A 72089-nucleotide genomic window follows, 5' to 3' on the forward strand; every position below is an offset into this window, starting at 1 on the left:
ACTCCATTATTTCAAGGCCAAAATCATATAACTTGAATAGTTCCCAACCAAAGCCAAAGCACAAAAACTTGAGTTAGTGCATTTTGCCAACAGCTGTTTGTCATTGTTTCACGAACGACCTCCCCTGGCAGAGGCTACATCTGGATATATTTGCACTGTTTCTCAGAAATATCCCAAGAGAATGCTCTGTATCAACAATTAGCCTTTTTACAAGTATCCACAGACATTCTAAAACAATTTATACGACGTTATCTAAGCCACTCTACATGTTAAGAAGTAAATCTAATCACAATTTCTCCTGGAGGATTTTGGGTTTGTCAATTTGGGCATATCTTTTGGCGATAATCGTTATTTATTTGCAACGAAGGCGCCATTGTTTGTCGAAGAATGCAGTGTTATCGGACACGAGTTTACATGCGGTACATTTTAGTATAATCAATTCCAATCATCCAAATATAAAACCTGTCCACGCTACAGATTAATCAGACTCGGTAGACTCTCATAACGGATTTCATTGGGGGTAAAAGTAAAAATATTAGTGACAATTATTTAATTGGCTCATGTTATACCGAGTGAAGAATACCAAATTATTAATTAAACTACTTGAATTAATCTGTCTCTATTATTTTCCCAAACACATTGCAGTAGGCGAAAAAGTCCAAATAATGGTGAAAATATTTGCATAGCTCATTTTGTAGAAAATTCTTCTGTTTAGCTTTGATGCTTGTATATCACCTTGATTTCTAGTATGACGTCTGATATAAACTAAAAGTACAAAATACGTTCTGTAGATCACTACGTCAAATATTTGCAAAATGCACAGTTGTATGATCTAAGTATATCAAATTTGGATGCAAGCGTATTATCGGTAAGTAACTGATAAAATAGAGACTGTTAAACACTGCAATTACAGGTTTCCATTCTGTTTCCACGGAATGTGGGATGAACAAATGCCCGCCCACATCGAAGATCGATCGGAAATGGGTTGTAAACCACGTCGAAAACTCAATTGATCTTTCATCTAGCGTTATACATACGTATACAATGACACTAAAATAGGTTTGGAGACTGGGACGAGCAATATATTAATGCCCGCCCAAATCAAACTCATCCAGAATTTACTCTGATGAAAATTCGATTAATCTGACAGTTTTTACAACAGTCTTTAGTTACCACTGACAACAAATGCCATACCTAAACTGACACAACACTTAATACTGATTAACGGATAACGAAGTGTTATTGGTACGAAATTGAAACTATTGGCTTCGAGTGCAAGCATGTGTAGAAGTGTGTCCACTTGCTACCACCGCCCACCTGTGTCCTCAGGTCCCCATGTACACAAGCGTTGACAAGAATCTCCAAAATCACAAGGGACATTCGATAAGAGTAACCGTTGTAACTTCGGGTTTCACTAAGTACTTTGCGTTCTGGATTGATCATTTCTAATTCTGGAGTTTTTCTAGATTGCTGTATAGGCCATTCTGCCGAATCTCTAATACACATGTATATGTATCCGAATTTGTCAGTTTAATTATGTCAGAGGTAGAAAGTGCATTCCAAACTGGACGAATCAATAGTAAATATGATGCGGAATACAATTTCTCTAATATACTTACACTACATGTGCATGTTCCCGTACGGTTTCGGTGAACATTTTTTTATGTTTGTGTGATAGGTGACATGGGTGGGACAGGATACTCTTTCGATTCGATGAATAAACACCTGATCACGATATAATCAGAAGCGGACATTAGATTTCATGTCAATATGTGAAGGGTTTTCTGGCCCACACTAATACAGAATTACAGAACCTTTATCTTTCTGTACATAGCTGCTGCATTTCTGGTAGAAAACCATACCAGATTTTAGCGAATGATAGTGTGATATTTGGAATAAACACAAATAACGGAAACAGAGGCGACTAATGGGATCGGGTTATCAGGTTCGCTGACTTCGATGACATATACTACTCACACTTTGCTAAGGATCTTTCGCAACTTTACTTGAACGTAGAGTTACGTGAACGTAGATTTATAATTTGAAATTGTATCCATTTAAAACTGGATAAATAATGATATGGTAACACATCTTTAGGAAAACAGCCACTTTAAGCTTACCGTATGCACTTGATACATGAGCAACCATAAAATGGTTTTCATGCCACCAATCAACCATTTTGCAAATCATGGCACGGGTCATTGGTAAGTACACAACATCTGTCAATAGCAGGTATGGGATCCAAAAGATGAAATGTGAGTGAGTGAGTGAGTTAAAATGTATAGTCACATCGGCAATATTTCAGCCATATTGTGACTTTAAAAGTTATAAATTAACAATAAACACAATTACATTATAAAACACTTGTCGGCGAAAGACAGTAAAACAACTAGATTATCACAGGAATGAATTTAAGACTTGTAATTAAATCCCAAATATTTTACCAATAAACCGGCTATAGATTGCCAACAACTGAAGGTAGATCACCACACTAGGGACCATGGGGACTTACAGTACATTTGCTTCCTGCATGGGCCCTAGCTGGATTTACATCATCTCTTCGGCTGTCAGCAATTTAGGTATATCTAGCCATACATTAAAATTACACATATTCTACGATTAAAAAAAAGGAAAGTTTAAATTTACCTTGAAGGTTTTGGGACTTACGTACCCTCTCAGGAGGACAATAATTTTACAGTACTTTAAACCCCTCGAGGATACAGCCACTAATCTTAGTTCCTAATTCAAACTTCCAATCATAAAATATTTATCTATTTACAAATAATTTAACAAATCTAATTCTTTTAAAAATGCAATAATCAAATGAGAACTGATACATTTAAACAGATCCTTCATAGTTCGTGATTTGAAATAGTTATCCCTTGTGATGGAATATTCAACACAGTCAAGCAGAACATGCTTGACCGTGATTCTTTCCACAAGATGAAATGACATACTGAAAACTTGGATCCATGCTTACAATAGGCCTAGATATTTAAACTAATTTTGACCCCACATCATAGTTTTCTGTTGAATCAATGATTTCATCCTTAGCAAAGTGTGAATAGTATATGCCCTATCTTACCCTTATTGCGTAGATCGATGCTAATGTTGTTGATTACTGGATTGTCTGGTCCAGACTCTAATAGTGCTTAGTGCGGCGTTAACCAAGACACAAACAAACAAAATCAAACGGTAATATCATCACATTTACGAAGGGAAGAAAAAGGCTCAACCTCAATCAGAAGAACCGAAAGTCACAGTCAGTAGAATGTAAGCTATACTGCAGAAAATAACCATAACCCAGACTCGGGATAATAGGGGAATGTTATCTGTGATGAATTTGGTGCCAGTATTACCATTTCTCGGTCAGCACATTACCCGAGGTCTTCACACAGTTTCTCTTTTAGCATATTACCTCAGGTCTTAAAGAATTGTTACAATTAAATTGACAGAATCATTGCTTACCCAGTATACAAATACAATGAAATATATGGCGTACTGGCAAGAGTGCCTTTATTCTGCTCCAATCTATTTTACTGAATGGGTTGCCTTGATAGAGTTTGATATTGCTTATTTTGGCAATAAAACTTCTGGTACACTCAGACAGATTGTCCAGTTAAAGTAACAATTTCCAGACAATTGGAACATTTCATAATATCCAAGTCCTGAAATCGTCATTGTGTACTTGAAACCAAAGAAAACAGAATAAGTCAACTGTTGATATAAAATTTAACCTTTAAAACTACTTTATTACTTACACATCAACAATGTACACTTGCTATCCATTGTATAGTGTGTCCAAATCTGGTGAATATAAATTACATGAAGAAAGTCGTTCAATATTCTTTCATCAATATATTGCCATGTCGTGTTGACATTTCCTTCATATTGATCAATACAACTGTGGGAGTGTCTGCTGGTTGCACAAATAGGTCCAATTATCTACACTGAAATGTAGACATCTGAAGTCTAATCTCAGCCAGGACAGAGTAATATGCCACGTTATCTGATATCAGCTGAACTAATATTTTGTGAAGGTAGTTTAATCCTTCAACAAGCCCTTGATCATCAGCCTGATCATTTGTGACCTCACGATGTTCTTGTTCGACCATATATATGTCTATGTTGTCGGATCTTAGTACCAGAGGATGTATGTCAGTCCATCCCGATGGTCGTTCGTTTTATGCTGCCCTGCTGTGGTTGAATAGCTGCCGGGGACTGATCACCTTAGCTAGCTGCTAACATTTTCGCAGGCGCTGAGTTCTGTCGAGAACTTCCGAACAGAAATTAAACCATTCCCGGCATGAACGGCGTCACTAAATCATTCCCAACAGTCACAGCATGCGTATAACAAAGCAAATTCTCAACTAACAGTATTCCTTTGTATTCCTTTGTAACAGCAACTTTGTTCTTGACCTACATTCTCGGTACGTGTAATACAATAAATGAGTACTTCCTTCCCTTATCTGATTATAGTTACCATTAGTTTTGACGTGTGTAGCCGATGGGGTAGGATACGTTCACGGTTTTGAGAACACTTTGTGTCATCACTATTATATGGTGATTCATACACAAGACATCTAGCTTTTAGCAAAGATTTCGTATGATTGTGGAAAGGGTTTTGTCCTTTGTATTCGTTTGAATGGGTGATGGACAGAACGTTTGTAAAGGACATTCATTCTTTGTCGGAAACCCCTGAGATTCATGAAAGCGGTTAGCGTTTGGGACTTGCAACACTTCGAGGCTTTCCCTCCAAAAGTTAGTTGACAAGCTTTGATGTGACAAGAATATTATTCAAAGCCTCATTAAACTCAGCTCGGTTTTCTGTGTATTATTTTGACGAACTTGATATGAATCATGATCATTTTACAGAGGAATGGCGTTTTCTAAATTAGTAAGAGAACGGCCAAGTTGCGATAAACATGACACATTTCTCCAGTAAAGAATTCATTAGAATGATTTGAATGACAACACGTGGGAGTCGGATGTAACTTTTCTTTTTAATGCATAACATAACTCTTAGGTCCCTTCAAGGTTTAGTCGAAGGGTCGAGTGATCACTTCCCTTGCATTGATGCCCTTTCTAATCTTCATGTATCTAATTTTGGAACTCTTTCATTTGGTGTTAAAACAGAAAGTACGGTGGTTCCAATTACGCATTTTATCGTCAGATATTAGTGGAAGATATTCCTGGGTGTTTTAAATGTTTTATATTTTTTTAAATGCGGAAAAGGTGCAATCTAATTACAAGTGAGAGCCTGTGGTATGATCATGTTATTTAACACAAAACCTATACGCAATTAATTTCCACGCAACACTGAAACAAAACGAAAACGAAAAGCGAACTCGTAGGAGTCAGTCACATGACAGAGAATTGTGGTTACGGAATCGGTAACCAAAAGCTATATGTAATGTTTCGTGCAATCACGAACCTTACATGCAAAAGCATGCGCCAAACTCTGTAACAATACTGTTAGTCTGCCTTGTGCCATCCGATTTGACAGTTTAAAAGATCGATCGTATGAGGATGTTTTAAATTCCCCAATATTGTTATATTCAACTGCCTATCAATATACAGGACAAGCGAGCGTTTCAAATGACAGATAGTTAGAGGTTTCACAAACAGTATATTAACGGCTGTTCTATCAATATTCCAAAGACGTGAGACATATGGTATATCAATTTTAGTTTCCAGAACCTATCTGTGTATCTGGGACTTGCGATAGTAGGACTGTCATATGGGTGGTTCGCACAGTGATTTCTTCACAACCAACTGCTGCCGTCGACTGACCAATTCTTGTGAAGAGTGGTGTTGAGCACAGCCACAAAAAGAGCTTTCCTGTCTTTGTTTCGTTGATCGAGATGATCATGAAAATTCATTGGGAGGTGTTTGTTTATCTCGGTATGAGAATGGAGCGCCGATGTTAATCACAATTGTTCAAGAGGACAGACCATTAGCACATAACGTCGATTTACAGGGTTGCATTCATCAATGATTCCTGATCCTTTAAGACAGAGGAACACGTTTTATGTAACTGAATGCTTTACAAACAGTCCATAAATCAAGGTAAGACGTTTCAGGAGTAGAAACGCTACAATAAAGAAAATTATTTCGAACTGCATCAACTAAGTTGTTTATCGTAATTTAGATGTGGAAAATAATATATAAAACACAGAGTTTTCCGTAAGCGCCCTATTACCAGGACCATGTTAATTGATAGGTGGAAAACATTTGGTACATGTCCATCTTGCAAACGGCAAATCAACAATTATATCTGCTAATGTAGACATCATAGTGTGACTAACCGTCAGAACCAACAGAACCGTCGTGTTGCCATGGTCAGTTTACATTACGTAATTGCCGCGTAATACTCGACCGTACAAACAGGTTTAGTATTTGTAGTGAAGCTTAGCTTTACGCTGAGCTCATCAATATTCCAGCTATATGGCAGCGGTGTCTAAATAATCGAGTCTGGTCCACGATATGATACGATAATATGTATTATGGGATAGGATGACATGTATCAACCAAGTCAGCGAGAATGACAACGCGATCACGTTAGTCGCCTCTTACGACAAGTTCCTGAATATCAATTCTAACCCGGATCTTCACGGGTCAATAACAGATTAACAACAGTCACGAAAACATGGTGGGCTAAACATGTGGCCATGCTTCCAACCAGCATGTTGATGTTTTGTTGACCTTAGCTTTTTGTAAAAAACAAGATAACATATTACCATCATTAAACACCTTTGACAAAGACCTTAAAAGAAATCCTCTTTCTAACGCAAAGCTGTCTTGGATGTGCCCATGGCTGTCTCAGAGAGTACAGATTATTCAACTCCCATTGCTTTGATGTATAGTTTAATGGCAAAATGAATTCAGTCTTCAAAAGGCGTTTACCTGCTGGAATATTCCCGTATGACAACAAAAAGACAATGGCCTACAAATGAACACATAATTGCCTCCAACCAAACTGTAACCTGAATATAATTCTTATTTAATGCATCTCGAACACATCATATAATCTGATTAGTGTCGGTTGTCATTGGTATACAGATGAAAAGAAGGAGGGCAAACATATCAGCATGTCTCAAAATATTCCAAGTTTGAGCTCTCCTTTGAGAGTTAATGTTTGAATTAACTCCATGTCCTTACCGAATGCCACATTTGTATGTTAACGGAGTATGCTGCTATACCACGGAGGTGTGTAAACGACAGCATCTACACAAAGAAGACTAGTGGTCGATATTATGAGCAGGTCCACCTCCCTCATACAGGCATCAAATTATAGAAACTGTCAATGTGTCTCACAAAAGGATTTACATTTACTGTCCTCTCCTCGTCAGTGTACCGACAGTTAGTTAGCAGAATGACAGCTATAGTGCAGACAATACAAAACCATAATAGAATTAAATCATGATAACTGAATTGCTTCCATCATGAATTTGGTGCGAAACCTAGCATTCTAAGTACATTTATTATACATATATTGCCCGATTCTAGAGGGATGCCTGACCAACAGATATATGGAATGAAATGAATGACACAGGTAAATGTGTCTTCATTCAAGTCCGGGTTACTTGACTGGATGGTCTACCATAATAAAGATTGATACTGCTTACTTAGGCAATTACACTCCTTGTTCACTCAGTCAGATTGTCCAATCACAGCAATAATTTCAAGAGCTGAACCATTCAATCATATCTCCAGCATCAAAAAGTTTAGGTCTCACAATTTTTCAGCTTGCCACAACCACTAGCTCTGTAGATTAAATTTTATTCATGTCCTTTATTACCCCTTTAAAAAGCAGCACTACAACTGCTGTATCTGGCAAAAACACTTCAAAGGAGTAAAGACTGATTACGAATACGACGTTGTTAATCAATGAATAGCTTTGATTACGGTGGTTACAAGATGTGCATGATAAATGATGCAACTACATGTATATGCAATATCCACATGACGATGGCCTCTCCATCTTGTAAGACACAGTTGTTTTTCGGTTGTCTTCTTTGTTGGATAGAATCATAGAGGTTACTGTAGCAGACATTTAACTGTTCGCTGTGAAGAAGATACTTTTCAAAAGTAAATTTCTTTATTGTTTTATGTTACAGATTTTGATCATTAACAGGAAATAGAGATTACTGCAGCAGACGTACCAAATTTTTGTCATTTCTTCCAGTAACAGGAAGTGACATTTTAACTAAAGTAACCAATCGACGCTTTATAATGCACTAAGGCAATATCAGCGGTGAATGATTTCTTCTCTAAACTCGCGCAAACTTTATACTGTCGTACACCACATTGACTTGATATCGCTTTTAGCTTAATAAAGGTAACGTGAAACTATGTTTAACAATCTAAATTCTTGATTACACATTTTTTTATTTGTAGACAAATATGAGGTGATTTCAAGACCCCTTTGTATGACTTAACCCAAATCTAAAGAAAACCATTTCACCAATCAATATCCAAAAATCAAATGAAATATGAATGGCAAAGGGCGGGTGTGTCCCCTGAAATATAATCTATTGTCAGCAGTGTCAAATATTCTCTACTGTTCATTTGGGAGGGCTGCAAGTAATTTGTATTTAGAGTGATATTGAATAGTGTAGTGTTGTCATGTTTTTGTGTGAAGATGAACAATCTTCAGAGGATGATCACAGCAGCTAACTATGCAACAAATAATGATACAAATGCTTTTATTCCTAAATCCTAACTTTCTTCAACGCACATAATGTTACGACATAACAATGTGTCTTGCAGATTTTAGAGGGATTACTTTCAGGATGGAAATATATTCAACCACAGTTAAAACTTAAAGCTTACAACATTTCGAAATTGAATCCCACAAGCGTTTTGTGTGCATTATTATAGGACTACTGCGGTATCATTGTATTTGGAAAATAACGCATTACGTTCCATAACCCCCCAAATCCACACTGATAAACCTGGTGGAACAGAAAAGGTTAATATGACCTTCTGACGTGACGGTAACACAACGTTTCCTTAGGACATGAGGACCGGTCTGTACACTCTCATCAACCTGATCAAGTCATTGGTCAAAGTGTGCTTGCCAAACTTCTTGCAAGGTCTGGGATTGATACATCTGCTGTCGCATTCTTCTTACCAGCTCTTGATCCATGTGTTCGATCGCGTTGAAATCTGGCACGCCTACGGACCCGTCGCAAACGTCCAGCACTATGAAATTGCGATAGGTAGGGAGCCTGTGTATGGCAGGCTAGCTCAGTTGCGTGTAGGTATATATGCAGTCAGTCCTGATGGTTTTTGCTAATACTTTACCTCGGAACAAGTCTGGTAGTGTGGGTTGCAGTCACAAATCTGACTTAACCTGTTCTGTACGTCATCTTGGTGTGACGGCACCTCAGGCTTTGGGCGATCTGCAATGGTGCCCGTCTGACAAGACAGACGGGCCCTCGCACTATGTATTGTCTGAATAAAACAGGGCTCCTGAAACTGCTAAAACGGACTGTCCAGTACTAAGACTTCCCATGCCAGGTTGCTGATTGGTGAGTCGTGGCATAATCGCTTTTTTTTATTAAACTTCCAAATTTGATGCGTTGTCCTGTTTGTCCGCTTGCTTTAGAATCATTTATCTATCTAACCAAATTTTCACGTCGGTTGCCAAGACGTCAAATCAATAAATATGACAATTTTCATGTAGGTGATGTGTTATGTTCCTGTAACAATGATATAATTGTTTCTTCGTTGTAGGATACAGCTAGTAGATGTCCTCCAAAGTTTGAAATAGAATGTGCTTGGAAGAAGCTTTCGTATCTTAACTCTTTGTCCAGGTACACTAAAGGAAAGTAACTCTTACTTCTCTTTTTCTTTATTGGTAGTGTTTCTAGTTGGAGTCGATGTGTAGTAAAAAAACGTATATACTTATTCTTAGGCAAGAGGAAAAAGGTCAAGTTATCAGAAACATCACATTCCTTGAACATCAAAGATTCTGTTTCTTATCTACATGATTCTCATTTAAGTGTGTTACATCAAAAAGTACTGCGGCTGCGATTTCTGTCAGATAATAGTGAAATAAATAAGTGACGTTTTTATTCCAAATGAAATAAAAATGTGAACAATTTACCTGATAACCAATGATAAGATTACGTCATTAAAGGCAAAAGCTATACGAACTTATTTTCTGACACTTACAGAAGCACAGAGTAAAAACCGAACTATTTAAAGCCAAAAAGCCATTATAATTCTACATGGAAGCAAAAGACACCAAAACTGTCTGGCACCAATGACATTGTCTGCCGTGTGTCATCTAACTTGACTGTTGGATCGATAGATAGCATGCGACGATTTTATATTCACTTCCCAATATTCTTTTATTTTTAGTAAGATAAGTGACCGTTTCAAATTACCGACAGTTAGAGGTTTCACAAAACCTGCATACACGATTTTATTATGAATATTTTGAAGACTGAAGACATAGCTTACATCAGTATCACACCGTAGTTTCCAGAAGCTATATGTATATATATCGAGGTTGACATAGCGGTAGTGGGATTGTCATGTGAATGGTTCCACGCTGTAATTTCATCTCAATTAACTTACCCATCAACTGACCAACTCTTGCAAAGAGATAAGTGTTCTTGAACACCACCACAAAAATAGCTTTACTATCTAAATGTTTGTTTCGTTGATCAAGCAGGTCATGCAAATTCATCGAAATGTGCTTGTCTACTACGTTAAAGAATTGAGAGCCGATGTTACCATTTGTTCAAGAAGACACACCATTAGTACAGAAAGTCGATTTACAGTGTTGCATTCATCAATGGTTCAGAATCCTTCACGGCAGAAAAAGACGTTTTCTGTAATTGAACGCTTTACAAACAGTCCATAAATCAAGGTATGAAGATTCAGAAGAAGAAACGAATCTATGAAGAAAATGATTCTGTACTGTATTGGATATCTTAGGGAAATGTAGATGTTGAAAATCTAAAGATGAGCCTGCTCCCTATTTCCAGTACTATTGTTGTCAATAAACGGCTTTGAAGTTGGAGTTGGCTTTGAACATTTGGTGCACTTCAACCATTCCAACACAACCACTGATTCCAACGGCAATTCAGCAAATAAATTAACATCACCATTTATTAAGAACTGATCAACACGATTCCCCCAGAACCGCCAGGTATCACATGTGTACCTGAATAGGTATATATAGTAAAGACGAAAAGTAAACTACAGGGAACATCGCAAATATCGCCTGTAACTGGGGCTTGATTTTCGAAGCTCTCTTGGCGCTAAGACAGTCGTAAGTGCCATATATAAACACTAACTTACGACTATCTTAGCGCTAAGAGAGCGTTGAAAATCTAGGCCCAGATTTCCATGGGTGAAAACGCAAAAGAGGGACGTAAATCGATGAAACACTTCGATGCTTTCCATTTATAACATATTTCTATGTCTACATTTGTAGTAGGATATTTGATAGGTGATAAGATGGCCAATATTATTGTTATTTAAATATTTATATTAAAAAGTATAGTGAGTTTTAAATGTTGCTTTAAGCTGCTTTAGCAATTTTGCAGATATTTGAAGCTATCAAAACGTATATGATAGGAATAATGCCACAAGTTTAAAGACAATTTGGTTCTATTATGGTGTCCACCATTCACCATTCCTGTCGTTAAATGCAGTAAATATGATGGTATTATGTATTATGAAACTTGAACACAATATCGGACTATACGTTCTTCACACAACATGTCAGGTCAGATATTGATCTTATGAAATATAACATTTATACTACATTAACAATGACAGTTGACTGTATGGCTTTCCCGAAGCCTGACAACGATCTATTACATTATGACATTATACAACGTGAACTGTTAAGCTTTCAATATTCTTCGATCCATTTTATGCAACGAGGTGCCATTTCTTTAAAATGTGACAATTGAGAGTTTGGTAGTCATACCATAGTGAAATCATGGTCATGTAACTAACAATCGCAAACATGACAATGCAATATGTAAACGGATCAGTTGCAAACTTATCTTTCATCAAAGTACCCGTGAAGGTCCGGATAAAAATATTGATCTTCAGTAACCCATGCTTGTCGTAAGAGGCGACTAACGGGATCGGGTGGTCAGGCTCGCTGACTTGGTTGACACATGTGATCGGTTCCCAATTGCGCAGATCGATGCTCTTGCTGCTGACCACTGGATTGTCTGGTCCAGACTCGACTATTTACAGACCGACACCATATAGCTGAAATATTGCTTAGTGTGGCGTAAAACTAAACTCACTCAATCTTATATCAAAGTGGATTCAACCTGCATCAACAATTCCTTGCTTGCATCATCTTGTGAATTATAGACAGCCCAAGGATTATGAAATGACAATAGTCTGGTGATGTGTCTCTCTGACGGGCCCAGGTTTGAAAGCCTTTGTCTGCAGTCCTTCGTCTTGTGCAGCGCTGATGGACAGGAATGGGACATTAGCCTGGTCGCCATTTGTTGATAACATTCCCAGTCATCACCTTGTCTTCCGGAAGAGGAATTAAACCACTTCCTGTATGGTTGTTGTGATTCATAACCGTCAACTGTTACCGTTACCGTTAATTTGTCCCAAAATCTACGGCTATGAATTACATACGCCTCGTGATATAGCCCAACAAAACCTGAATTGTACGGCAGAAAGCTTTGACAAAACATGAAAATGACACTGAAGCGATTAAGGCATTTAAGGTTGCTGGGTAAGGCAGTTATATGGTAAATTAAAGTTTACCTCAGGTGAGCCTAAAGTGTCTTCAAAGCTTTTGAGTACAGAAAGAATGAGACAATATATGACTGTCACATGAAAGGAAGTTCAGCAAAATGGCAAGAATACTTTCAGACACGCGTCATACAGGAGATACAAGCTAATACAGAGATCATGGTAGGACTACGAATTTGTCATGTTGTTTTCATGCAAGTCGGTTTGCATAATGGTATTGTCACATGATACTCGACTGAAAATATGGTTTTACAAAAGCCGCGAACACATGGTGAACTCAAAAGGTCGCCACTCTTCCAACTAACATGTTGACGCTGTGTTAACGTTAGCTTTTTCTAAAATTCGAAGATAACATGTCACTGACATTTACGAACTCACCTTTAAAGAGCTCTTCTTTTTGCGGGACAGACCACCTGGATGTGTCCCAGTGCATCAAGAAACTAAAGACTTTTTATTTTCCATTACTTTGATGTTTCTTTAAAAGTGAGATCAAATTCAGACTCCAAATCTTTAGAGGGCTATCACCTACTTGGAATTCCCTGTATAATAACAAGAAGACCTCGGCTTTTAAATTAACACTTAAATGCCTCAAGCAAAAATGTAACTTGAACTAGATGTTAATTAAAACCTCGTGAACACGTTGGTATACCGATGGAGAAAATCATGGCAAATATATCAGTATGTATGGGAATACATTAGCTATGATACATAAATAATTATAGTTCACAAATTGTCAGAACAATATACACATCGTGTTTAAGAGGACAGGCCATTTCCGGAAGAGTGAGTGAGTGAGTTGAGTTTTACGCAGCACTACCGCTACCGCTATTCCAGTTACATATGCATATGGCGGCAGTCTGTAAAAAAGAGTCTGTTCCTGACAATCCAGTGATCACAAGCATGAGCATCGATCTAAGCATTTGGGATACGATGAAATGTGTCAACCATGTCAGCGAGCATGACTACCCGATCCCGTTAGTCGCCTCTTCTGACAAGCATGGGTTACTGAAGATCAATTCTAACCCGGATCTTCACGGGTCCATTTCCGGAAGGAGTTTGGTGCACATTGAAATAACTCCATTGTTTCATTGTATTCCATATCTTAATTTCTGCACTTTCTTGTTGGGGTTGAACACATTCGAGAATCTAATAAGAGTCGGTTGCCTTTGATGTACAGATGAAAAGAATGCGGACACACATTTCAGCATGTATATCAGTATCCAAACTCTCTGGTCGAGTTTGGAAGTTTAACCCGTAATGCCCGACTGATTATGTAAGTTCTGAGTGATGATATTTCATTATGAACTATTTCAGTCATTTTATACAAATGTTAATCTACTAAATATTTGTAAATTTGTTTTAAAGCAAAACAGAAATATACCAGTTGTACATAAGTCGGATTTTGATCAAGAGAAGTTTCTTGACCAATTGAAATCGACCAGATGCCTTGAGTGATGGCGTCCTCTACATTTCGTCGATAGATGCTCATTGTATCAAACACTGGAATGTCATGAGCTGCTTCAGACTCCATTATTTCAAGGCCGAAATCATATAACTTGAATAGTTCCCAACCAAAGCCAAAGCACAAAAACTTGAGTTAGTGCATTTTGCCAACAGCTGTTTCTCATTGTTTCACGAACGACCTCTCCTGGCAGAGGCTACATCTGGATATTTTTGCACTGTTTCTCAGAAATATCCCAAGAGAATGTTCTGTATCAACAATTAGCCTTTTTACGGGTATCCACAGACACTCTAAAACAAATTTATACGACGTTATCTAAGCCACTCTACATGTTAAGAAGTAAATCTAATCACAATTTCTCCTGGAGGATTTTGGGTTTGTCAATTTGGGCATATCTTTTCCCGATAATCGTTATTTATTTGCAGCGAGGGCGCCATTGTTTGTCGAAGAACGCAGTGCTATCGGACACCGTTTTACATGCAGTACATTTTAGTATAAGCAAATCCCATCATACAAAATAAAACGTGTCCACGCTACAGATTAATCAGTCTCCGTAGTCTCTAATAACGGATTTCATTGGGGGTAAAAGTAAAAATATTCGTGACAATTATTTGATTGGCCCATGTTATACCACGTGAAGAATACCAAATAATTAATTAAACTTCTTGGATTAATTTGTCTCTATTATTTGCCCAAACACATTGCAGTAGGCATAAAAGTCAAAATATTGGTGAAAATATTTGCATAGCTCATATTGTAGAAAATTCTTCTTTTTAGCGTTGATGCTTGTATATCACCTTGATTTCTAGTATGACGTCTGATATTAACATAAATTGCAAAATACGTTCCGTAGATCACTACGTCAAATATTTGCAAAGTGCACAGTTGTATGATCTAAGTATATCAAATTTGGATGCAAGCGTATTATCGGTAAGTAACTGGTAAAATAGAGACTGTTAAACACTGCAATTACAGGTTTCCATTCTGTTTCCACGGAATGTGGGATGAACAAATGCCCGCCTACATCGAAGATCGATCTGAAATGGGTTGTAAACCACGTTGAAAACTACATTGATCTTTCATCTAGCGTTAAACATACGTATACAATGACACTAAATAGGTTTGGAGACTGGGATGAGCAATATATTAATGCCCGCCCAAATCAAACTCATCCACAAATTACTCTGATGAAATTCGATTAATGTGAGAGTTTTAACAACAGTCTTTAGTTACTATTGACAACAAAGGTCATACCAAAACTGACACACCACTTAATAATGATTAACGAATAACGAAGTGTTATGGGTACGAAATTGAAACTATTGGCTTCGAGTGCAAGCATGTGTAGAAGTGTGTCCACTTGCTATCACCGCCCACCTGTGTCCTCAGGTCCCCATGTACACAAGCGTTGACAAGAATCTCCCAAATCACAAAGGGACATTGGATAAGAGTAACCGTTGTCACTTCGGGTTTCACTAAGTACTTTGCGTTCTGGATTGATCATTTCTAATTCTGGAGTTTTTCTAGATTTCTATATAGGCCATTCTGCCGAATCTCTAATACACATGTATATGTATCCGAATTTGTCAGTTTAATTATGGTAGAGGTAGAAAGTGCATTCCAAACTGGACGAATCATTAGTAAATATGATGCGGAATGCAATTTTTCATCTATACTTGTTCCCGTACGGTTTCGGTGAACATTTTTTTATGTTTGTGTGATAGGTGACATGGGTGGGACAGGATACTCTTTCGATTCGATGAATAAACACCTGATCACGATATAATCAGAAGCGGACATTAGATTTCATGTCAATATGAGAAAGGTTTTCTGGCCCACACTAATACAGAATTACAGAACCTTTATCTTTATGTACATAGCTGCTGCATTTCTGGTAGAAAACCATACCAGTTCACATGAAACGTTGTCAACGTGTATTTCAAGAATCATAAATATAGCCACTATTTAATGAGATTTTAGCGAATGATAGTGTGATATTTGGAATAAACACAAATAACGGAAACAGAGGCGACTAATGGGATCGGGTTATCAGGTTCGCTGACTTCGATGACATATACTACTCACACTTTGCTAAGGATCTTTCGCAACTTTACTTGAACGTAGAGTTACGTGAACGTAGATTTATAATTTGAAATTGTATCCATTTAAAACTAGATAAATAATGATATGGTAACACATCTTTAGGAAAACAGCCACTTTAAGCTAACTGTATGCACTTTATACATGAACAACCATAAAAATGGTTTTCATGGCACCAATCAACCATTTTCCAAATCATGGCACGGGTCATTGGTAAGTACACAACATCTGTCAATAGCAGGTATCGGATCCAAAAGATGAAATGTGAGTGAGTGAGTGAGTTAAAATTTATAGTCACATCGGCAATATTTCAGCCATATTGTGACTTTAAAAGTTATAAATTAACAATAAACACAATTACATTATAAAACACCTGTCGACGAAAGACAGTTAAACAACTAGATTATCACAGGAATGAACTTAAGACTAGTAATTAAATCTCAAATTTTTTACCAATAAACCGGCTATAGATTGCCAACAACTGAAGGTAGATCACCACACTAGGGACCATGGGGACTTACAGTACATTTGCTTCCTGCATGGGCCCTAGCTGGATTTACATCATCTCTTCGGCTGTCAGCAATTTAGGTATATCTAGCCATACATTAAAATTACACATATTCTACGATTAAATAAAGGAAAGTTTAAATTTACCTTGAAGGTTTTGGGACTTACGTACCCTCTCAGGAGGACAATAATTTTACAGTACTTTAAACCCCTCGAGGATACAGCCACTAACATTCTTAGTTACGAATTCAAACTTACAATCATAAAATATTTATCTATTTACAAATAATTTAACAAATCTAATTCTTTAAAAATGCAATAATCAAATGAGAACTGATACATTTAAAAAGATCCTTCATAGTTCGTGATTTGAAATAGTTATCCATTGTGATGGAATATTCAACACAGTCAAGCAGAACATGCTTGACCATGATTCTTTCCACAAGATGAAATGACATACTGAAAACTTGGATCCATGCTTACAATAGGCCTAGATATTTAAACTAATTTTGACCCCACATCATAGTTTTCTGTTGAATCAATGATTTGATCCTTAGCAAAGTGTGAATAGTATATGCCCTATCTTACCCTTATTGCGTAGATCGATGCTAATGTTGTTGATCACTGGATTGTCTGGTCCAGACTCTAATAGTGCTTAGTGCGGCGTTAACCAAGACACAAACAAACAAAATCAAACGGTAATATCATCCCATTTACGAAGGGAAGAAAAAGGCTCAACCTCAATCAGAAGAACCGAAAGTCACAGTCAGTAGAATGTAAGCTATACTGCAGAAAATAACAGTAACCCAGCCTCGGGATAATAGTGGAGTGTTATCTGTGATGAATTTGGTGCCAGTATTACCATTTCTCGGTCAGCACATTACCCGAGGTCTTCACACAGTTTCTCCTTTAGCATATTACCTGAGGTCTTAAGAAAATTGTTACAATTAAATTAACCAATATACAAATACAATAAATATATGGCGTACCTTTATTCTGCTCCAATCTATTTTACTGAATGGGTTGCCTTGATAGAGTTTGATATTGCTTATTTTGGCAATAAAACTTCTGGTACACTCAGACAGATTGTCCAGTTATAAGTAACAATATCAAAACAATTGGAACATTTCATAATATCCCAGTCCTGAAATCGTCATTGTATACTTGAAACCAAAGAAAACAGAACTGTTTATATATAATTTAACCTTTAAAACTACTTTATTACTTACACATCAACAATGTATACTTACTATCCATTGTATAGTGTGTCCAAATCTGGTGAATATAAATTACATGAAGAAAGTCGTTCAATATTCTTTGATCAATATAAGGCCATATCGTGTTGACATTTCCATCATATTGATCAATACAACTGGTTGCATAGATAGGTCCAATTATCCACACTGAAATGTAAACATCTGCAGTCTTATCTCAGCCAGGACAGAGTAATATGCCACGTTATCTGATATCAGCTGAACAAATATACTAATATTTTGTGAAGGTAGTTTAATCCTTCAACAAGTCCTTGATCATCAGCCTGATCACTTGTGACCTCACGATGTTCTTGTCCGACCAATATATATGTCTATGTTGTCGGATCTTAGTACCAGAGGATGTGTGTCAGTCCATCCCGATGCTGTGGTCACAGCATGCATATAGCAAAGCAAATTCTCAACTAACAGTATTATTTTGTAACAGAAACTTTTTCTTGACCAACATTCTCGATATGTGTATTACATTAAATTAGTACTTCCTTCCCTTATCTGATTATAGGCTACCATTAGTTTTGACGTGTTGAACCGATGGGGTAGGATACGTTCACGGTTTTGAGAACACTTTGTGTCATCACTATTATATGGTGATTCATACACAAGACATCTAGCTTTTAGCAAAGATTTCGTATGATTGTGGAAAGGGTTTTGTCCTTTTCTATTCGTTTGAATGGGTGATGGACAGAACGGTTATAAAGGACATTCATTGGAAACCCCTGAGATTCACAAAGCGGTTAGTGTTTGGGACTTGTAACACTTCGAGGCTTTCCCTCCAAAAGTTAGTTGACAAGCTTTGATGTGACAAGAATATTATTCAAAGCCTCATTAAACTCAGCTCGGTTTTCTGTGTATTATTTTGACGAACTTGATATGAATCATCATCATTTTACAGAGGAATGGCGTTTTCTAAATTAGCAAAAGAACGGCCAAGTTGCGATAAACATGACACATTTCTCCAGTAAAGAATTCATTTGAATGATTTGAATGACAACACGTGGGAGTCGGATGTAACTTTTCTTTTTAATGCTTTCCTGTGCATATTAAATGAACATAACTCTTAGGTCCCTTCAAGGTTGAGTCGAAGGGTCGAGTGATCACTTCCCTTGCACTGATGCACGTTCTAATCTTCATGTATCTAATTTTGGAACTCTTTCATTTGGTGTTAAAACAGGAAGTACGGCGGTCCCAATTACGCATTTTACCGTCAGATATTAGTGGAAGATATTCCTGGATGTTTTAAATGTTTTATATTTTTTAAATGCGGAAAAGGTGCAATCTAATTACAAGTGAGAGCCTGTGGTATGATCATGTTATTTAACACAAAACCTATACGCAATTAATTTCCACGCAACACTGAAACAAAACGAAAACGAAAAGCGAACTCGTAGGAGTCAGTCACATGACAGAGAATTGTGGTTACGGAATCGGTAACCAAAAGCTATATGTAATGTTTCGTGCAATCACGAATCCTTACATGCAAAAGCCTGTGCTAAAATCTCTCTAACAATACTGTTAGTCTGCCTTGTGCCATCCGATTTGACAGTTTAAACGAGCGATCGTATGAGGATGTTTTAAATTCCCCAATATTGTTATATTCAACTGCCTATCAATATACAGGACAAGCGAGCGTTTCAAATGACAGATAGTTAGAGGTTTCACAAACAGTATATTAACGGCTGTTCTATCAATATTCCAAAGACGTGAGACATATGGTATATCAAGTTTAGTTTCCAGAACCTATCTGTGTATCTGGACTTGCGATAGTAGGACTGTCATATGGGTGGTTCGCACAGTGATTTCTTTACAACCAACTGTTGCCGTCGACTGACCAATTCTTGTGAAGAGTGGTGTTGAGCACAGGCACAAAAAGAGCTTTCCTGTCTTTGTTTCGTTGATCGAGTTGATCATGATCATGAAAATTCATTGGGAGGTGTTTGTTTATCTCGGTATGAGAATGGAGCGCCGATGTTAATCACAATTGTTCAAGAGGACAGACCATTAGCACATAACGTCAATCTACAGGGATGCATTAATCAATGATTCCTGATCCTTTAAGACAGAGGAACACGTTTTATGTAACTGAATGCTTTACAAACAGTCCATAAATCAAGGTAAGACGATTCAGGAGTAGAAACGCTACAATAAAGAAAATTATTTCGAACTGCATCAACTAAGTTGTTTATCGTAATTTAGATGTGGAAAATAATATATAAAACACAGAGTTTTCCGTAAGCGCCCTATTACCAGGACCATGTTAATCGATAGGTGGAAAACATTTGGTACATGTCCATCTTGCAAACGGCAAATCAACAATTATATCTGCTAATGTAGACATCATAGTGTGACTAACCGTCAGAACCAACAGAACCGTCGTGTTGCCATGGTCAGTTTACATTACGTAATTGCCGCGTAATACTCGACCGTACAAACAGGTTTAGTATTTGTAGTGAAGCTTAGCTTTACGCCGAACTCATCAATATTCCAGCTATATGGCAGCGGTGTCTAAATAATCGAGTCTTGTCCACGATATGATACAATAATATGTATCATGGGATAGGATGACATGTATCAACCAAGTCAGCGAGAATGACAACGCGATCACGTTAGTCGCCTCTTACGACAAGTTCCTGAATATCAATTCTAACCCGGATCTTCACGGGTCAATAACAGATTTACAACAGTCACGAAAACATGGTGGGCTAAACATGTGGCCATGCTTCCAACCAGCATGTTGATGTTTTGTTGACCTTAGCTTTTTGTAAAAAACAAGATAACATATTACCATCATTAAACACCTTTGACAAAGACCTTAAAAGAAATCCTCTTTCTAACGCAAAGCTGAGGTGAGGTGAAGTGAAATGAGGTTTAACGTCGTGCTTGAGAATATTTCGCTCATATGACGACGTGCATGCGTGTGTATGTGTATGTGCGGCTGCTTGTACTAGCCCAGACTGAAGCTGGTTTTATAGTGCTAGCCCACTGAGATACTATGGCGCAGTGAAGCATGTATACCCCATTCAGACACATTATACTGACTCCGAGCCGACCAGTTCCTGTTGTACCCATTAATGCCGAGCGCCTGGCAGGGACCAACAAGTACCATATTTTAACGTCTTTTGGTATGACGCGGTCGGGGATCGAACCACTACACCACGGAAGGCGGTTCTAACGCAAAGCTTTCTTGGATGTGCCCATGGCTGTCTCAGAGAGTACAGATTATTCAACTTCCATTGCTTTGATGTATATTTTAATGTCAGATTGAATTCAGTTCTTAAGTCTTCAAAAGAGGTTTGTCTGCTGGTCTTTCTCGTATGCCAACAAAAACACAATGACCTACAAATGAACACGTAATTGCCTCCAACCAAACTGTAACCAGAATAGGTTCTTATTCAATGGATCGTGAACACATCACATAACCTGATTAGTGTCGGTTGTCGTTGATTTACAAATGAAAAGAAGGAGGGCAAACATATCAGCATGTCTCAAAATATTCCAAGTTTGAGCTCTTCTTATGGAAGTAATGTTTGAATTAACTCCATGTTCTTACCGAATGCCACATTTGTATGTTAATGGAGTAGTCTGCAATAAGCTGCTATATCACTTAGGTGTGTAAACAACAGGATCTACTCAAAGAAGACTAGTGGTGGATATTTTGAGCAGGTCCACCGCCCTCATACATGCATCATCTTATAGAAACTGTCAATGTGTCTCATAAAAGGATTAGCATTTACTGTCCTTTCTTCGTCAGTGTACCGACAGTTAGTTTGCAGAATGGCAGCTATACTGCCGACAATACAAAACTCACCACAACGGAACTAACTCATGATAAAGGATTGGTTTCCATTATGAATTTGGTGCCTAACCTAGCATCCTAAGTACATTTATTATACATATATTGTCCGAATCTAGAGGGATGCCTGATCAACAGGTATATGCCATAAAATGAATAACATACAGGTAAAAGTGCCTTCATTAAAGGCCAGGTTGCTTAACAGTATGGACTACAATGACAGAGATAGATTCTGCTTACTTAGGCAATAACACTCCTTGTTCACTCAGTCAGATTGTCCAATCATAGCAATAATTTCAAAAGCTAGTCATGTCATCATATCTCAAGCTTCACAAAGTTACGTCTCACAATTTTTCAGCTTGCCACAATCAATGTAGATTAAATTGTATTCATGTTTTTCATTCCCCCTTTGAAGCGCACAGCTATAACTACTGTATCTGACAAAAAAACATCAAAGGACTAAAGACTGATTACGAATAGGAACGTTGTTAATAAATGAATAGCAGTGATTACGGTCGTTAAAAGATGTGTATGATAAATGGTGCAACTACATGTACACTAAACGCCAAAAGAAACGTTAACCTCCTTCCTTAATGACGGGGGTACCTATCTTCAGCTGGCGTTGTGATGCGTGGACGTCCACTTCTGGTCTGTCTACCGGGAGCCCTGTCTGTCTGAAGCCCTGAATAAGTCTTATAACTGTGATACGATGGCATCCGAGGGCGTTGGCAATGGCATTGTATGTCGACCCATCTGCACCATTACAGTAGCTCTTTCTCTCTCTTCAACTGTTAATCGTGGCATATTTCTCGTACTTGTGTATCATATCATGCATTTTAGGCTCTCTTTATACCCTACAGAATCATTCTACATGTGAAATGGATGCAAATACTGCTTGAATATTGCTGCGTTTTGGCGATTGGTATTGCTATGTGTAAACAGAAAATGGAAAAGTGTTACTTTGCAAGCAAGCATGTTAACAAAGATAATTTCAGATGTTCCCAAACATTTTTTAACAATATCACAAACACGTTTTACTTGCTCTCACTAATGCAAATCATCAGAAAATGTTTTAAAAGACTGAAATCACAGGAATGATTATTTTACAATTTTACACACTCTACAACAGTTGTTTATTTTTATAGTAGTTGAAAATGATGACTTTAAATGGTTTATCATTGTCCCAAAGCAGAATTTTTTATTTCAACCTTTCTTTTGGACATCAAAATCACTATTATTGGTTTATTTCGAGATGGACGAATATAGGACAATTTAACTCTTCTGGAAAAAGATGCATTTCACCTAACTATGAATGCATTTGAGAATTGGTTTCGTGATTTGCATAAAGCTCTGTTGTTAAGCTATCTTGTAAACTAAAACCTTCTAACATATCTTTAATAGTTTTTCAGTAAATCATAAAGGTAGGAGGGTGACGTTTCTTTTGGCGTCTAGTGTATATGCAATATCCATTTGACGAAACAAGTTTCATCCATCCATCTTGTTAGACACAGTTATCTTTCGGTTGTCTCCTTTGTTGGATAGAATCATAGAGGTTACTGCAGCAGACATTTAACTGTTCGCTGTGAAGAAGATACTTTTCAAAAATAAATTCCTTTATTGTTTATGTTACAGATTTCTTTCATTAACAGGAAATGACATTTTAACCGATCGACGCTTTATAATGCACCTAGCAAATATCAGCAGTGAATGATTTCTTCTCTAAACCCTCGGAAACAAACTTTAAACCGTTGTACACCACATTAGTTGATACCGCTTTTAACTTAATAAAGGCAACATGAGCTTATGTTTAACAATCTAAATTTCGTGATTACAGATATATGTATTTGTAGACAAATTTGAGGTGATTTCAAGACCCCTTTGTAGGACATAACCCAAATGTAAAGAAAATCCATTTCACCTATCAATATTCTTTGGTCAATACTATAGTGTTACCATGTCTGTGATATTGATCAATGTGACTGTTGTGGAGTCTGCTGGTTCAAATAGTTCCAATTATCTCTATTGAGATGTAGTTATCTGAAGTCAAAGTCAAAGTCAAAGAGTTTATTGCATGAAAGGCCATTGGCCTATATACAAATCATAGATACAATATGTAAACATATTCGTTCTGCTGTAATCATTCATTCAATTATTTAAACCATGGATATTAGCATTCAGTGAGCTGGTAGAATAATCATCCAATAGAATTTCTTAGTTTCAGTGCGTGATGTATATATACTGAGTCAAAAAAGAAACTTCACAAAATGTAATTTGAAAAATAATGAATAATTTTTATCTGATGATACATCTATGTATCCGAAATGGGATCCCTATCTTTCGACTCTAGAAAAACGTTAGCAAAACCCACTCAAACCCATCCATTCGTCGTGCAAATGACGTCAGTGCCAAATCAGGTTTTGCACGTGCAGTCGATCACGTGATCTTCGCATCGAAGTTTTCTTCATATGCACGTGTTTGCATTGGCCTCAAGAATTGAAAAAACACTTTTAAACCACAGTTCTAAAGGTGAAATGCCACGATTGTCAAATGTGCAACGTGAACGTGCCGTTGGCATGTTGCAAGCGGGAAGATCAGTTATTGACGTCGCAAGAGCAATGGGATGCAGCCGTCGTACTGTGTATGACTTGCGAGGTCGTCTACAACAAACTAGTACCACTTCTGATCGCTCACGGTCGGATCGTCCACGTGTGACGTCACGAGAAGAAGACCGTCAAATCGTCCTATATCACCTACGTGACAGATTTCTGCCGGCTACACGAACCAGGGCTGAGATGTTTAGAGGTCGACTGTCCTCACAGACCATTCGAAATCGGTTGCACGCTGCCAATCTCCATTCTCGACGTCCATATCGTGGGCCAATATTGACGCCGTTTCATCAACGTCAACGTCTGCTGTGGGCCCAACGTCACCTCCGATGGACCCAGAGAGACTGGAATCGAGTAGTTTTTTAGCGATGAATCAGGTTTACCCTCAGGTTCGCGGACGGCAGGCATAGAGTCTGGAGACGAAGTCGTGAACGGTATGCCCAATGTTGTGTACAGGAAGTCGACAGATTCGGAGGCGGAAGTTGCATGGTGTGGGGTGCTTTCTGTGGGAGCAACCGTTCCCGACTTCTGGTCATCCGTGGAAACCTCACAGCTGCTGCTTACCGCGACCAGGTGCTCACCCCTGAACTCGTTCCTTTCATGGCGGCTCATGGCCCAGGTCTACAGTTCCAGCATGATAATGCTCGGCCGCATACCGCGATGTTGACACGAAATTTCCTTCAAAACGCTGGAATCAACGTCATGGACTGGCCATCGAGGTCCCCTGACCTTAATCCAATAGAGCACGTTTGGGATGCACTTGGGAGAAGGCTTCGAGGTCTTAGGAACCAACCTCAGAATTTGCAGGAACTTGGCGCTGCCTTGCAAGAGCAATGGCGCCGAATCCCGAACCACGTGTTCACAAGCATCAGGCAGTCGATATGAGGAGACGGTGTTTGGCAGTGGTGAATGCGCGGGGCGGCCATACACGATATTGAACTGAGAAATTTCGCATTTTTATTCTCGTGACTTGACATTCTGTATACCCATGTTTTGGAACGGCGGTGTAGCCTAATGGAACCGATTATGGCACTGGCAGTGTATCGAGTACATCACACAGATCTCAGCAATGAAATAATAACAATTTAACCATCTTACCATCTCTTGTTCTTTAAAGTGCCCTGAAGAAAGAATGTGAAGTTTCTTTTTGACTCAGTATATAAAGCAAGATCAGACAAAATTTCTTCATTTTTTGTAGCCAAGAGCTTAGCAAAAACGGGAAAACTGACATGGTTAGGACAATAATGTTCGCCAAGATATTTTTTCGCAGTAACTTTTTCAAAGTAATCTGAAGTCTTATCTCACACTTGGCAATGTCGTATGTCACGGGATCTCCCATCATCTAAACTACTATTTTGTCAAGGCAGCTTCAACCTATATCCACCAGTCCTTGATTACATCAGCCTGATCGCTTGAAGACGACACATAACGTCAAGTGATGATATTCTAGTCCGACTTATGTCATCAAGTACTTCCGGAAGAGGAATTAAACCATTTCCGGTATGACTGGCGCCACTCATTCCTAACAACCTCAGCATTCCACTCACAAAGCAGATTCCCACCTAACATTATTTCTTGGTCCTGGGAGCTTAACCTACAAAAATACATTCTCATAATGTGTGCTTGCATTTAGTATGCATCGTGGTTCCTTTATCTGAATATAGTAACCACGAGTTGTGACGGATCCCACTAGTGGGGAAGGATGCACGTTCTTCAGAAACAGAGAAACCATGGCCTTCGCCTGGACATCGATGGGAGAATGAGCAGGAGGGAGAAGCTAATTTGGGCAGATGATCGGTGATTTGAAAGAACTCTATTTACTTGCTTGAGACATATGACATTGTTCCTTGTCATGATGCTTAACTAACGATCATGTCGCTTAGGTCAACCACATAAAAACCGACTTGTGTAATTGTCCACAAGTTTATAGATAGCGGCGTGTATAAGCACGCGTGGCTTAAGAAAGCCATTGAAATGCTGATGTGAAACTCATCTACCGGACGATTATACACGGTGTTAACAACACTGACAGCGAACACTTCAGATCTAATATTCAGGTGATTCGAACTGAATGCTCAAAGGGTGTGAAATCTACACAGGTTAATGTTTTAGTGTCAGTTTAAAAGGCAAACGGCTTTGGACCTAAACCATCTGTTACGCAACCAATTCCTGTAATTTAAGTTTGACAGTGACAACAGTCTTCGTGTCACTGTTTATTTCACATAAACCTTAGATGAAGTAAGATGTCGGTGTAGTACTTCACCTAAAAGCCGGGGCTGTTGTGTTGACAAGTTTCTAACCTGATGCTACACATTAGCATTCAAACGTGCATAAGTAATTAGCCACCGTGATGAGGTGGAGGTCTTACACATACAAGTCCACTTACAGGTTACTACTTAGTAACAGCCTAAAATAATAGAAAACAACGAGGGACGTACATATTTATGGTGTAGAAGTAATTTCAATCCAAAGGGTTACACCCTCCCATGCCTTATTTCTTTACATTATTTATTTTACATTACTTCATATATGTTAGTTACTGTAATGGCCCATGAAAATGAAATATGAATGGCAAAAGGTGGGCGTGTCCCTGAAATATAATCTATTCTCAGCAGTGTCACATATTCTCTACAGTTCATTTGGGAGGGCTGCAAGTAATTTGTATTTAGAGTAATATTGAATAGTGTAGTCTTGTCATGTGTTTGTGTGCATTATTACAGGTCTACTACTGTATCATTGTATTGGGAAAATAACGCATTAAGTTCCATAACCCCCAAAATCCACACTCATAAACCTGGTGGAACCGAAAAAGTTAATATGACCTTCTGACGTGACGGTAACACAACGTCTCCTTAAGGACAGGAGGACCGGTCTGTACACTCTAACCTGATCAAGTCCTTGGTAAATGTGCTTGCCAAACTTCTTGCAAGGTCTGGGATTGATACATCTGCTGTCGCATTCTTCTTCCCAGCTCTTGATCAATGTGTTCGATCGCGTGACTAGTCTCGGAAGACAATCCTGTTCCAGTGCCTCTGGTTGAAATCTGGCACGTCTACGGACCCGTCGCAAACGTCCAGCACAATGAATTGCGATAGGTAGGGGGCCTGTGTATGGCAGGCTAGTTCAGTTGCCCGTAGGTATGCAGTCAATTCCAGATGGACCCTTCTAATACTTTGACCTCGGAACAAGTCTGGTAGTGCGGGTTGCAGGCGCAAATCTGACTTAATCTGTTCTGTACGTCATCTTGGTGTGACGGCACCTCAGACTTTGGTCGATCTGCAATGGTGCCCGTCTGACAAGACAGACGGGCCCTCGCACTATGTATTGTCTGAATAAAACAGGGCTCCTGAAACTGCTAAAACGGACTGTCCAGTACTAAGACTTCCCATGACACGTTGCTGAGTCGCGGCATAGTCGCCTTTTTATTAAACTTCCAAATTTAATGCGTTGTCCTGTTTGTCCGCTTGCTTTCGAATCATTTGTCTATATAACCAAATTTTCACTTCGGTTGCCAAGACGTCAAATCAATATGCATGACAATTTTGATGTAGGTGATGTTTTATGTTCCTGTAAATATGATATAATTGTTTCTTCGTTGTAGGATACAGCTAGTAGTGTCCTCCAAAGTTAGAAATAAAATGTGCTTGGAAGAAGCTTTCGTATCTTAATGAATATGCATCCGTTCATGTACATTAAAGGAAAGTAACTTACTCTTTTTCTTTATCGGTAGTGTTTCTAGTTGGAGTCGACCTGTAGAAAAAAACGTATATACATATTCTTAGGCAAGAGGAAAAAGGTCAAGTTATCAGAAACATCACATTCCTTGAACGCCAGAGATACTGTTTCTTATCTTCATGATTCTCATTTAAGTGTGTTACATCAAAAAGTACTGCGGCTGCGATTTCTGTCAGATAATAGTGAAATAAATAAGTGACGTTTTTATTCCAAATGAAATAAAAATATGAACAATTTACCTGATAACCAATGATAAGATTACGTCATTAAAGGCAATAGCTATACGAAATTATTTTCTGACACTTACAGAAGCACAAACAGAGTAAAAAGCGAACTATTTAAAGCCAAAAAGCCATTATAATTCTACATGGAAGCAAAAGGCACCAAAACTGTCTGGCACCAATGACATTGTCTGCCATGTGTCATCTAACTTGACTGTTGGATCGATAGATAGCATGCGCCGATTTTATGTTCACTCCCCAGTATTCTTTTATTTTTAGTAAGACAAGTGAGTGTTTCAAATGACCGACAGTTAGAGGTTTCACAAAACCTGCATTAACGATTTCCTTATCAACATTCTAAGGATCTGAAGACATACATTGTAGCTTACATCAGTATCACACCGTAGTTTCCAGAAGCTATATGTATATATATCGAGGTTGACATAGCGGTAGCGGGATTGTCATGTGAATGGTTCCACGCTGTAATTTCATCTCAATTAACTTTACCCATCGACTGACCAACTCTTGCGAAGAGATAAGTGTTATTGAACACCACCACAAAAATAGCTTTACTATCTAAATGTTTGTTTCGTTGATCAAGCAGCTCATGCAAATTCATCGAAATGTGCTTGTCTACTACGTTATGAGAATGGAGAGCCGATGTTACCATTTGTTCAAGAAGACACACCATTAGTACAGAAAGTTAATTTACAGTGTTGCATTCATCAATGATTCAGAATCCTTTACGGCAGAAAAAGACGTTTTATGTAATTGAACGCTTTACAAACAGTCCATAAATCAAGGTATGAAGATTCAGAAGAAGAAACGAATCTATGAAGAAAATGATTCTGGACTGTATTGGATATCTTAGGGAAATGTAGATGTGGAAAATCTAAAGATGAGCCTGCTCCCTATTTCCAGTACCATGGTAGTCAATAAACGGCTTTGAAGTTGGAGTTGGCTTTGAACATTTGGTGCACTTCAACCACTCCAACACAACCACTGATTCAAACGGCAATTCAGCAAATAAATTAACATCACCATTTATTAAGAACTGATCAACACGATTCCCCCAGAACCGCCAGGTATCACATGTATACCTGAATATGTATATATAGTAAAGACGAAAAGTAAACTACAGGGAACATCGCGAATATCGCCTGTAGCTGGGCCTTGATTTTTGAAGCTCTCTTAGCGCTAAGACAGTCGTAAGTGCCATATATTAACATTAACTTACGACTATCTTAGCGCTTAAGAGAGCTTCGAAAATCTAGGCCCAGATTTCCATGGGTGAAAACGCAAAAGAGGGACGTAAATCGGTGAAACACTTCGATGCTTTCCATTTATAACATATTTCTATGTCTACATTTGTAGTAGGATATTTGATAGGTGATAAGATGACCAATATTATTGTTATTTAAATATTTATATTAAAAAGTATAGTGAGTTTTAAATGTTGCTTTAAGCCGCATTAGCAATTTTGCAGATATTTGAAGCTATCAAAAAGTATATGATAGAAATAATGCCACAAGTTTAAAGACAATTTGGTTCTATTATGGTGTCCACCATTCACCATTCCTGTCGTTAAATGCAGTAAATATGATTGTATTATGTATTATGAAACTTGAACACAATATCGGACTATACGTTCTTCACACAACATGTCAGGTCAGATATTGATATTATGAAATATAACATTTATACTACATTAACAATGACAGTTGACTGTATGGCTTTCCCGAAGCCTGACAAAGATCTATTACATTATGACATTATACAACGTGCACTGTTAAGCTTTCAATATTCTTCGATCCATTTTATGCATCGAGGTGCCATTTCTTTAAAATGTGACAATTGAGAGTTTGGTAGTCATACCATAGTGAAACTAACTACCGCAAACATGACAATGCAGTATGTAAACGGATCAGTTGCAAACTTATCTTACATCAAAGTACCCGTGAAGGTCCGGGTAAAAATATTGATCTTCAGTAACCCATGCTTGTCGTAAGAGGCGACTAACGGGATCGGGTGGTCAGGCTCGCTGACTTGGTTGACACATGTGATCGGTTCCCAATTGCGCAGATCGATGCTCTTGCTGCTGACCACTGGATTGTCTGGTCCAGACTCGACTATTTACAGACCGACACCATATAGCTGAAATATTGCTTAGTGTGGCGTAAAACTAAACTCACTCAATCTTATATCAAAGTGGATTCAACCTGCATCAACAATTCCTTGCTTGCATCATCTTGTGAATTATAGACAGCCCAAGGATTATGAAATGACAATAGTCTGGTGATGTGTCTCTCTGACGGGCCCAGGTATGAAAGCCTTTGTCTGCAGTCCTTCGTCTTGTGCAGCGCTGATGGACAGGAATGGGACATTAGCCTGGTCGCCATTTGTTGATAACATTCCCAGTCATCACCTTGTCTTCCGGAAGAGGAATTAAACCACTTCCTGTATGGTTGTTGTGATTCATAACCGTCAACTGTTACCGTTAAAAGCAGGTCACGTCTGACATTTGTCCCATGCAAATCTACGTGCTATGAAATTACATACGCCTCGTGTGGTATATAGCCAGACAAAACCTGAATTGGGTACATGGCAGAAAGCTTCTGACAAAAACATGAAAATGACACTGAATATTGCATTTAAAAGTGATTAATTGCATTTAAGGTTTGCGATGGGTAAGGCAGTTGCTTTTATATGGTAAATTAAAGTTTACCTCAGGTGAGCCTAAAGTGTCTTCAAGCTTTTGAGTACAGAAAGAATGAGACAATATATGACTGTCACATGAAAGGAAGTTCAGCAAAATGGCAAGAATACTTTCAGACACGCGTCATACAGGAGATACAAGCTAATACAGAGATCATGGTAGGACTATGAATTTGTTGTGTTGCCTTCATGCAAGTCGGTTTGCATAATGGTATTGTCACATGATACTCGACTGAAAATATGGTTTTACAAAAGCCGCGAACACATGGTGAACTCAAAAGGCCGCCACTCTTCCAAGTAGCATGTTGACGCTGTGTTAACGTTAGCTTTTTCTAAAATTCGAAGATAACATGTCACCGACATTTACAAACTCACCTTTAAAGAGCTCTTCTTTTTGCGCGACAACCCATCTGGATGTGTCCCAATGCATCAAGATACTAAGACTTTTTATTTTCCATTACTTTGATGTTTATTTAAAAGTGAGATCAAATTCATGATTCAAAATCTTCAGAGGGTTATCACCTGCTTGGAATTCCCTGTATAATAACAAGAAGACCTTGGCTTTTAAATTAACACTTAAATGCCTCAAGCAAAAATGTAACTTGAACTAGATCTTAATTAAAACCTCGTGAACACGTTGGTATACTGATGAAGAAAATCATGGCAAACATATCAGCATGTATGAGAATACATTAGCTATGACGCATAAATAATTATAGTTCACAAATTGTCAGAACAATTTACACATCGTGTTTAAGAGGACAGGTCATTTCCGGAAGAGTGAGTGAGTGAGTTGAGTTTTACGCAGCACTCAGCAATATTCCAGTTACATATGTATATGGCGGCAGTCTGTAAAAAGAGTCTGTTCCAGACAATCCAGTGATCACCAGCATGAGCATCGATCTAAGCATTTGGGATACGATGAAATGTTTCAACCATGTCAGCGAGCATGACTAACTGATCCCGTTAGTCGCCTCTTACGACAAACATGGGTTACTGAAGATCAATTCTAACCCGGATCTTCACGGGTCCATTTCCGGAAGGAGTTTGGTGCACATTGAAATAACTCCATTGTTTCATTGTATTCCATATCTTAATTTCTGCACTTTCTTGTTGGGGTTGAACACATTCGAGAATCTAATAAGAGTCGGTTGCCGTTGATGTACAGATGAAAAGAATGCGGACACACATTTCAGCATGTATAACAGTATCCCAACTCTCTTGTCGAGTTTGGAAGTTTAACCCGTAATGCCCGACTGATTATGTAAGTTCTGAGTGATGATATTTCATTATGAACTATTTCAGTCATTTTATACAAATGTACAAATGTAAATCTACAAAAAGAAATATACCAGTGTACATAAGTCGGATCTGGATCAAGAGAAGTTTCTTGACCAATTGAAATCGACCAGATGCCTTGAGTGATGGCGTCCTCTACATTTCGTCGATAGATGCTCATTGTATCAAACACTGGAATGTCATGAGCTGCTTCAGACTCCATTATTTCAAGGCCGAAATCATATAACTTGAATAATTCCCAACCAAAGCCAAAGCACAAAAACTTGAGTTAGTGCATTTTGCCAACAGCTGTTTCTCATTGTTTCACGAACGACCTCTCCTGGCAGAGGCTACATCTGGATATTTTTGCACTGTTTCTCAGAAATATCCCAAGAGAATGCTCTGTATCAACAATTAGCCTTTTTACAAGTATCCACAGACATTCTAAAACAATTTATACGACGTTATCTAAGCCACTCTACATGTTAAGAAGTAAATCTAATCACAATTTCTCCTGGAGGATTTTGGGTTTGTCAATTTGGGCATATCTTTTCCCGATAATCGTTATTTATTTGCAGCGAAGGCGCCATTGTTTGTCGAAGAATGCAGTGTTATCGGACACGAGTTTACATGCAGTACATTTTAGTATAATCAATTCCCATCATGCAAATATAAAACGTGTCCACGCTACAGATTAATCAGTCTCGGTAGTCTCTCATAACGGATTTCATTGGGGTAAAAGTAAAAATATTCGTGACAATTATTTGATTGGCTCATGTTATACGAAGTGAAGAATACCAAATTATTAATTAAACTTCTTGGATTAATCTGTCTCTATTATTTTCCCAAACACATTGCAGTAGGCGAAAAAGTCAAAATATTGGTGAAAATATTTGCATAGCTCATTTTGTAGAAAATTCTTCTTTTTAGCTTTGATGCTTGTATATCACCTTGATTTCTAGTATGACGTCTGATATTAACATAAATTGCAAAATACGTGCTGTAGATCACTACGTCAAATATTTGCAAAGTGCACAGTTGTATGATCTAAGTATATCAAATTTGGATGCAAGCGTATTATCGGTAAGTACATTCTGTTTCCACGGGAAGATCGATCTGAAAATGGGTTGTATACCACGTTGAAAACTACATTGATCTTTCATCCAGCGTTAAACATACGTATACAATGACACTAAAATAGGTTTTGCGACTGGGATGAGCAATATATTAAAGCCCGGCCAAATCAAACTCATCCACAATTTACTCTGATGAAAATTCGATTAATCTGACAGTTTTTACAACAGTCTTTAGTTACCACTGACAACAAATGCCATACCTAAACTGACACAACACTTAATACTGATTAACGAATAACGAAGTGTTATGGGTACGAAATTGAAACTATTGGCTTCGAGTGCAAGCATGTGTAGAAGTGTGTCCACTTGCTACCACCGCCCACCTGTGTCCTCAAGTCCCCATGTACACAAGCGTTGATGAAGAATCTCCCAAATCACAAGGGACATTGGATAAGAGTAACCGTTGTCACTTCGGGTTTCACTAAGTACTTCGCGTTCTGGATTGATCATTTCTAATTCTGGAGTTTTCTAGATTTCTATATAGGCCATTCTGCCGAATCTCTAATACACATGTATATGTATCCGAATTTGTCAGTTTAATTATGGTAGAGGTAGGAAGTGCATTCCAAACTGGACGAATCAATAGTAAATATGATGCGGAATGCAATTTCTCATATATACTTACACTACATGTGCATGTTCCCGTACGGTTTCGGTGAACATTTTCTATGTTTGTGTGATAGGTGACATGGGTGGGACAGGATACTCTTTCGATTCGATTAATAAACACCTGATCACGATATAATCAGAAGCGGACATTAGATTTCATGTCAATATGAGAAGGGTTTTATGGTCCACACTAATACAGAATTACAGAACCTTTATCTTTATAAACATAGCTGCTGCATTTCTGGTAGAAAACCATACCAGTTCACATGAAACGTTGTCAACGTGTATTTCAAGAATCATAAAATTTGCCACTATTACTATTACATGAGATTTTAGCGAATGATAGTGTGATATTTGGAATAAACACAAATAACGGAAACAGAGGCGACTAATGGGATCGGGTTATCAGGTTCGCTGACTTCGATGACATATACTACTCACACTTTGCTAAGGATCTTTCGCAACTTTACTTGAACGTAGAGTTACGTGAACGTAGATTTATAATTTGAAATTGTATCCATTTAAAACTGGATAAATAATGATATGGTAACACATCTTTAGGAAAACAGCCACTTTAAGCTAACCGTATGCACTTGATACATGAGCAACCATAAAAATGGTTTTCATGGCACCAATCAACCATTTTCCAAATCATGGCACGGGTCATTGGTAAGTACACAACATCTGTCAATAGCAGGTATGGGATCCACAAGATGAAATGTGAGTGAGTGAGTGAGTGAGTTAAAATGTATAATCACATCGGCAATATTTCAGCCATATTGTGACTTTAAAAGTTATAAATTAACAATAAACACAATTACATTATAAAACACCTGTCGACGAAAGACAGTAAAACAACTAGATTATCACAGGAATGAAGTTAAGACTAGTAATTAAATCTAAAATATTTTACCAATAAATGACAATACAATATAAAAACCGGCTATAGATTGCCAACAACTGAAGGTAGATCACCATACTAGGGACCATGGGGACTTACAGTACATTTGCTTCCTGCATGGGCCTTAGCTGGATTTACATCATCTCTTCAGCTGTCAGCAATTTAGGTATATCTAGCCATACATTAAAATTACACATATTCTACGATTAAAAAAAAGGAAAGTTTAAATTTACCTTGAAGGTTTTGGGACTTACGTACCCTCTCAGGAGGACAATAATTTTACAGTACTTTAAACCCCTCGAGGATACAGCCACTAACAATCTTAGTTACGAATTCAAACTTCCAATCATAAAATATTTATCTATTTACAAATAAATTTAACAAATCTAATTCTTTTAAAAATGCAATAATTAAATGAGAACTGATACATTTAAAAAGATCCTTCATAGTTCGTGATTTGAAATAGTTATCCCTTGTGATTGAATATTCAACACAGTCAAGCAGAACATGCTTGACCGTGATTCTTTCCACAAGATGAAATGACATACTGAAAACTTGGATCCATGCTTACAATAGGCTTAGATATTTAAACTAATTTTGACCCCACATCATAGTTTTCTGTTGAATCAATGATTTGATCCTTAGCAAAGTGTGAATAGTATATGCCCTATCTTACCCTTATTGCGTAGATCGATGCTAATGTTGTTGATCACTGGATTGTCTGGTCCAGACTCTAATAGTGCTTAGTGCGGCGTTAACCAAGACACAAACAAACAAAATCAAACGGTAATATCATCACATTTACGAAGGGAAGAAAAAGGCTCAACCTCAATCAGAAGAACCGAAAGTCACAGTCAGTAGAATGTAAGCTATACTGCAGAAAATAACCATAACCCAGCCTCAGGATAATAGTGGAGTGTTATCTGTGATGAATTTGGTGCCAGTATTACCATTTCTCGGTCAGCACATTACCCGAGGTCTTCACACAGTTTCTCCTTTAGCATATTACCTCAGGTCTTAAAAAATTGTTACAATTAAATTGACAGAGTCATTGCTTACCCAGTATACAAATACAATGAAATATATGGCGTACTGGCAAGAGTGCCTTTATTCTGCTCCAATCTATTTTACTGAATGGGTTGCCTTGATAGAGTTTGATATTGCTTATTTTGGCAATAAAACTTCTGGTACACTCAGACAGATTGTCCAGTTATAGTAACAATTTCAAGACAATTGGAACATTTCATAATATCCCAGTCCTGAAATCGTCATTGTGTACTTGAAACCAAAGAAAACAGAATAAGTCAACTGTTGATATAAAATTTAACCTTTAAAACTACTTTATTACTTACACATCAACAATGTACACTTGCTATCCATTGTATAGTGTGTCCAAATCTGGTGAATATAAATTACATGAAGAAAGTCGTTCAATATTCTTTCATCAATATATTGCCATGTCGTGTTGACATTTCCTTCATATTGATCAATACAACTGTGGGAGTGTCTGCTGAAATGTAGACATCTGAAGTCTAATCTCAGCCAGGACAGAGTAATATGCCACGTTATCTGATATCAGCTGAACTAATATCTTGTGAAGGTAGTTTGAGCCTTCAACAAGCCCTTGATCATCAGCCTGATCACTTGTGACCTCACGATGTTCTTGTCCGACCATATATATGTCTATGTTGTCGGATCTTAGTACCAGAGGATGTGTGTCAGTCCATCCCGATGGTCGTTCGTTTTTTGCTGCGCTGTAGGGGTCACAGCATGCATATAGCGAAGCAAATTCTCAACTAACAGTATTCTTTTGTAACAGGAACTTTGTACTTGACCAACATTCTCGATATGTGTAATACATTAAATTAGTACTTGCTTCCCTTATCTGATTATGGCTACCATTAGTTTTGACGTGTGCAGCCGATTGGGTAGGATACGTTCAAGGTTTTGAGAACACTTTGTGTCGTCACTATTATATGGTGATTCAGACACAAGACATCTAGCTTTTAGCAAAGATTTCGTATGATTGTGGAAAGGGTTTTGTCCTTTTCTATTCGTTTGAATGGGTGATGGACAGAACGTTTGTAAAGGACATTAATTCTTTGTCGGAAACCCTGAGATTCACGAAAGCGGTAAGTGTTTGGGACTTGCAACACTTCGAGGCTTTCCCTCCAAAATTTAGTTGACAAGCTTTGATGTGACAAGAATATTATTCAAAGCCTCATTAAACTCAGCTCGGTTTTCTGTGTATTATTTTGACGAACTTGATATGAATCATCATCATTTTACAGAGGAATGGCGTTTTCTAAATTAGCAAAAGAACGGCCAAGTTGCGATAAACATGACACATTTCTCCAGTAAAGAATTCATTTGAATGATTTGAATGACAACACGTGGGAGTCGGATGTAACTTTTCTTTTTAATGCTTTCCTGTGCTTATTAAATAAACATAACTCTTAGGTCCCTTCAAGGTTGAGTCGAAGGGTTGAGTGATCACTTCCCTTGCACTGATGCACTTTCTAATCTTCATGTATCTAATTTCGGAACTCTTTCATTTGGTGTTAAAACAGGAAGTACGTGGGTTCCAAATACACATTTTACCGTCAGATATTAGTGGAAGATATTCCTGGGTGTCTTAAATGTTTTATATTTTTTAAATGCAGAAAAGGTGAAATCTAATTACACGTCAGTGCCTGTGCTATGATCATGTTATTTAACACAAAACCTATACGCATTTAATTTCCACACAGCACTGTAACCAAACAAAAACAAAAAGCGAACTCGTAAGAGTCAGTCACATTACAGAAAATTGTGGATAGGGAATCGGTAACCAAAATCTATATGTAATGTTTCGTGCAATCGCGAATCTTTCATGCAAACGCTTGCGCCAAAACCTCTGTAACGACAATATTAGTCTTCCTTGTGCTATCTGATGTGACAGTTTAAACGATCGATCGTATGAGGATGTTTTAAATTCACTCCCTTATATTCTTATATTGAATTACCTGTCAATATACAGGACAAGCGAGTGTTTCAATGACAAATAGTTTGAGGTTTCACGAACCGTATATTAACGCCTGTCCTATCAATATTCGAAAGACTTAAGACGTATGGTACATCTTCAGTCAATTTTAGTTCTCTGAACCTATCTGTATATGTTGGGTTATGGTAGCAAGACTGTCATATGAGTGGTTCGCACAGTAATTTCATCACAATCAACTGTTGCCTTCGACTGATTCTTGTGAAGAGATAAGTGGTATTGAGCACAGCCACAAAAAGAGCCTTCCTGTCTTTGTTTCGTTGATCGAGAAGCTCATGATCATGAAAATTCATTGGGAGGTGTTTGTTTATCTCGTTATGAGAATAGGGCGCCGATGTCAATCACTATTTGTTCAAGAGGATAGACCATTAGCACAGAACGTCGATTTACAGTGATGCATCCATCAATGATTCTGGATCCTTTAAGACAGAGAAAGACGTTTTATGTAACTGAACGCTTTACAAACAGTCCATAAATCAAGGTAAGAAGATTCAGGAGTAGAGACGCTGCAGTAAAGAAATGATTTCGAACTGCATCAACTATCTAGTTTGGGGTAATTTAGATGTGGAAAATACAGTTTTCCGTCAGCGCCCTACTACCAGGGCCATGTTAATCAATAGGTGGAAAACATTTGGTTGAAGTCCATCTTGCAAATGCAACCAAATGGCAAATCTGCTAATCTAGAGATCAGAGTGTTACTAACCATCAGAATTCGTCGTGTTGTCATTGTCGGTTTACCTTATGTAATTGCCGCGTAATGCTCGACCGTACAAACAGGTTCACAACAACCACAAAAAGAAAGCAAAACATGTGGGCATGGTTCCAACCAACATGTTGATGGTTTGTTGGCCTTAGTGTTTTGTTAAAAACAAGGTAACATGTCACCATCATTTGACACCTTTAACAAAGACTTTAAAAGAAATCCTCTGGACGTGCCCTTGGCTGTCTTAGAGGGTACAGATTATCCATCGTCTATTGCTTTGATGTATATCTTAATGTGAGATTGAATTCACGTTCTCATGTCTTCAAAAGACGTTTATCTGCTGGGAGTTACAGTATGACAACAAAACGACAATGGCCTACAAATGAACACGTAATTGCCTCCAATCAAACTGTAACCAGAATAGGTTCTTATTCAATGCATCGTGAACACATCACATAACCTGATTAGTGTCGGTTGTCGTTGATTTACGGATGAAAAGATCGAGGGCAAACGTATCAGCATGTCTCAAAATATTCCAAGATAGAACTTTCCTTTTAGAGTTAATGTTTGAATTAACTCCATGTCCTTTCAGAATGCCACATTTTGATGTTAACGGAGCAGTCTGCAATATGCTGTTAAACCACGGATGTGTGTAAACAACTTTATCTACACAAAGAAGACTAGTGGCGGATATAATGAGCAGGTCCAACGCCCTCGAATGCCCAATTGATTTGCTAGCTTCTTAAAACAAGTATAGGTAATTGGGAAACTGCTCACACGCGTGCCCTGATAGAGATACCAGAAAGATTGCCCTTCTCCAGTTTTATGTATGCTGTATATTATCATGCGCAAGAGGAACTGGATGCCTTCTTGCACAGAAATCGGAGGATTCCAGGTAAGATTATAGGTCCTCAGCAAATTTTGCTTCACGTAAGAGGCCACTATACAGACTGGGCGGTCAGATCTGACTTGGTTCATTGCCTGTCATCGTGTCCACATTGTGCTGATTTTGCAGATCGTGTCAATACCTGGAATCTCTGTCCTTTGTTCATCGTGTCGACGCATTACGGCTGATATATTGCTCGATGTAGTCTCAAACGACAAGGACCAAAGTGAGTGCATTTCTCGAGCTTCTGCGGATAGTCGTCACTCTTTCACGGACGTCCAAACGTGAGATTACGGTTGAAAATGCCACTGTTAGACATATTCCAAGAGAAATTTATGCAATTAGCCTATTCTCAGACATACGAGAAGACATTTAAGGCATAAGGCTAACGTGACCAACAGAAGGGATCGAGTAAAATGAGAAGTGTTGAAGTGTGTATAAACTGCTTCTACAGACTGCTACTATATGGACTTTGAGTACTGATTACATGGAATGACCTTACATTAATACCCTGAGGTCTTACAATAGTCTTCACTTAACATTAACAACAAGGGCGATCCTAAACTGACACAGCACTTAATAATTCAGGCCAAATCAGCGTTCGAAATAACCGCCGGCCCGAAGGCCCAGCGCCGATTGTTATTGTATCGGGCCTGCAAATATTTGCAGCCCTTCTTGTGGCCTTCAGTAAAAATTATCTGTCAGGGTTTTTCTTCGACTGGAATCTTTTCCATATTATTTTCTTTATTAACGTTCTGGAATCCATGATCCATCGTGTTACAATAACTTAAAGATTCACTTCCTGGTATTTCAGTGCTTTGCGCGTAGGAATGTCAACACCTGTCTTTTCACAAATAAATACTTCTCTGTGTGCCATAGGCTTCGCTAATTGATTTTGTAGAAACAGTGTGAACCTTTGTACAATATAGTCTATTTTTTTTTATTGGTTTGACTTTAACAAAATGGGCCCTGCAGATTCCATTCAGGGCCTGTAGATTTTGAGGCCTGCAGGCGGCAGCAGGCCCCAATGGCCATCTGGCAAAATTAAAGTATTGCAAATACGGATCAGACGAAACCGAAACATTCGCAACATGAAGTATATTTGTGAATCTCTGTTGTCAGGATGTTGTGTTTTAAAGGGGTAAGACACTACAATTTGATCAAATGACCAGTTTTGTTGCTCAACTGTTTATTGGTTCATATCATAAATGGGACACAAACAAATCGGTCCCACGCCGACTGAAAACGCTGTGGAAGTGTATTTCAACGTTCACATACTACTCACAGGAAAACAGGCCGAATAGAGACAGATAAAACAGTGATCAACAATTCTGATACAGTTTCTGGAAGAGGCAGACAGTCCATATTACTATTGATCCCATTACTTCTCCACGCACCGTGTCGTTGGACGGCATATATAGCCAACTGAATACGTGCAGTGTTTTCTAAAACCCCGTCGTCTTGCAATTGTATACAATTGCTGATTCGACAAAAAAGAGAAACACTAGCATTTTAGTAGAATACATGCAGTACATCATAGTGTTAAGGGTCTTGTTTCTTGTGAGGAACACTCATACCTTTTACTTTGCAATATTGGTGAGGTGAAGTGAAATGGGGATTTACGTCGTGCTTAAGAATATTTCGCTCATATGACGACGTGCATGCGAGTGTATAGTATGACCAGAAATTATTGAGAATTTTAGGAATATGTTTAATTGGATTTCTAGTATAAACAACCTTGACCAGCTATCAAGTGCTTGGGTTTCATTCAAGAGAGACAACTCCGTTAATCCTTTTTCATTTAACAAGGACATCAGATCAGCTAAAGTGATTTCAAGTTGAACAGGCATCCCTTTGTCCACTGTTTATCGTGTTTTTAAAAATATTGCAAATGGATATGGCATTGAGCACCAGAGAGGCGCAGGTAGGCGCAGAAAATTGACTGTCGGTGACAAGAGACGGCTTGGTATTCTTGTTTCTAAAAACAAACGAAGGAGTTTAGAAAACTTAAGGTTGGATATGATTGATAGAGGAACTGTGGCTGTCTTTAAGGAGACAATTAGAACTGAGATGCATGCAATGGGTTGGCAGAAACGTCGAGGAATTCCATCACCAAACCTGAACAAAAGGAGCGAAGGTTGAACTGGTGCTTACAGCATAGAAATTTTAACTGGGACAATGTGATTTTCTCAGATGAAAGTTCTGTGTAGCTGTTTCCTAATACACTGAAATTCTGGACCAAACAAACTGAAAAACCTTTGTATCAGCGCCCAAAGTACAGTTCGAAATTTAACGTGTGGAGTGGCATATCCTAGTTAGGGGCAACGCCCCTCTGTGTATTTGAAGGGAATATGAACATTGAGCGATACACAGATATTCTCGAGGGACATTTACTTCCATCTGCTCACGTGGTCTATGGAAATGTTTGGATTTTCCAGCAGGACAACGACCCAAAACATCGTTCAAAGCATTCACAGGCCTGGTTTCGGACCCAAAATACGACATTATTAGATTGGCCAAGCTACAGCCCTGACCTAAATCCAATAGAAAACGTTTGGGGACTTATGACGGAAAGTGTCAATAAGAAAAATCTGACAAATATTACTGAAATGAAAGAAGAGGTGGTCCGATATTGAGACAGCATGGACTTCTTTGATCAGTAGTATGCCCCGCCGCATTGAAGCCTGCATTGCTGCCCATGGTGACTTGTCAAAATACTATCTGTTCACCTGTCTTTGAATCTGGAGTTATTTTCTGCTAATATTCACATTTAATACGTGAGTAATGAGTGAAAACAAAACATAATTACAATCTTTAAATTCTCAATAATTTCTGGTTGTACTGTATGTGTGGCTGCTTGTACTAGCATGAATACCCCACTCAGACACATATACCGACTCCGAGCCGACCAGTCCTTCTTATACCCATTAATGCCGAGCGCCAGACAGGGATCAACAAGTACCATATTTTAACGCCTGTTGATATGACGCGGCCGGGGATAGAACCCGCGACCCTCAGATCTCCGGGCGGACGCTGTAACCACTAAGCCACAATGGCGGTCAATATTGGTTAGAACAGAGGCAAAGCATATTTTTCTTCAAATATGATTTTCCGAATTAGATAGACAGGAACTGATTTTACACATTGACGGATTAGTTTTAAACACGATTGTTGTCAGCTGTATGGCCGTTGCTAGGTTTATTGTACATGGTACGTGTTACACGTTACCCCTCTACACCTTCAGGACAATCTGCAACGTGACAATTATATTCTTCAAATTCCTGTATACTGAAAGTATCATATTTGATTTATAACATTGATGAAGGGTAATACGTTTTTTTAGCAGTTCCATCTTCCACGAACTCCTGCATCTCACTCTACTGATGTATTTACGCCTCACAAACTATTACGTCAAATGCACATGTTTGTTTCCAGGTTTGTCGTCTCCTTTCATTGGCATTAACTGTTACATCGCCAGTATGTTTTACGATAAAAGGTCTGCTGTTGTACGTTAGCATTTTCCTTGAACTTGAACAGCCGCTGAGGTGAGAATGATTTTATGGGTGTTAAAGAATTCTAACACGCTACACAATCTGGAAACTGTTGTAATTGTGAGAGTACAGTTTTATGCCACCACCGTAAAATATTCATTGACATAAGTGTATAATCAGTGTATAAATACTGTATATACTGTCATACCGGATGATAAAAACAATGTAGATCTAATGGATTTAACATACACATAGTTCCATTGTCATTTGTAAAGCTCATTTCTCTCCTATTGTCACCATTAGGCGATTTAACATTGAAGGTGGAGAACTTCGCCCCAGTATGTCCCAGGTTACAGTATTTACAACTCTGTCGCTCCAACGTTTAAAAAGGAAATTGTGCTATCTTCGGCCAAAAAAACGCATTTCAGTTGAACACGCACCAGCTATTGACTGAAATATTTCTGGCAATCAGGCAACGAGGGAAGTGAAATTGAAAACGGGAATTTATTTCCACCCATTTCAGATACATGCTCCACGTGAAATCTAATACAAACTCTGTACAGTATGCATGAAAGTGAGTTATTTACAAGAGATGTTTCATTAATGAAGGTTGAAAGGTAACCATAATAGGTAAGTGCTGAACGACACACTTGGGCATCGATCCAGCAGCTGTCAAGTTCGACATAACTACATGTCGTTGCGTATGCTTTGAAAACTAATTCCGCATATTGAAATGGCAAGCGTAACACACTTTCCTTGGATGTTACATAAAAACAAAACTGAAATTGAAATTTGATAACAATTCTCTTGCAACATGAGATAAATTAAAGAAAACGTGAATGTGGAACATTATCGTCACCATGACTACGTCACCAAACAGATTGTCACACAGTACTCAAATAAAGATTGTTCGGATTGTATGAACAACCACTGGCGACCACATCTGATCCGACGCTGGGTGCTCAAATCAGCATCCAACATAATCCTTCTGATGGTACTGGTGAACAGTCGGTCTCCAACTCGCCATTGCACAGTTCGAATATTTCCATATCTCGGTCAGCACATTACAGTTATTTCAGGGCTTCACATGGTTCTTGGACATGAATGGACAGTCACGTGACGTGAAATAAATGACACACTGGAAAATGTGCCACTAACGCAGTTTACTTGAGCAGATGGGATGCCATGATAGAGATTGATATTGCTTACTTTGGCAATAACACTCCTTGTACACTCAGTCAGATTGTCCAGTTCTAGCAACCAGGGTGCCGTTGTACAAAGCGGTCTTAGTGCTAAGGTGACCGTAACTCCCATACATTAGCATAGGCTTACGGTAGCCTTAGCGCTAAGGTTGTTTTGTACAACGGCACCCTGTTCAATAGCTGCATCATTTCATCTCATAGCAATCATCAAAAACTTTACAACTTTACTGCGGAAGATCTTCGCCCTTGTCACAATCACTACAGAATGAATTTCATTCTTGCCCAAAGCTATAATTGCTATGTCTAACAAAACAACACAAAATAAAAATAAGAAATACACCAAAGGTTTGAAGACTAATAAATAGCAATGAATTGCTTTGTGTATTGTCTTTAAAGGAGAGAGGTGATTAATGACGCAAGTACATTTATATGAACCATCCATATTCAGAATCTACGCTCATCCTGTTATTTAGACACAGTGGTTTGTCAGTTGTCATCCTTGTTGCAGAAGATTCTGCAGCAATGCAGCTGTCTCTCGATGAAATTTGAACAATTCACAACAAAGAAGATGGCTTCCAAAGTTATATTGCTCTTATAGTTATGTATAGATTCATTTCATTGTCTTGTTCTTAGAACAACAGGAAATCTCAATTTATATTGCTGAATCAAATGGGTCTTGGTTAAGGACCCAGTCAGTTTCAGGTTCTGCTGTATAATGTATAATATCTCCAATTTGAAATTGTTGTAGACGAAACCAAAGCAAGAGTTTTGTCTAAAGGTTATGTTAACTGTTGGTATTAAGTTTAACCTTTAAAACTAATTCATTACATTTACATCAGCAACGTACAATTGCTATCCATTGTGGGCTTTTATCTGCTGAATATTCATCCCATGAACAAAAAATCTTTCAAAATTCTTTGATCAATATGAAGTCTTATTGTGTTGACATTTCTGTGATACTGATCAATATAAGTGTTGGAGTTCAATTTGTCTACACTGAAATGTAGTCATCTGGCGTCTAATCTCAACCAAGACAGTGTATTATGTCACGTGACATACAACAACTCTGGCTATGCAAATAGTGTGCCAATATATAATGTATTTTTATACTTGTATACAAGGTATTAGCAGTTGATATGTTTATGACTCTTAATTGAATACATTTGCATGACACTGTTTAAGGTGTGTTTCTGTGTGCCTTCTCTTGTGCTAGTAAGAGCAACGTCTATTTACGACTCTTCTCTTAATTAAAGGAATTGGTTTTGCAATATGTTTTTACGGATGTCAACTTTAGGTGATGAAGTTTGATATTATATGCGCCGACATTTAATGAAAATATAGACAATCCAGAAATGGTTTATTTGATGATATTATATATTATTATAATCATGATATTATATGAATAAAGTGTATGTTATTGGGTGAACAATTGTACACGTCAATTCGTTTATTATCGCAGTAAGAAGAATACAATCACACTTATTCGTTCTCCCTGTTGCGCTTTGATGTGTTCATGTACAGCAATTATTCTTTGGACTTCAGGAATACCACAAAGGAACATGTATACGATATCATCTATACGACTGACCTGTGAACCGAATTCTCCAGTGATGAAGGAATGCTGCTTCTGAAAGTATTGCTATAACAGGACAAGATCTAATATCCGAATGGTGGTAGCCATGGGTAAGTGTGTGGAATTTGTATGTAAAGGAACTGCGCTGATTGTACAGTCGTCACACCCGAGAAATGCAATCAGAGTCTCTCCATCAAAGGCTAAAGAAAGCAACTGTTGCCATTATATTATGTTTCGTTACCCAACCCCTAAATACCACCCAGATCTGCAGGCATGGGTGATCACATCGAGCCGGGCCACAGGTAGGGTTTGAGGGTCTCTTTGGCCAATGTGATCCTTCGTGCCTTCTTTAAACAACCCTTGTGGCACCATGGTCCTACGGCTTCCGGTTTGGCTTCCGCAGATTGATTTCAAAAGACTTACAATGAATCCATATGCCACCATAATATTATCGAGATTAGACATTGGATATTGAGTATTCAATAACCATGTCTGAAGGTGAGCTAGATATCATTTTCTATAATATTTTACTGAACATGAACAGTTAGCCATAATGAATATTTTGAGAATTGTCCATTTGCACAACAAAATGACTATTTGTCAACATTATGTACATAAATAAGCCACCTATTTCTATGTTGGCACGAGACCAAGACGGCTTTTGCTAGCAGAAGCTGCTTCTTTTCCCCTCAAAAGACAGCTTGTGTAAATAAATTTATCTTTTCCAATGTCAATTTCCGTACGGGCTTAAGCGGCTTTAGCCAGCCAACAACTAAACAGCTAGTTTAGTTTCCGGTCCGTAAGAGGTGAAAATGAAATAACATGCTTAGTAACCTGGACAAACAGTGAAATTTGACGGCATAGTAAAGAGAACCCTTCTTCACTCACGTGTTCGCCAAAGCATGTGTTGTCAGCTCCATGTTTTGGCGTCAGAATTGGCCGTTGGGCTGGCCGACTTGTACAGGTGCCGTAGACGCCGTCGTCGAACTGATTTCACAGATACTCCTCTATTGCCAGATATGGAAAAGGGTTGTAGGCTTACTGGCTGTAACTTTTTTTTAGCAGGAGTGTGGTTAAAATTGAGTCTGTTTTCACGTTGGATGGTTACTGTTGGGCGGCCACGACAGGGCTCACAGCGTCGTCATAAGTGCCACATGCTGTTTTTATGGACATTGAATCGAAGAGCAACGTCACGCTGCGAGGTACCAGACTGCATATTGTCTCGAAAATATGTTATGCTTGTTGCACAATCCATGCAAAATTCGAACGATTGCTTAGTTGCGTTTCTTTAATTTTAACACACTTTCAGATTCAAATCCAAAAGTCATTCATAAGATTACCAATGGAAACTCCAGGTCACAAAACTACGGCCTCTGAGTATGTATTAAATGTGATTGAACAATTATACGGCTGTGCAAATACATCCGAATGATTCTTCACACTATGGATAACACATTTCCAAGTGCTTGTATGTGGAGATAAATGCTAATCAGTTTAGAAGAGATACCGCTTTACCTCGCAGACATGTATATCGTGTATGCTGTGTACACATGATTTATGATACATGGATCAGAACCCATTATCTTATCTGTTTACCAAAGTTTGCATATTCATAAGTCGTGTTACAAAAGAATGAGATGGATAGATTCGGCCCGATACCGACTGTATCTTGGCCCCAAAAAAGGGAAGAAAATATCTATTGATTGTGTGTTTATATGTTGTGAAACAAAACAATAAATGGGACTTAGAGGTTTCGGCCCCACATTGCCTACAACCATGTCCCATAGGGGGAAGATATTTCCGAAGTTGATGTCTACATCACTCTTCTCACAACAAACAGTTAGGATGTCAGCTGATAAAACCGTGGTAGACAAAGGCGATTCTGTGTTTGAAAGAGCACAGCTTTCATCTTCTGCACATGTTGATATTATCTATTGCTCAACAAACAAAGCTTTGATCGTGCTTTCGACATGAATATAATGTTTCAGTATATGCAGCAGTTTTTCAGAGGTACAATTTGATGGCTGAAATACGCCACCATACAAGGAGAAGATGCTCCCTTAAGCTCACAAAAGGTGTTCATAAAATACACAGAAACTATATTCTTAGAATTTCATCCAAGGACAACATGCACGTCAATAAAACATCCTTGAACTTGGCGCCACAGAATATTACAAATGGAGCCTACAGATGTGTGAAAGTTTTATAGATTGAACCTCTTTCTTGAAAGAGCGTCGGAGTAGTGAACAGTGAGAGAGAATAGTTTACGACGCTTTTTGCGACATCACGGTGAGGGATAAAATAACGTAATTCACACAATGGGACTCAATATGGCGAGCACAAGAACCTAAATACCCTTAAAACATCGTCACGATTATAACACCCACGTATACTGGGACTATGTTTCACCTCACTGATATCACTAATCAATACATCACACATTTCTTGAAAATAAATGACAATCGTTGAGGAAAAAAGAATATAAAATGAAGGAAACTTTGATTAAGGTTAAGCAATCTTATATCCTACAAATGCTTCTTTTGCTCTTTGGTCATTCAAAGTAATATAAAAGCAAAGGCAAATGGATTTTGTGTAAATGTTCAAAACGCGTAAAACATTTTCGTCTTCAGTAACATGTAAAAATAGTGGCCCATCTCTCCCGTTGCCATGCGACGAGTTGGTCTGGGATGATCCGACCACTGTGTGACATGGCACCAGTGTGTTCTGGCTACTAAACAGGTTACTGCATGTTAATCTCTCCAGGGCAAAGATGAAATTAGATGTTTTTTGTAGGCAACGAAATTGTGCTTGCTAAGGCTGCTGAACGCCATGTTTGGAGTAAATGTTCTTGGAAACGAGGCCGTACGGGAAATGAAATTGTAAAAAGAGAATTGTTTTTACAGAAAAACATTTACGATGTGCTGACCTTGGAAAGTGGAGAGAGGTTTAGGGTTGGAAAAGCTTGGTATCAGAGGTACGTAATGTGAGCCATCACGTACAGTTGCCTTATAACAAGTTACAGTGAACCTTGACTGTCGTTTTCTTGTTGAAATACCTTGTGGATACAGTCAGAAGAATACTTATTTTAGTTTCCCTTTTCATGGGTGAGATTGAAGTCAAACTCCAGACGAAGAGTCTACATAAACTGAACAAAATATGTAAGGGTTCATGCATAATTGGAAGTACAAAATTGAATGTCCCCCAACTATAGATGATTGGTTTAGTTCAGTACATTATCAAATTACGTTAGGATCAGCTTCGGTCAAGTATGGAATAAATAATATCAATTTGCTTCTCTCAAGTGTGTTTTGGTGGCATGTGGTCGCCATTGTGGTTGGCAATCATCCAGCATAGGTAGCTGTAGTAGCGAGATAGTACCATTGCTTAAATAGGGCCATGATCATGACCCTTTCGGCACAGAGTTGTCCAACTATGGTAATAATTTCTAAAGCAACATCACTTCATCACATTTCAAGGATGAAAACATTCTGCAGCTCACAGGTTTCCCATTCTTATTAGGATTGTTTGTGTGCATGCTTCCTTAAGGACAGTTTTGAAGACTAAAACACTGTTGATGTAGTTTATAATAGCACACACAAGTGCTACAGAGAGAATGAAGAAGCGTTATTGTATTCTTGTCCTGTTGAGATATAAACACATGGACGTTTTGTACTTTCACTGAGGGATGTTAGCATCATGGATTTTGAAATAATAACTTACTTGTTGTTTACCTTCATTAGTTTTCCAAATATGAAACAGCGCTGAAACGGTCATATCAGCATATCACATTAAAAGGAATTTGACTCCTGAAATTAGAGTCAAATTTTGTCATTCTTACTAGTCCGTGGGGAGTTCTGTTTACTGTTCTGTTTACTAGTTGAGCGTCTTTTCTTTTCTTTCGTCACTGAATTCATATTTTACAGTGCTAAGTAAACGTTTAACTGAACATAACAAACTTTCATCTGAAAACTGGTTCCATGTATAATTGAACACACACTAACTGACACCTTATTCATTGTAAATTACATCTATAAACATAACTGATAACATTCTGTGATTATCTGTACTTGAACTTCATCGACGTTCTCTAAGTGTTGTCTAGTGACTATCCACCGCCTCCGTGGCGTAGTGGTTAGAGCGTCCGCCCGGAGAGCGGAAGGTCGCGGGTTCGATCACCGACCGCGTCATACCAAAAGACGTTAAAATATGGTACTTGTTGGTCCCTGCACTGGCGCTCAGCATTAATCGGGTACAACCAGGACTGGTCGGCTCGGAGTCTGAGTGGGGTATTCATACTTCACTACGGCATGGTATCTCAGTGGGCTAGCACTATAAAACCAGCTTCAGTCTGGGCTAGTACATGCAGCCGCACATACACATACACACGCATGCACGTCGTCATATGAGCGAAATATTCTCAAGCACGACGTTAAAGCCAATTTCACCTCACCTCACCTAGTGACTATCCACAGGCTTGAGGTTTATATGGTTAGGTACATAAAATGTCTTGCCGTCCACATGATTGGCAGGAGGACCGTTTAGGGAATAAAGCGGAACTCAAACTGGTTATTTCTCACACATTTGATGCCATCTGTGTCCAAGTGACTTTTGAGAAAAACATCATAAACACCCTGTATGATAAACCTTTCAGCGAAGTACTTAATCAAACAAAGTTGGACATTTCGATGACAATTTTTATTGTTATTCAGTGTTCCTTGTGATTTGGGGAATTCACTGGATGCCAGTTAAGCTACTTTGACTTCTGAGTACCTGTGAAAATAGGTGGGTTGAGTTGGCAAGTAAAACACTAAAGCATTGGCTTACACTTGAGTCTATAGTTATCCATTCTACTAGTGTCTGTTTTAAGAACTGCCCACCCTCTGGTGATCAACTTTGCGTGTGTTGTGTTTATGGTGGTGTTTGGTTGTTTATGGTTGTATAAAACATGTATTACATACAGTCTATATTGATACAGAATTCTTAACTGTGTGCTTTTACTATTATTATCACATTCTCATGATGGATTTGCGTTGTAGATAATGAACGACCATAAAAAACTTATTCAGGAAACAGGAACTGAATAAGTCTAGACCAAAGGCTGAAAGATCTTATGACAACACTATAAACTCCACTTAGTTGAAATGTAATCATAATTATGATAATGGACAACGTTTCTTTTTGCTACTTTTTTAAAACATGCATTCACAATATCAGACGTATGCTTGCAGTAAGAAGTGACCAACTGGATCCGGTGATCAGGCTCTGATGCATGGTCTGATCCCAACTGATCGATGCTCATAAAGTCAATCACTGAATTGTCTGGTTCAGACTCGATTATAAACAGAACAGATTATAAACTTGAAATATCATTGTAGTCATGAGTTGAGCTCCTATGTGATTTTGCCAGACTACAAAGGTGTATTTTCGTTGGTCATGGCTTGAATAAAGCTCCTATGACAATGAAATAATGTTAGTTGGGAATCTGCTTGTCAGTGGAATGTTGTGGTTGTTGGCAATGAGTGGCGCCCCTCATGCCGGAAATGGTTTGATACCCCTCCCGGAAGTACTTGGAGACGCCTGGGAATGTTAGCAGGCTGAGGTGATCAGCGCTATTCAGACACACACGCGCCGATCAAAACGAACGACCGCCGGTGGCTTAGGCTATCACGCAGTCTATAGTACGCAGATTCGGCAACACAGATGAATATGATCGGACAAAAATATCGCCAGTTCGCGATCTGTGGGACGTTTTCATCTGATCAGGCTGATGTACTCAAGGAGTGGTAAATGTAGGTAGAAGCTGCCTTGACAAAATATTAGTTTAGATGATGGGAGATCCCGTGACATACGACATTGCCGAGTGTCAGATTAGACTTCAGATTACTACATCTCAGTATAGATAATTGGATCTACTTGAACCAGCAGACTCTACAACAGTCATATTGATCAATATCACAGACATGGCAACACCATTAGGCATAACACTGACCAAAGTCTGGAAGTAAATTGTGAACATTGTATGTGTAAGAAACTAATTCAAATTGTTAACATTTTAAGAGTTGATGTAACCCTTATTATTTCGGAATAAATATTGTTTCAATCTCGTATACAATCATTTAAAAATTGTTATCATTTCATTAGAAAATCGTTCACGATTTAAACTGGCTTGATCTTTCACAAAGCTCCATCAGTCATGTAATCAATGTTATTACAATAACAGGAATATATATTTGAAAATCAGCTTCTTTTCAGTGAACAGTTCAAATTTCATTTCCCCTGGAGATACAGGGTGCAGTAACAACTATGATTTTGTCCAACAAGGTTGATAACTGCCAAACATAGGTGTCTTATTAGACCGGTGAGCGTTGTTTTTAATATGGATATTACATATAAGTGTACTTGTATGATTCATCATACCTCTTTTATAATGACAATGATCAAAGTTATTCATTGATTAACAATGTCTAAATTCAGCGTTCAGCCTTTTGATGTATTGTTAATCAGACATAGCAAGCACAGTTCTGCACCTCACAACTACAGTAGATTGAATGTATAAATATGTAGTGATTTCGGCAAGAGAGGAAATTGTGAGACGTTTGTATTTAGATGACTGAGATATCATAGAACGATGCAGATCTTTAAGTTCTTGCTAAGTTTGGACAATCTGACTGAGTGTATTATTAGTGTTATTGGCAAAGTATGTAGTATCAATAATGGTAGCTCATCCAGAGTGAGGCCACTTTTAACAGTTTATCGTTAATTGTAAAGGACATCAAAATCCATTTGTGAGATTCATTGACTGTTTTTGTAACATGGTGTATGTAAGTGAACTATAATCCCGTTCGTGGACATGGCACCAATACCACTTCAGACATGTAGAATCTACTTCCAGTCAAGTATCCTAAACATCAGTTGCGATCAATGTATTCTGTTATTTCATGGACGTTCAGTCGTCTCGACCGAGTTATTTTGCAAATTGGATTTTATCTTTACAGGAATAGTGCAGATAGCTATTGATGAACGACATGAAAGTCATGCCTAACTATTCAGCGCTTACTTTTGATGTTCACATTTTGAACTTCATTAATGAAACTTCTTTTTACAGATAAATCATTTTCGTTAATACTGCATTCGTCTTGTGCAATATTTCACAGACAACATATATAAGAAATGTGGGGTCATAAATTCTTGTTTTCAATTTCATTTTCAATTCCCATGTGGGCTCATTGCCACAAATGTATCAGTCAATACCTGGAGTGTGGCCAACTGGTTATTCTAAACAAGGCGTCCCAAGCCAGCACACGATCGCATCTGAAAAAGTCTTTATTTAGTCTGGGATGGAGAGAGGTGTTTAGCCTGTTTAGCTATCCTGGGATGTTACTTGTACTCATCGAATTTCATTTGACACGCGACAAATGACTAATCATACGCAGACCAAACCGAAGAAGCTGTGTTCAGAGTCAAAGTTGGTGTTTAATGTCTTTTATTGGTTTCATAACACTGCGATACATGCAGTAGGTATGCATTGACCTAACATCATTTTCAGTGGATCTGTTTCGGCGGTAATGGGGTAGTCAAGTGGTGTAAAACTGTACTCTTACAAAAGATACCTGATTGTTAGGCTTGTCAAAACTCCTTTACACACAACTCAAAGCTCATCAAGTGACGTAGGAGTTAACAAGGGAGGAATGTACAAAGCGTGGCCATCGACGACGATCAACGTTATGTTTGTGACGTCATAATGTCGACACAACAGTTAGTGCTACAAGAGGGAGCTGTAAATACACAGATTCACATTGAACGACAGAGACCAAGTTTAGTTTTCAAGTGTTATCATGGACACTCCCTCCATTTGCGAATGTTCGACCTTCATGATGTTTAAGATACAGGTTGTTGTAAAATGAAATTGTCACTTTGCAGAACTAAAATATAACCCAAAGGAGTGGAGGTATAACATCTTTATTGATCAGAAACTCAGGCTCGCTGAAATTGACACATAACAATTGCGCAGATCGATGCTCATGCTGTCGATCACTGGATTGTCTGGTCCAGACTCGATTATTTACAGACTGTCGCCATATAGCTGGAATATTGCTAATTGCGGCGTAAAACTAAACTCACTCACTCACTTTCCATCTCATCTTGGAAAAGACGTGATTATATCTGTTTTCAGCTTGTATATTTTACGTTAGTGACGAGTGAGTATGGTTTTACGGCGATTTAAACAATATTCAAACAATATCACAGCGGAGGACATCACAAATGCACACACTGTACCTATCTGGGGAATTAAACCCGGGTCTCGATAGTCTGCTTTAGAGATGTACGTTTTCATATACTATCAGCACTTTCAACAGGCTGTTGTAACGAAGAGTGAATGCTGTTCGCACTTTTACGGCGGTCCGGGTCGCATCTTGGTCCAACAAATCTGTGCTCTCCTTTTTGGCAAAGTATCACGATACGATTAATCAGCGTATCCTGACCATCCAGTGGCATTTATCATACAAAGCATACAGTGCTTAAGGCCTTTTTAAAGCAGGGCCATATTGAGTAGTTAAGACGTTGTTTTATTAATATGGTTTTTTTTATATATTGAACATAAGAACCAAACGTCGTAAAACAGCGTGATGACACATCGAACCCACCATTTTGCTAAAACAACACTACGTGTTCTACGTGGGTGGTTTGTTAAAGGGATACTGTGAATTTAAAACCGAATTATTCATCACATCTTCTTATTCTATGGAGAGCACATTCCTAACCTCTTATATGTGGAGATAAATGCTATTTACTTTAATGGAGATACCGCTCCATATCGGATACGAATATATCAGCCTTGATATATGTACATGATTGATGATATATGGATAAATCGGAAATGGGTCTTCCAGAGTTGTGTTTTCATACGTTGTAAAACAAATAAATGGGACGGTGAAGAATTGGCTCCGCATTGACGCCAAGGGAAGAACATTTCAAAATCGGAAAGTCTTCATCACCTTTCTTGGAGTTAAACTCTTGTAGTGGTTAGACAATGCTGATTCTGCTTTTGGAAGTGCACAACCTTTATCTTCGACACAGGTTTACATTAACTATTGATCCCGTTACTTCTCCAAATAGACAGTTTGTCTTATTAAAGACAGAAATAACGCACCAAATATATACGCGCCATGTTCTAAGTGCATCCATTAACAAGAGCCTTGGGCTCCAAAGTCTGAAGATCTTTCAGATCGCCCAAAATGCATATTCATAAAAATATATCTAGAAACGCTAAGGATATTAGCACACTTTCAAAACTTGATTATGATATTATTAGTGCACTATACATTCATTAGATCATTACACTATTTAGGACTCGGTGTCTTTTATATACTCAAAGGTAAAAGTGAGTGAGTGAGTTAAGATTTAAAGTCACATCTGCAATATTAAAACTAGTTCTAAATTCATAATACATACATATAATATATAAAACCCTGTCAACGAAGGACAGTAAAATAACTAGATTATCACAAAATGAGTTAAAACTAGCTAGCATATATCTTTAAAAGTAGAAAATGATTTTTGGACAATGCAATGTAAAAATGGGCTATTGATCGCCAACAACTGAAGGTAGATCACCATACTAGGGACTCAAAGGAAAAAGTTAATGTGAGACATAGGGTGTTAAAATGGTCGAAACAGTTTTCGAATTGTACGAAATTGTCAAGAAGCATTTCATATTTGTGCAAAAATGGCCAGCATTGTTCACTTCAATAGGCCAGACAACCAAACGCTTATAATTTTCACTCAGTGAAGTCGTACGTAAGACGTGCAAGAGTGAGAAGAAATTACTTCTTTTCATCGTCCTGGAGCAAGTTTAACATGTCACGCCTCGGGGAAGATGACGGATGGAGAGCTTTAGGTATGCTTTAGTCTGGTACCTAGCAGTGTGACGGCCATAGAAGCACCATTTGGCAGTTGTGGCGACGTTTTCAACAAAACAATCCAGTTACAGCCGCGTGCGTTGTTCCAGTGTACCATTTTCTTCAAAACGCTTTAGTCAAGTATGAAAAAGAACAAGAAGTAATGAAAGCGTATTATCGGTAAAAAGTCATGTTACAGTTTAGAAATTACTGTGATAAAAGGGTTGAGAGTCCTCTTGAAACCAGCAAAATTACAACACAAACGAGTCTATAATATTCAATTATATATTGAATGAAAGATAAACAAGGTTACCATGAATGACAGTACATATTTCTAATGCAATACGATTGAGTCACAAATCTAAAATGTTTACTAAATGTCTACAGTCACCAAAGTCTTGATGCTTGTAGATATACTGATTGAAGTTTGTTGACAGCTGTTGAAAGTTCAATGAAGACGAGGCCTCTTTCTAGAAAATTCTCGCAAAATTCATGCCACACCAAAATCCTCTCATACCGTACAGCATCCTGCCGAGGACCGGAAGCGAAAAATAACCCCTTACTCTAAACGAGTGAAATTACAGAGCCTAAGATCAAGGTGTGAGTTCCAATCTACACTCAGCGCTTGAATGTTTTTGACCCATAACAGCTAAAAGTAAAGGTTGTGTTACCAACAAAGTACAATTTACGCCAGTAAAACAATTGTTGAAAAAGAACAGATAATTTTGACTCAATTTGCAGAATTACCTTTATATACGAACAGAATCATATCTCCAAACCACTCGGGAGTTACCAACGGGGAATTGGAGAAACTCCATCACCAATTATTGGATGGCAGTGGAACTGAAGCAGGCTTTCTGTCAGCCTGAATATGAAATGTTCGTTTTATTAGCTTACTGTATGTCCATGTGGGTTTTCAGCAAATCAGCAAAGTCATGTATATTTGATATGATAAACCTTTCACTGACATACTTGATGAAATAAAGCTGGAGTTATTTCATCTAAGTGACAACGGTCATTCTTATCCGGTGTCCCTTGTGATTTGGGGGATTCATCGGCTGTCAATTACGGCGGTACAGGTTCTCCCACGGGATCTGTGGAAGACGATGGGTGGTGTTGGCAAGTAAACCTGTAGTCATTGCATTCGGTTCCATTTCTATTAAAGTACAACGTCCAGCAGGATTTGGTCTGATCATTATTTAGTGCTGCGGTAGTTAAGGTGCTCCTGTTGTTGTCAATGGTAACTAGTGTCTGTTGTCAGAACTCTTCACTCTGATATTAATGACATTTGCATTAGGGCCAATTGTGGATGAGTATTGTCATGGCAGACATTAATTAATCGCACTCCCAATAAAGAGATCAATGTTGAAAATGCTAATTTAACTATTCCCTTTGCCTGACTTACTAATAAGAGCATCATGTTTGAATTAAAACTGGACACGTTCCCTTGGAATAATACAGTTCCATGTTTCATTTATTTTGCATTGATGTGAATAAGGCATATACAAATGTACAGTTTTGTGATCGTTGTTTTGTATTTCAGTATAAACGAATGAACGTTTCGTCAGTTGCGAAGTGATATTCACAACTTTCAGGCTATAACGTTATTTCAAAATGTCCTTTGAATTTAAATTTGCACTCTGTGAATTTGAATTTGAGAATTGGCTTCGGCGCAACATTAACTGAAATGGTTCATGTATGACCAATTCGACAAATCCAATTTCCCAAGAGACATAGTAATTGTGATTAGATTTCGTTCGAGGCATATTAGATGGTTATGTGTTCTCGCCCTATATTTGATTACATGCGGTCGGTATTCGTTGGGGTTATTGGTATGTGATAACAATTACTAGATAAATGCAATCATAACGTTCACTACAGATGGAATTGATGCCTGGAAGGCTTTTTATATTAGCATTACTATATATATCACACGTATATATTCACATTTCGGTATACAGTTAATGGCCCTTGGCACGGAGTTCATGGAATACTTCCAGAACCTTCGTGCCATGAAAGTGTTTTGGACAGCCTTATAATTACCTTGCATTCAGGAAAATAGTTCTCCCTTCAGTAAATGATAGGGGTGACACTGGAAAGTGAACCAAGTCAGTTTGACAGGAGTATCGTTGATAGACTGGGATACTCGGACAGTGCCTAATTGGGATTCTGAACTTAATTGAATCAATGGATCAATAGTTGATTATTGAAAGGTTGCCGGCATATATGTAGAATATTGTCTCCCTGGCCCAGGAATATGTTCGCACGCTGCCATGATGAAAAGGAAACATAACTGAAAGAAGCATCAACAAACAATTCAAACACAATTGTCAGAAAAACTTAACAGCTAAAATGAAATAATGCAAAATGGGTTTTTTTCATACTTCGCGTCAAACATACATTTCAGAAAAAATAAATGAATTCAGATATAATGACATTTGTTTAACAAAACATTCCTAGAATATGTGAATGCGTCCATTGATAACATATGTTATATAACTGTTATGATCATTATCCATGTGTTATGTTGATAATATCCTGGCTCTCTTACGCAATTTCACCAACCGTTTCAATAACATTTTTTTTTAAATCCAATAGAACACTTTAAAAAAATAATGTTGGAAAAGGATCTAATGGAAAGAAATAAGGGTACTACTGCGGTGAGTAAACATTTGCTATGAACTTGGTTGAGCGTCAAGAAAGATGAACCGAGTTATATATGTTTGTGAAACATGACATCCTTACTTCTTTTTCTAGGGCGGTGGGGTAGCCTAGTAGTTATTGCGTTCGCTCGTCACGCCGAAGCCTCACATGGGTACAATGTTTGAAGCCCATTTCCGTCATATTGCTGGACTATTGCTAAAAGAGGCGTAAAACTAAATTCACTCACTCACTACATCTTTTTCTGACCCGTGAACATCCGGGTTAGAATTGATCTTCAGTAACCCATGCTTGTCGTAAGAGGCGACTGCCGGGATCGGGTGGTCAAGCTCGTTGACTTGGTTGACGTTATTGTATACCAGTTGTGTAGATCGATGCTTATGCAATTGATCACTGGATTCTCGGGTCCAGACTCGATTATTTACAGACTGTCGCCATATAGCTGGAATATTGCTGAGAGCGGCCTAAGACTAAACTCACTCACTCACTCACTACTCTCTTTTTCTGTCTTGTTTAGGAGGCAAAGTGCATATTTAGACTGTAATTGTAATTACGGTGCATAATAACATGTAAGCTGATTAAGTGATAATTTACATGTTATTTCTTTCACCAGTTTACCATGCTTCAAGGGGCTTATCAGATGTTCAAGACAGATCAGTTAGATGACTACATTCCTTCGGGTTAAATTTCTCTTTGAAGCAGAGAAACGTTCAGTTGATTATGCCGTTGCTTGTGGAATATCTTAACAGACCCATTCCTTTTGCTGATTTGTGAAATGAAGTTGATCCCACCTTAAAATGAACTTCAAAGCAAAGTGAAAAAACATATCAGTACTTTATCAGCCTCAAGCGCACATGGGAAAATGGCAAGACACGAATTCATGTTGTTAAGAATGTAAAATTCCAAAAGAGCTTCGATCTATTTGCACAAAGTAAAGATATCGTATTGTTCCCCAAACCTATTGACATGATGGTAACTATTATCTAATCAATACCCGTAAAGTGAGTGAGTGAGTGAGTTCATATTTATCGTCACATCGGCAATATTTCAGCCATATAGTGACGAGAACAATTGATAATTATATCATAGATCAGTAAAATTAGGAATTAAAAGCCTGTTGGCGAAGAACATTAAAACTACTAGTGTATCACAGATATCCATTTAAAACTAGTAATTAAATCTAAAATATTTTAACTATAAATGACACTACAATATAATAACAGGCTATAGATTGCCAACAACTGAAGGTAGATCACCATACTAGGGACCATGGGGACTTACAGTACATTTGCTTCCTGCAGGGGCTCTGGCTGGATTTACATCATCCCTTCAGCCGTTAGCAATTTAGGTATATCTAGCCATACATTAAAAATACACATATTCTACGATTAAAAAAGTGGAGAGCTTAAATTTACTTTAACTGTTTTGGGACTTACGTACCCTCTCAGGAGGACAATGATTTACAGTACTACCCGGGTTAGACATTTATCTTTACCAACTTATGATTATGAATCGACTAACGAGATCGGGTGGTGATTTGCTTGATGCATGTCATCATATCCCATTTGAGTACATCGATGCTCATGATGACAAGCAAAGGATTGTCTGATCCCGTCTTGATTATTTAAAGGGGCAGTGGGGTAGCCTTGTGGTTAAATCGTTTGCTCGTCACGCCCAAGACCCGAGTTCGATTCCCCACATGGGTACAATGTGTGAAGCCATTTGTGGTGATGTTGCTAAAATATTGCTAAAAGCGGCTTAAAACTAAACACACTCACCCACACTTGATTATTTATCCTTCGATATAACCAAGCATTTGTTTTTCTAACTCACATATTTTCTGGACTGAAACAATACATTGTGGCATACGTGACATGTTGTTGTGTCATAGCTTGTGTCTATATCACACAGGGTGAGGTGAGGTGAGGTGAGGTGAATTGGGTTTAACGTCGTGCTTGAGAATATTTCGCTCATATGACGACGTGCATGCGTGTGTGTGTGTATGTGCAGCTGCTTGTACTAGCCCAGACTTAAGCTGGTTTTATAGTGCTAGCCCACTGAGATACCATGCCGCAGTGAAGCATGACAGACACAATATACTGACTCCGAGCCGACCAGTCCTTGTTGTACCCAGTAATGCTGAGCGCCAGGCAGGGACCAACAAGAACCATATTTTAATGTCTTTTGGTATGACGCGGTCGGGGATCGAACCCGCGACCTTCCGCTCTCCGGGCGGACGCTTTAACCACTACACCACGGAGGCGGTCATATCACACAAAGTATACAGACTACCATATTACGATTTCAGACTGTATGTCACAATGAATCAGATATTTTCTTCACCGAGTTCTATGTACAAAAAATACATTGTTGCATAAGTAACACACATTTGTTTCACTACATAGCATCTGTTTATAACACACATTCTTCAGAATATCATTTTAATGTGTCTGTACTTATCAACCATACACAGAGTTCAGATACAGTATAATATACCGCATGGCACAGAAGAAGTGCAAACTGATCCAGGGACAATGTCATTCGGGAACCCGCTTTTTGTGCCAGTGGCATGGTATACCTGTCAGGAATGAGTGGCGCCAGTCATCCAGGAAATGCTAGAATCTGTCCACTCTCCTGCCCAGAGTTCCATGCGGCAAGCCAGCATAGTACCTCTGCCACAGGCCACAAAGATGTGACGATTCGTCACATCTTGCACCGTCCATTCAATATAATCTCCATATTTCTTAACTCTTTTATTTTTGACGAGCCTACACATCTAATTAAACATCTTTGATAGAATGGTTTAGTTTCACTGAGAAAATATCCTAAAACATGTAACACTATTTCGATTTGCGTAGCGATCCTTTGTTTACATACGTTGTACGGCTCCACGTGCTGTCATCGAAGCCAACAGAGAGCAAACGATGCAGCCAGTTTGATATCTAAATATGTACTGTCATAGACCTTACTGTCGCAGTTATGGAAGAATACATATGTAACAATGTAAAACATTGTGAAGTGCGCGCCGAAAAGCTTGCGTAAGGCCAGTCTCTTCTTATTATGAATATGCGCGTTTGTTTACAAGCAGGAAAAAAGTCCGGTCACATGATATGCAAATTAGCCTGTGGCAGTGATGTTATGCTAAGTCATCACTGCGCCGGAGTGTGGAATCTGTCTTCCGGAAGTATTTGGTGATGACTGGAAAGGTTATCAGGACTAAGGTAATCAGCGCCATTCAGGCCCATGAGCGCAGCACAAAACAAACGACCAGAGGTACAAACTATCATGAAGGCTTTGGTACTGGGTGCGACAAGACAGACAAATATATGACATAAGCGAGATTATCGTTTATACTCTAGTCTTGGGGGCAAGACTGTATTTATATCATAGCTGGCATAGGGACATTCGGCATTTTCACAGGAGACATACGATTACGTTCTGACCACTTATGGTGGTTGATATCTGATAACAGCTATACTGTGGCATAACATTGTGAGAACACATTAATCAAACTTCGATGAAGCTAAACGCTGCTTCGAAGCCGTAACACTTGTAACTTGTGATCTATCCAGGGTGACTTGACGTGTGCAATTGCTGTTACAATATTGACAATATTTGTCTTTTGTCTGAGACTATATGCTAGACAATATGAAGTAACTTCAACAATTTTTTGCAAACATGATACACATTGATATTTAGGTTAATCTGAAAGGAGACTCTTGAATTCATAACGGGCATTGATTTCAGAATATGGCAAATTATAGGAAAATGACAAATCCTGTTGTAGATGAAGTTACAGATGGTTTGAAGTATATGCATATGCTACGTTATAATCACAACCAGTCTCGCCCAATCAATTAAGCCTAATCGCTCCCTCTTTACCATTTGCCATTCTGATTTATTTAAAGGGCATGGTATGAATACAAGTTTATCTTGAAAATCATCTAGTCGCATCAATTTAAACGGTGATGTTTTGTCTTTTTAGATACGCGAGATAGTTCACAGAGGGGATTAGTATGTGCGATTAGTTTATGTATGTATGTCTGATATATGTGTTCAGTTTGTTTAATATATACATAAATATGCGCAGTAGATATTATGAGATGTCTGCAACACCTTTACGTTGTCGAGTGAGTGAGTAACAATTTTGCAGGGAACACACCATATACGTTTCCCATGTGTCGCTTTGGCTATCACCATATACATTTATAGTTATGCGTCCCCTTGGTTCATTTTATAAAGACCTGTGCAGATCTGGCTTAGAATAAGTCATCATGTTTGTTGTAAGGGGATCGGGTGGTCAAGTATATGACTGGCTTGGTTGACGCTTCTCATCTCGCTGTAATGCGATATATCGGTATTATGGCTTTTCAGAGACTAACGGCAAAAACAGTTTCAAAACAACCCTGGACAAAAGCCGATGCAGATAATTGTATTAGTAAATCACACTGAAGGAGGCTCCAGAAGCTGATACTGAAAAATGTAGTTAGAGTGAGTGAACGAGTGAGTTTAGTTTTATCAGGGCGGGGGACATCAGCAATGGGCTTCGCACATTGTGCCCATGTGGGGAATCGAACCCGGGTCTTCGGCGTGACGAGCGAACGCCTAAACAATTAGGCTACGCCACCGCCCTCAAGCAGTTGGAGGATGGGCGATTCTGACTACATCATGGGAACATGTTTATAAATCATTATCCAAGAATGGTGACCCTAGGTGTTTATAATGAGCTGGGCGTTTCGCGCTGGCAGCAATCACAAACACATGCAAAGGCAAGTCACTTTACCCTTATAAAAGCATGGGAACGTAAGGTACATGCCAAAAAGGGAATTAAATCTAAAGTTTGGAGTCATGTGCACCATCAAAAGGCTTTGCTGAAGCCTTGAAAATTGCAACCCTTATCGCACAGTATTTGAGCATGGGAATGAGTGTGTGAGTTTGGTTTTACGCCGCTTTTAGCAATATTCCAACAATATCACGGCGGGGGACACCAGAAATGGGCTTCACATATTGTACCCATGTGGGGAATCGAACCCGGGTCTTCGGCATGACGAGCCAAACGCTTTAACCACTAGGCTACCCCACTGCCCCTTTTGAGCAAGGGATGCATGATAGTACGAGATACTGTGAATGTTCATGGTGGCGAATGGGAATTACATCAGACTGAGGTGATCAATGCCATTCAGACCTGCTAGCACAGTGCTAGACAAACGGCCAGAGGGACCGGCCATCCTGCAGGCTTTGGTATTAAGACCGACAAGAGACACAATATAAGATTCTTAGGAGATTATCTTGACATCGCGATTTTGGGAGATTGTCTTTAACTGATCAGACTGATGCAATCAAAGGCATTGATGATGTAGATTTGCGCTCTGCTCGAAACAATTCGTTCACTCGATATTGGATTGCGTGACATGCTGCACTGTCTTGACTGAGGAAAGACGCCAGGTCACGATCTACTTACTATGAGGGATTTGATCGGTTTATGTGACCAACATACACTCCAACAGCCATGGTGATCGATATCTTGAAGAAAAACAGGATATGGCAAAATACTGTGTCATACGTGCAGCTCATACTCGTAATGGATATTCATCGGATATGGATAAAGGTGACTCTGATACTGATAATCACAGTAGTTGTTCATGTCAGCTTTACGAATGGTGTAATTGCTGCAGTGGGCTAAATGAAGGGTTACTTGAACCTTTACATTCCTTTTTAAAATTGAAGGCACTGCAAATGTAAATGTCAATCTTTCAGGCAGTTATTTCAGTTTGAAACAAAGTAAAGTTTCATTTAACTGTAAGATTGGTTTGTTTTTTGTTCAACGACCCACTCAGCAATATTTCATATATATGGCGGTGGTCTGTAAATCATCGCGTCTGGACCAGACGATGCAGTGATCAACAGCATGAGCATCTATCAATTGGGATACGATGTCATATGTCAGCCAAGTCCAACTCGATCCCCTTTAGTTGATCCTTACGACAAACTGCTGGTTTGCTGAAGACCAATTCTAACCCGGATTTTCACAGGTACTTTACTGAAAGAACTGGTAATGTATATCTTGAAATACCAAATATGTCCAGCCTCGTATGTAAGTGACCGACTTTTCATAAACATTCCGTCAACATATATTTTTTCATAAAGTTTGATTTAAGTGATAAATATACACTAAATGGTTGTCTTAATCTGATAGTAAAACTGTGATTTTATCCATTGCAGTTATGACTTTTTCCATATGCATTGAAACATTAGTGATTGACAGTTATGGATAAGTTATGGTTTGTGCGCACAAGATGTATTAAACTTTCTTTCAATTCTAACCTAGTTAACTATGTGTAATGAGACCAGTTTTGTGTCCAGACATGAAGTTGTTAGAAACGGAGTAAAACATTCACTCATTTTAATTCTGTGGTCGCCGTTGAATCCCTAAGAATCATAATCTTAATATTGCAATATAGAATTTCAAGCAATGAAGGTTTGTCTTTGAATGATTACTCTGAGATTATTAGATCGGGTCAGTAGCTTTGCATATAAACGTGGTACTAATCGACAAAACTAAGGTGACAAAACTGTTTGCCTTCAGCAACGTATTGAGTGAAATCGGTTCGATACAAGTCATGACGAAAATATGCTGTAAACATTACTTCTTATTCCATCCAAGCTTAAAGAGGACCAAGTCATGCCTCAGTTTAAAGTGTAAAATATTTCATTTTCAAATCAACGTTACTTTTTTCCAGGTGCGTCAAGTGTAATAATTTCACTTATTCCTTCAGTGGTGCCAACCAGACATGTAGATCATGTCACAGATGAACCACTTCGTTACAGAACCTTCTTATAAACTACATCGTTGACAGCGTTTCAGTTATTGATGTCCAACTAACATGTTATTGCCGTTGGTCTCAATCTACCTTGACCTTTTACCAACCACGTGTGTTGTCGTCATCCTGGTCCTTAACGTAACTGTTGCTGACGCCGTATAATCATGTCGAAGTTATATGTAATCAACCTTGTAAAGCTACACTGTTTGATTAATAGACAGTCCTTGATGACCAGTGTCATTTTCACAGCTTGGGGGTAGCTCGAGGGATATGTACATACGATACCTATCACAGAAAACTCGCTTCCGATACAACCGTGTAGGCGGATGACATCAAATTACAGACACTGACTGACAAATAACCCTTGTAATTTAGAAGCATTGTTGTGTCCATGTGTTTGTAATTGGATGTTAGATCTCAATACAATGGGTCATCACAATGTCATGTTGCAGCTGCTAAATTACACAAAGTTAAACTATATTGCTATACTGAAACTTATATTAGTATCAACACAACATATATGTATATCTTGTCATCTCGATGTATATCTTTGCCACCATTTATATTTTTATGGTCAGTTTACAAACTATTCTGCTTATACCAAACGATAATCATATTTATGCAGGCTATAGTTGGTTATAAAACTACATAAAACTACAAAACAACACAACATGTATGTCTCTAGTTACAATATTTTTCTTAAAGTTTCAGGCCACATACATAGTACAAACGTAATACAGATATGCATGAATAAGTTATAACACATGGAAATTACATCAGTAATTGAGTCTCGCAATTTAAAAGCGTGGAAAACTTCGAGAGTTGTGTAGCAGTGTTTCTACACTTAGAAGACATAAAATGTACAAATGTTCCATATGATTGATTAGTGTAGAAATATTTATCGGTACAGAGTAGGTTTTGTCATGGAAAATTAATATCATTTCTTACTTATATGTAATTCATATTCAGTATTACGGCTAAATTTTAACGATAAATAATTGTCTCTAAAGAACTGTCGGAAATTTATATCTACAATTTAGGTAGTTAATATGTGAAAGTGTGAAATATCTCTTGAACTAAGTTCGGCCTAACTACAGTCTCAGTGGTAGGGAGATGGGGAACGTTAAAAAAGGATTTTACTGAGGAGATATTAGTGCAGAAATGAGCAATGCGGTTCTTTTCAAAGTTCGAAGAGATTTATTTGGAGCAAACCATAGCTTTATGCAAATCAGTGTGCGATGATATTTTATAACAAATGACACTTTTTGAATGTCCAATTTGAAATTAGACTTAGCTTCATAATAAACGATAGCAGACGTAAAAAAATAACAACTTTAATACTGAAACTATTAAGGATATAGATACCATTGAGTCTCACTATCACTATGAAAAGAAACAGGTTGGAGGGGTCGTCTCAAAAGCAATACCAAGACGGGTGTTACTGACGGTAGTTGGGGTCGGGTTTGGGGATAGAGATATTAGCCAAGATTAGATAATCAGTAGAAACATATTCAATACACATGAAAAAGCATAAAATAATATCTGAGATGACCCCTTGTGTCTGTGGGCAGCACGTGCATTTCATGCCAAGTGAGTTGACGGTCCGTCGTCATACCTGGCTGAGCGACCTAATTGCCATCTATAGTCTGATCTATTGTTTTCTACGGAAGCGCTGAAGGGACCTGATGGTCCCTAAAATTTATCTTGAGCGCACAAGTTAGTATATTGAGCGCACAAGTTAATATCTTGAGCGCACAAGTTAGCATATTGAGCGCACAAGTTAGCATCTTGAGCGCACAAGTTAGTATATTGAGCGCACACGTTAGTATGTTGAGCGCTCAACTTAGTATCTTGAGATACACTGCTCCATAAGCAGTTCATGTGGAAGCAAGGAGGAGCGGAATCGCGAGCTGATTCATGCTTATTTCAGTCTTGGGTTCCAATACAAACACATAACACATCTTCTTGTCAAAAGTATCTTCTTGGTATAGTATAGTACGCCACTTGAAGCGTATTCTGAGGTGTATATGTCCCTCTTTCGCACCAGATACCAGATTTGCTGATGTTACAGTGAATGAGTGAGTGAGTACGGTTTACACCGCTTTTAGCAATACTCCAGCAATTGAGTGAGTGAGTGAGTTAAGATTTATAGTCACATCGGCAGTATTTCAGCCATATCGTGACTAAAACTAGTTCTAAATTCATAATACATACATATAACATATACAACCCTGTCAACGAAGGACAGTAAAACCACTAGATTATCACAGATTGAGTTAAAACTAGCTAGCATATATATTTAACAGTAGAAAATTATACAATGTAAAATGGGCGATAGATCGCCAACAGCTGAAGGTAGATCACCATACTAGGGACCATGGGGACTTACAGTGCCTTTGCTACCTGCATGGACCCTAGTTGGATTTACACCATCCCTTCAGCCGCTGGCGATTGTAGGACAAGTTTAGCCCAAATTTAAAGGAACAAATATACTACGTTGAAAAATCGGGTAAGCAAAAATTTAACTTTGAAAGTTTTGGGACTTGCGTACCCTCTCAGGAGGACAATAATTTTACGATACTTTAACCCCCTTCGAGGATACAGCCACTAACAATCGCAGTTGCAAATTTATACTACCATGTTTAAAATACCATTTATCTATTTACAAATCATTTAACAAATCTAATTCTTTTAAAAATGCAATAATTAAATGAGAACTGACATTACTAAAAAGATCCTTCATAGTTTGTGATTTGAAATAGATATCCCTTGTGATGGAATATTCAACACAGTCAAGCAGGACATGCTTGACCGTGATTCTTTCATCACAAGGGATACAAAACGGAGGATCCTCACCTTTCAATGGGTACTCATGAGTATATCTTGTGTGGCCAATACGACATCGTGGTATGATGACCTCTTCAAATCTGGACTGACAACCCAAATATGTGTAACCGATATGGGGTTTTATTGCATGTAATTTATTGATACCTACTTGGGCGTCCCACTTCTTTTGCATCAGATCACGGATGTACAGTACAACCAGAAATTATTGAGAATTTAAAGATTGTAATTTTTATAATTCTTTCACTCATTAGTCACGTATTAAATGTGAATATTAGCAGAACATAACTCCAGATTCAAAGACAGGTGAACAGTCAGTACTTGTCAAGTCACCTTGGGCAGCAATGCAGGCTTCAATGCGGCGAGGCATACTACTGATCAAAGAAGTTAAAAAGTCGTGGTCCATGCTATCCCAATATCGGACCACCTCTTCTTTCATTTCAGCAATATTTGTTCGATTTTTCTTATTGACACTTTCATTCATAAGTCCCCAAACATTTTCTATTGGATTTAGGTCAGGGCTGTAGCTTGGCCAATCTAATAATGTCATATTTTGGGTCTGAAACCAGGCCTGTGAATACTTTGAACGATGTTTTGGGTCGTTGTCCTGCTGGAAAATCCAAACATTTCCATAGAACACGTGAGCAGATGGAAGTAAATGTCCCTCGAGAATATCTGTGTACCGGTCACTGTTCATATCCCCTTCAAATACACAGAGGGACGTTGGCCCTAACACAGATATGCCACCCCACACGTTAAATTTCGGACTGTACTTTGGGCGCTGATACAAAGTTTTTTCAATTTGTTTGGTTCAGAATTTCAGTGTATTAGGCAACAGCCACACAGAACTTTCATCTGAGAAAATCACATTGTCCCAGTTAAAATTTCTATGCTGTAAGCATCAGTTCAACCTTCGCTCCTTTTGTTCAGGTTTCATGATTGGTGATGGAATTCCTCGACTTTTCTGCCAACCCATTGCATGCAGCTCAGTTCTAATTGTCTCCTTACAGACAGCCACAGTTCCTTTATCAATCATATCCAGCCTTAAGTTTTCTAAACTCCTTCGTTGGTTTTTAGAAAACAAGAATACTAAGCCGCCTCCTGTCACCGACAGTCAATTTTCTGGGCCTACCTGCGCCTCCCTGGTGCTCAATGCCATATCCATTTGCAATATTTTTCAAAACACGATAAACAGTGGACAAAGGGATGCCTGTTCTACTTGAAATCACTTTAGCTGATCTGATGTCCTTGTTATAATACTCTAAAATAAACTTCCTCTTCTCTAAATCATCCATACTGAGGATCACTGAAAATGTCGTCTGCTAGCAAGTAAAGAAAGGATGGATAACTCTTCACAAACTAATGAAAAAGGATTAACGGAGTTGTCTCTCTTGAATGAAACCAAGCACTTGATAGCTGGTCAAGGTTGTTTATACTAGAAATCCAATTAAACATATTCCTAAAATTCTCAATAATTTCTGGTCATACTATAAGTTCTAATGCTAGCTTTGTAATCAGAGTATGGGATAAGAAGTGGTGTCACAGATTTGTTGAGTGCTGCCTTGGCAGCAAAATCGGCCATTGTATTCCCAGAAATGCCAACGTGGCTGGGTAACCAACAGAGGACGATGTCGTATTGGCCAGTTGCAAGATCATTATATAATTCTATTATTTCTATTAAAAGTGGATGTTTACAAGAAATATTTTTAATCGCCTGAAGGCAAGAAAGAGAGTCAGAAAATATTTTATATTGTTTATATTTAGGGTGTCTATTTATATATTTAAGAGCTGTTAGTATTGCGTTTGCTTCTGCTGTAAAATTGAACTGCCATTGGGTAGTCTGGAAGATATTGTTTTGGACCCAATGACAGTTGCACAAGCAACCGCGCCACCATCTTTGGACCCATCTGTAAATAAGGATTTATATGTATTATATTTACTTTTTAATTGATTATATTCTTGTTTATATAGTAAGTCATTAGATTCTGATTTTTTAAATTTAGTGAGTGTTAGGTCGACTTGTGGCCTAACCAATTGCCACGGAGGAGAAGAAAGAAGACGGGAAGGAGATATTTTTTCCACCTCAATGCCGGCAGCAGTAATGAATGGCTTAATCCTGAGCCCAAGAGGCGGAACAAGAGAAGATTTCTTGTTGTACAAATCCTCATAAAGAGGATTAAAGATGCAGTGAAATGCAGGATTAGACTCGTTAGAATATAGTTTGGTAATATATTGTAATGATAGTTTTATACGGCGTTGGGTAACAGATGGTTCATCGCCTCGACGTAGAGACTGTCAAGAGGAGATGTTCTGAATGACCCAAGACAAAGTCTCAGACCATGGTGGTGGACAGAATCTAATAGTTTTAGGTTGCTTTTACAGGCTCCACCATATACGATGGAGCCATAATCAAGCTTCGAGCGGACCACTGATCTATATAGGTGTAGGAGGGTAGTTTGGTCCCCTTCCCACTTTGAATATGAACGACTTTCAATAAATCGAGTGCCTTCAGGCATTTAGTTTTTAGGGATTTAATATGCGGAAGAAAGGTTAAATGGGAGTTAAGTTTATCTTAATTATGGACGGTTCAGCACACAGAGTCTCATATAATGACCAGTCAGCCCTGGCAAGTTCCTTCTATATAAAGGTGGATCATCACCAGGGTTGATTGTTTTGAGAATGGTGGGGAAGTGATCACTCCCACATACGTCATCATGGACCACCAATTCAAATTCATTATACAAGCTGGAGTCGGCAATTGACAGATCCAGGGAAGAATATGTTCCCGTAGCTGGATGTAGATAAGTGGGGGGATCATCGTTATATATACATAGGTGATTATCGGAAATAAATTCCTCAAGGATTTTACCTTTAGTATTAGTATGGTCACTTCCCCAAAGCGGGTTGTGACAGTTCAGATCGCCCATGATGAGACATGGCTTCGGAAGCTGATCATATAGATTCTTAAGATCCGACAGTCGAATATCAGAAGGCGGAGGTATATACAAGCTACACAACGTGAGTGCCATGTGCAGTGTAATACGAACAGCTACAGTTTTATGATTGGTATTAAGAGGGACAGGGCTATGTATTATACCCTGTCGTACCAAAATGGATGCACCTCCTGTTGCTTTATTTCCTATAGGAGAAAAAGTGTGATAATCACTGTACTGTCGTAGATTAAAGTTATCTGTATTTTTTAGATATGTCTCCTTTAGACATAATGCTAATGGTTTAAAATCCTGTATTAATAATTGTATCTCATTAAAGTTATTCCTTAGTCCTCTGCAATTCCATTGCATTAAAGTCGGCAATTGAGTAATGGTGGCTCAATTGGCGATCGTGGACGGGTGTGTGAGGAACTGTACCTCTGCCTGTCCTGTGAGGACGGAGTAACCTCCATATCTAGAGGTCCAAATGCATTCTGAGTTGGAACCACTAAAGGTAAAGGGACAGAAGGTGGTTTGTCTTTTGTTTGTTGTTTTCCTTTCCTTTTTTTAAGTTGGCTGCTGGCTGGTTTTGACATAGACTTTTGAGATGGGATCACGGAATCAATTTCATCTGTCTGGGAACCAGACGTAGATTGAGTGTCATGGCTGACGTTGATGAAAAAGGTTGAGCTGACTTGACCCAAGTCAAGCCAGTCTGACATGCAGTAGTGGTAATTTCTGCAGAGCGGGTGACTGCGGCGGAATATTAGATATTTAATTGAGTTGAAGACTGACTTGTGACAAGTTTCTTGGCCTCAAGATAAGGAATATTTTTTTCACATTTGATTTTCATAATTTCGATTCCCTTTGATATATAGGGCAGGATCTGGATGAAGCAGCATGTGGGCCGTCACAGTTGGCACATTTAAAATCGTTCTGACAGTCTGTACCG

Source organism: Haliotis rubra, unplaced genomic scaffold (genome assembly GCF_003918875.1).
Source record: "Haliotis rubra isolate DU_JTF1 unplaced genomic scaffold, ASM391887v1 Scf368, whole genome shotgun sequence".
NCBI classification, from domain to species: Eukaryota; Metazoa; Mollusca; class Gastropoda; order Lepetellida; family Haliotidae; genus Haliotis; species Haliotis rubra.